Source organism: Ranitomeya imitator, chromosome 7, assembly GCF_032444005.1.
Source record: "Ranitomeya imitator isolate aRanImi1 chromosome 7, aRanImi1.pri, whole genome shotgun sequence".
NCBI classification, from domain to species: Eukaryota; Metazoa; Chordata; class Amphibia; order Anura; family Dendrobatidae; genus Ranitomeya; species Ranitomeya imitator.
This window is the reverse complement of record NC_091288.1, coordinates 74,404,869-74,476,957: the sequence shown is the minus strand read 5'-3', so window position 1 is coordinate 74,476,957 and position 72,089 is coordinate 74,404,869. Positions and strand designations below refer to the sequence as shown.

The 72,089-nt window shown below is 49.5% G+C and overlaps 1 protein-coding gene across 1 annotated transcript; it reads right to left on the bottom strand.

Moving 5' to 3' along the window:
* Window positions 1–18,040: 18,040 nt before the first annotated feature.
* On the bottom strand, window positions 18,041–71,286 carry PTTG1IP (PTTG1 interacting protein). Its single transcript, XM_069733521.1, has 7 exons — window positions 71,050–71,286; window positions 65,599–65,651; window positions 44,524–44,632; window positions 41,609–41,714; window positions 41,281–41,346; window positions 23,133–23,179; window positions 18,041–21,690 (listed from the first exon to the last, which is right to left on the bottom strand). The coding sequence occupies exons 1-7, from the start codon at window positions 71,120–71,122 to the stop codon at window positions 21,647–21,649; spliced, it is 498 nt and encodes a 165-aa protein (XP_069589622.1). The 5' UTR covers window positions 71,123–71,286; the 3' UTR covers window positions 18,041–21,646.
* Between the last annotated feature and the right edge of the window lie 803 nt (window positions 71,287–72,089).

Below are 72,089 nucleotides of genomic sequence, written 5' to 3'. Positions count from 1 at the left end.
TGGTTTTAGTCCATGTAAGTTTTCATCTCTGGCTGAAGTTGATGCTTGGCCGCTACCACCTGCGGTATCTTCCTGCCCAGATACACAAAGGTGTGGACTCGGTAGAACTTGTGCATTGATGACCAAGTCGCTGCCTTACAAAGTTGCAGAACTGATGATGAACCGCCCATGAGGCTCTTACCGTCCATGTAGAGTGAGCCTAAGGGCCCTGTCACACTTAGCGACGCTAAAGCGATCCCGACAACGATACGACCTGTCAGGGATCGTTGCTGCGTCGCTATGTGGTCGCTGGTGAGATGTCAAACAGTGAGATCTTCCCAACGACGTGTACAACGATGTCGTTGGTCGTTGTGACCCTGTCACATGGCAGCTATTATGACGATTCAGACCTCGATGAGGGACGTCCTGTGTGACATTGTAGTCACACAGGCGTGCATTTGCGTTGCCTTTTCCGCGCCCATTCAGTTCCGATTGGTGGTCGCTACTGCGTTCTGATTGGCGGCCTTGCCTTATGAGGCGACACAATAGCCCTTCCGTCCTTTGTTCCTGACCGCGTGGTTTGCAGATTAAGGAAAAATGAAAACGCATTTGAGACCTCAAACGATACCTACCATGCACAAAATATAGGTATCAGAAGAACCGTTGAAGAATAGATAAATTGAAGAGGAGTCGCAGGCCGGAGAACTCTACAACGATCTGCAAACCACCACGCGGTAAGGAACAAAGGATGGAAGCGCTACTATGTCGCCTTCTGTTAAAGGCATGACCGCCAATCAGAACGCAGTAGCGACCACCAATCGGAGCGGAGGGGTGAGGAAAAGGCAACGCAAATGCACGCCTATGTGTCGGTGTCCGAGTCGTCAACGAGGTCGTTGGTAAGGTGTCAAACACAGCGATGTGTGCTTCCCAGCGGGACCTCAACGATCAAAAAAAGGTCCAGGCCATTCCGACACGACCAGCGATCTCACAGCAGGGGCCTGGTCGCTGCTACGTGTCAAACATAGCGAGATCGCTACTAAGGTCGCTGTTGCGTCACAAAACTTGTGACTCAGCAGCGATCTCGCTAGCGACCTCGCTTAGTGTGAAGTAGCCTTAAGGCCAGGATCACACAAATGTGAGAAACACGGACGAGTCTCGCATGTCATTACCTGGCACTCAGGAGCGGAGCGTGCGGCCGCATAGCAATACATGGAGCTGCATGCTCTGCTTCTGAGTGCCGGGTGCAGTGCTGGATATTAACATGCGAGACTCGGCCGTGTTTCTCACATTTGTGTGATCCCGGCCTAACCCTGAATGGAGGAGTACTGGTCCTTGCTTTGTACGCCTCAATAATGGCTGTTCTGATCCAGCGTGTGACTGTAGCCTTCGATGTGACTAAGCCTCTTTGAAGGCCATCTGGTATGACAAATAATGAGAAATGGTTAACACCTAACCCGGCCCCTAAAGGCCTGAAATACAGGTCCACCAGTCAGACCTCTGATGCCTCCAACTGACACTACAAAAACCTGAGGGGGCCTATTGCCAGCAGGCGAGGTGCAGTCTGCTGGGGAGGAGCACATTTTCATTTAGGATGTAACAATAGTGTCAGGGTGACAGCAGACTATCCTATGGATTCAGTGTCCTGAGAAAATCTAATTCGTCGCTATATGATATAAGTGGAACATTAGTACCGTGATTCAGATGCCAGGTATTTGCTTCTTCCTTTCACTAACCACCTAACTACAACTATCCCTTTCTAGATAACAGGCAGCCATATACTGAAATGTACGCTTATTATATCCTATTCTATGTACCCTATGTACCCTATGCACCCTATGTTTCCTATGCATTTCTTCCTTAGATGATTTCAGATTCCCCAGGGCAGACAGAGATTGGCGCCCAGCTAAGGAAAAAGGGGGCACCTAGATATCTGCTCACTCAGTTATATGGAGCACTCCAGATGGGATACCTGTGCGCTTAACATTAACAATGAGTTTTCAAGTACCTAATGTACCACAATGGCGCCATTCTGCATCCAGAACTGTTCTGGTGGCAGAAGCTAAACCTGAAGGAGAGAAGAGACCTTACTGGTTCTCCACAAATCTCATCTACAGCCACCGAGGGAAGCTCTCCTGCTAGTGCAGGTTTACCTCCAAGCAATCACCAGTGCTCCCGAAATGGGGCAAAGTAGGGTAGAAGACTCTAAGGGTCTCCATTGGGATGTCTGTTTTAGAAAATGGGGTCCTGTGTCTTGTTTGGAGCTGGTGGGACATTTTCCCAGTACTGCTCCTCTTTAACAGGACAGAAAAACTCCATTCTCAAAAATAGTGGGCATCCGAGACAACAGATAATCATCAGGTGTCCTATCCAAGGATCAGGTGTTTATAACGTAACATGGCTGATCTTTCTCTTCCCTTCTTGAGATATTATCTTTCTTACACATGAGATGATGGCTGAATATGTCTTTTTTTGGAAAACCAAGTGAGAAACCCTCCACAACTTGGGAAAAGTAGGGGGAAAAGGGGTGGAAATATGTGGGTGCTGACATGGTTCAAGGGAAAAATATTACCTGCAAATGTAATTACCTTATTTCTCACTCATCATGACAGCACCACCAGAGAGAATACCAGAGGAGCATTCTGAACGAGGGACTACAGACTGAACAACTTTACACCCAAAGTGAAGAGCCTTACCAATCAATGCCTAACTAAGTGACAAAAAAGTGTCAGGAGAGGACCCGGTAACAGCTTTACAGAATAGCCGCACTACATTCTGCTCAAGAAGTGGCTACAGCCCAGGTGGAGTGGGCTTTAAAACACAACTCCCTTTTTTTTTTTATTTTAGCGTTGGAGTGGCGCTACTAATGTAAGTTCCCTGCCCCCAGTATTATACTTACCAGTTGCCATCTTCATATGTTATCAGCGTTCCTCCGGTCAGTCTCCACTAGTTGGTGACATGCTGAATCTCTCGCTGGAGCAAGCAAGAGGTCACAGTTCAATGCTTCATCCTGGTTCTCAGACTTTCATATTTCGGACTTCTGATCAGTCAGAAGTTGCAGGCACAAAATGGCAGCTTGTAACTGGAGCTGAATAAGGCAGGTGGAGAGTATAAGGGTATGTGCACACGTTGCGGATTTTGCTGAGGATCCGCAGCAGTTTCCCATGAATTTACAGTACACTGTAAACCTATGGGAAACAAAATCCGCAATGCACATGCTACAGAAAAAAATGCGCGGAAACGCAGCGTTTTATTTTCTGCAGCATGTCAATTCTTTGTGCGGAATCTACAGCGTTTTTACACATGCTCCAATAGAAAACTGCAGATGTAAAACCGCAGCGGAATCCGCAATAGAAAACGTGATAAATCCGCAGGAAAAACCACAGCGGTTTTGCACTGCGGATTTATCAAATCCGCTGCGGAAAAATCCGCAGAGGAGCTTTCTACGTGTGCACATACCATAATACTAGGTGCAGGGACCTTACATTAGTAGCACCTCTCCAGCACTAAAATAAAAAAAACACCGCTGGAGTGGTGCTTTACCCAAGGGTAAAGCGCGAGTTTTGTGAATAAACATTTTTTTTCCCTCCATAATTCAGATCTTTTCAAAGGCTTTGTGTTGGTATTTATATAGAACAATAAAACAACGACTGTTAAACATTTTACATCTGCTCAGATTAATCACCGGCTTAACAATAAGTCATCATAAAACAGTGGCCATCATCAACAAATAGTAGTTAGGCATAGCAAACTTTGTAAGAGCAATAATAAGACCGTAAAATTGATGACAGTCACAACAGTAAGTATATCCGAAAAACCTGAGCATCAACAGCAGACACCATATTGTCAACAAAACTCTTCAACCCTCCTCCAAACCCTGAAGCTCAAAATGCACATAGCCCAAATACACAACGTGCCGATACTTCTATATTGATCCTTAGGCCACGTTCACACATTCAGTATTTGGTCAGTATTTTACATCAGTAAGTGTAAGCCAAAATCTGGAGTGGGTGATAAATGCAGAAGTGGTGCATATGTTTCTGTTATACTTTTCCTCTGATTGTTCCACTCCTGGTTTTGACTTACAAATACTGATGTAAAATACTGACCAAATACTGAACGTGGCCTTTGGATAGGTCATTAACCCCTTTAAGGACCTGGGATATTTCCATTTTTGCGTTTCCATTTTTTGCTCCCCTCCTTCCCAGATCAATATCTTTTTTATTTTTCCATCAATATGGCCATGTGAGGGCTTATTTTTTCCGGGACGAGTTGTACTTTTGAACAACACCATTAGTTTTACCATGTCGTGTACTAGAAAATGGGAAAAAAATTCCAAGTGCAAAAAAAGTGCAATCTCACACTTGTTTTTTGTTTGGCTTTTTTGCTAGGTTCGCTAAATGCTAAAACTGACCTGACATTATGATTCTCCCGGTCATTATGAATTCATAGGCACTAAACATGTCTAGGGTCTTTTTTATCTAAGTGGTGAAAAAAAATCGAAACTTTGTTAAAAAAAAAAAATTGTCCCATTTTCTGATACCCGTGGCGTCTCTATTTTTCGTGGTCTGAGGTTGGGTGAGGGCTTATTTTTTGCGCGCCAAGCTGACGTTTTTAATTATACTATTTTGGTGCAGATACGATCTTTTGATCGCCCGTTATTGCATTTTAATGCAATGTTGTGGCGACCAAAAAAACCTTATTCTGGCGTTTTGACTTTTTTTTCGCACTACGCCGTTTAACAATCAGGTTAATTATTTTTTTTTAATTGATAGATCGGTCGATTCTGAAACCGGCGATACCAAATATGTGTATGTTTGATTTTTTTTGTAATTGTTTTAGGGGGGTGATTTGGAACTTTTATATTTTTTTTTTATAAAGGCGGCGCTCATAGCAATCTGGCAGTGACAACCATAAGGGTATTTGTCCACGTTCAGGATTTGGTCAGGATTTTACGCAGGTAAAATCTGCACCAAATCTGCACCTGAGGTCACTGGCAGGTCACCTGCGTTGTTCATGCGTTGTTTGAGCATTGTAAGGACATGCTGCGTTCTGAAAAGATGCGCTGCATGTCCATTTTTTAATGCATAGTGGAGACGCGATTTCATGAACTCCCCTTCACTATGCTGTAACATCTGGACGCTGCGGCAGTATGCAGCGTTAAACACGCAGCGTTTCCTGAACGTGGAAACATACCCTAAAGGTCTCCAGGAGATCTCTGGTTGTCATTGCGACCCGCCGTCATGTGACATGGGGGCCGATGGGAGGAGGTAATGACGAGCATGCAAGTTAAATGCTGCTGTCAGAGTTTGACAGCGGCATTTAACATGTTAACAGCCTTGGGTGGATCGCGATTCTACCCGCAGCTATTAGAGACACATGTCAGCTGTTCAGATCATCTGTCATGTGCTTAAAAAGGTGCGGGCTCATCATCGGAGCCCGCAGCATACGGGGGAGGCAGCCACTGATGGACTATGTCCGGCAATGGACGTTAAGGGGTTAATATCATCTGTGTGGGTGCGACACCCGGCGCTCCTGCTGATCAGCTGTTATTGGACGCCACCAGAACACATTACCTCTGTCATTTCTATTCAGATGAATAGTGTGTGGATGTGCAGTACCTGGAAAATAACGCTTTTTTTGTTTGTTTGTTTTTAACAAACTTTGGAATTTTTTTTCACGAATAAAAAAGAACCTAGACATGTTTGGTGTCTACGAACTCGTAATGACCTGGGGGATCATAATGGCAGGTCAGTTTTAGCATTTAGTGAACATGGTAAAAAAACAAATCAATTGTGGAATTGCATTTTTTTTTTTGCAACTTCACCGCACTTGGAATTTTTTTTTCCCATTTTCAGTACATCATATGGTAAAATCTGTGGTGTCTTTCAAAAGTACAACTTGTCTCACAAAAACAAGCCCTCACACGGCCATATTGACAGAAAATTTTTTAAAAGTTACGGTTTTGGGAAAAAGAGCAAAAAACGGAAATGCAAAAAATAAAATGTGCTGTGGCGTGAACCTAAATCTACCCCCAACATTTTTGAATTTTTTTTTATGGCAAATGAGAATTTTTAGAGTAAAAAAAAAGATTATTTTTTTTATTTCAGGAAAATAACTAAGGAAACCCATTTCCCCTGCTTTATCAAGTTGGTCATCAAACACTGACCCAACCAAAAAGTTTCCTTCACATGGAATTACGATTTTCTTGTTTCTGATCAACATCAATAACTCTGTATGTAACCCTTTCTCATGTACAGCACCATGGAATTAATGGTGCTATATAAATAAATAATCTATATATCTCTCAACTTTCTCTTCACAATATCCCACAGATTCTCTATGGGGTTCAGGTCAGGAGAGTTGGCAGGCCAATTGAGCACAGTAATACCATGGTCAGTAAACCATTTACCAGTGGTTTTGGCACTGTGAGCAGGTGCCAGGTCGTGCTGAAAAATGAAATCTTCATCTCCATAAAGCATTTCAGCCGATGGAAGCATGAAGTGCTCCAAAATCTCCTGATAGCTAGCTGCATTGACCCTGCCCTTGATGAAACACAGTGGACCAACACCAGCAGCTGACATGGCACCCCACACCATCACTGACTGTGGGTACTTGACACTGGACTTCAGGCATTTTGGCATTTCCTTCTCCCCAGTCTTCCTCCAGACTCTGGCACCTTGATTTCCGAATGACATGCAAAATTTGCTTTCATCAGAAAAAAGTACTTGGGACCACTTAGCAACAGTCCAGTGCTGCTTCTCTGTAGCCCAGGTCAGGCGCCTCTGCCGCTGTTTATGGTTCAAAAGTGGCTTTACCTGGGGAATGCGGCACCTGTAGCCCATTTCCTGCACACGCCTGTGCACGGTGGCTCTGGATGTTTCCACACCAGACTCAGTCCACTGCTTCCTCAGGTTCCCCAAGGTCTGGAATCGGTCCTTCTCCACAATCTTCCTCAGGGTCCGGTCTCCTCTTCTTGTACAGCGTTTTCTGCCACATTGTTTCCTTCCAACAGACTTACCATTGAGGTGCCTTGATACAGCACTCTGGGAACAGCCTATTTGTTGAGAAATTTCTTTCTGGGTCTTACCCTCTGATATCAGGAGTTGTATGCCAAAATCATCAGTATTAAAACAATAAAAGACCTGACAAATTTCAGTTGGTGGATAATGAATCTATAATATATGAAAGTTTAATTGTAATCATTACATTATGGTAAATAATGAAATTTAACACTATATGCTAATTTTTTGAGAAGGACCTGTATAATTGTCTAAGGGGTACTTCCGTCTTTCTGTCCTGGAAATCCCGTGTCGCTGATTGGTCTTGGCAGCTGTCTGTCATGGCTGCCGCGACCAATCAGCGACGGGCACAGTCCGATTAGTCCCTCCCCTATTCCCCTGCACTCACTGCCCGGCGCCCGCTCCAGAATCCCCTCCAGTCACCGCTCACACAGGGTTAATGGCAGCGGTAACGTGCAGGGGTGTAACACACTCCGTTACCGCTGCTATTATCCCTGTGTGTCCCAACTATTTACTATTGATGCTGCCTATGCAGCATCAATAGTAAAAATATGTCATGTTAAAAATAATAAAAAAAACAAAAAAAACTACTATACTCACCATCCGCCACCTTTCCCGCTCCTCGGGACGCTCCGGTGACCGCTCCATGCAAGCGGCAGGTTCCGGTGGCAAGGATTGTATGCGACAAGGACCTGCCATGACGTCATGGTCATGTGATCGCGACGTCATCACAGGTCCTGCGCTCATACCAGCCCTGGGACCGGAAGCTGCCTCTTGCAATGGAGTGGTCACCGGAGCGTCCCGAGGAGCGGGAAAGGCAGCGGATGGTGAGTATAGTAGGACTTCAACGGGCCTTCGGAAGGTGAGTATATGTTTATTTTTAATTTTAAGTCTCTATACTACGTGGCTCTGTGCTGTATACTCCATTGCTGTGCAATATAATACGTGACTGGGCAATATACTCTGTGACTGGCCAATATACTACATGGCTGGGCAATATACTCCGTCGCTGTGCAATATAATACATGACTGGGCAATATACTACGTGACTGGCCAATATACTACGTGGCTGGGCAATATAGTACGGGACTGGGCAATATACTACGTGGCTGGGCAATATACTACGTGGCTGGCCAATATACTACGTGGCTGGGCAATATACTATGTGGCTGTGCAATATACTACGTGGCTGGCCAATATACTATGTGGCTGGGCAATATACTACGTGGCTGGGCAATACACTACGTGGCTGGGCAATACACTATGTGGACTGTGCAATACACTACGTGGCTGGGCAATATACTACGTGGCTGGGCAATATACTACATGGCTGGGCAATATACTACTTGACTGGGCAATATACTATGTGACTGCAATATACTACGTGGCTGGGCAATATACTACGTCGCTGGGCAATATACTACGTCGCTGGGCAATATACTACGTGGCTGGGCAATATATTACGTGACTGGGCAATATACTACGTGGTTGGGCAATATACTACGTGACTGTGCAATATACTACGTGACTGGGCAATATACTACGTTGCTGGGCAATATACTACGTGGTCGGGCAATATACTATGTGGCTGGGCAATATATTACGTGGCTGGGCAATATACTACGTGGCTGGGCAATATACTACGTGGGCTGTGCAATACACTACGTGGGCTGTGCAATACACTACGTGGGCTGTGCAATATACTACGTGGTTGGGCAATATACTTTGTGGGCTGTGCAATATACTACATGGACATGCATATTCTAGAATACACACCAGGAAACCTACAATGGTTTTTATTTTTAATGATGGCAGTGAATCAAGCAGAGACGGTCAAGAAACCTTTTGCTCTGGATAAGCGTCTCTAATTGATTAAGCCAAACTAGAAGGCCACACAGGTAGAGGCAATGCCTGGCTTAAATGCTGCTGTAGACACCCATGTCTTTTTAAAGGAAATACATAGTGGATGCTTTCCTGAAACGGAAAGTACTTGCAAGCAGCATAATACAAAGAATAGCAGGTTTACCCAGAATCCTTTGCAGTAGGCGGAGCTATGCAAATCATCTCTTTCCACCCCTGTCTAATCCACAGCGCTTGGAACCGCCAAGGAAACCATCAGACCTCTCACACAACTGCCTTTCAAAGATACTTTTGTTAACAGCACATCAATTCTTGGAGCTCTGTCCTAGATGGGCCAAAATTCTCTCCATAAAATGGCTACCTTTTTATTCTCTGTAGGAAGGGTCTTTTTTTTTTTTTTAAATTCTCTATGAATAAAAGACTCGATTGTTTTATGTACCAGAAACTATCCACCATCTACATGCCCTGAAACATTATTTCTTTGAACTGATCTGTCTTCTTCAAGGTTTTGAACTATTATAGCTGTTTTACCAATTTACAAGTTGATCAGTGTCTTCTGGAAAAACTGGTTCATCCACATTGGTGACACTGAGGACAAGGAATCAGATTCCAATTCTTCACTTTCTACCAGCAGGTCCTGATCGGTCGGAATCTCATAAGACATGGATAGAGGAGATGCCAGCAATCACTTTTCCTGGAAACTGAAAAAAATGCAAGCTACTTCCTTAATCATTGTTTTCAGAAATTAACGGTGACTAAGATTTTTCAGACGCAATTTTTTCTATGTATGAACATGTTGATTTCTCATATGAGGGAGGACATTTCTTACTGCATAATTTCCAGAGGCAACATTTACAGTTATGGGTTTAAAACAGCTGAGAAAAAGCTCAATCCTCATGAAACAACAACAGCCCGAAACACCGTGTCTGCGAATTGTGATACTAATTTGGCTTTTATCCTAAGTCATATTGCATGACTCGTTAAAGAGTTGATTGTGACTTGTAGGATCGCTACTTCCAACAGGTGGCGCTATAGAGTTAAGTCCTTTTTTTCTCAGAAGAGGCAATTTGCATAATCCTCATGATAGCATTTATTTCCATGTACACAAAGGCACTGGGAGCTGCACATTCAATTCCAAATGAAAACATGTACGAAATATCAATTTTTAAACTAAAAAAGAAAAAGGAATAGGCTGCAAAAAAAGTGTGCGTTTTCATTTACAAGCTTGAATATTTACAGTATGAACTGAAAATTGTTTCCAGACTTCGCGTTTCTTTTAGTCACTGAACTAATGTCTTTATTTCCGACTGGATGGTGGCCCGATACTAACGCATCGGGTATTCTAGAATATGTATGTAGTTTATTTATGAAGATTTAAGAATAATGCAATGAATACACAGGATTCGGCTGGCCGGGTGCAACCAATCAGCGAAGCGTGGTTCAAATCCTGCGCCAATTCACGGCTGGACTGCACCTGTCGCTGACTGGTCGTGCCCAGCCAGGCGCGACCAATCAGTGAAGCCAGGCCAGCTCCAGGTTTTTGAGGGCCCCGGGCGAAAGAGTCTCAGTGGGCCCTCCTTTAGCACATACCACAATTCATGATGCACAGATACAGCAAAGAAATATAGCACAGCCACGTAGCATATAGCACAGCCCACATAGCATATAGCACAGCCACGTAGCATATAGCACAGCCACGTAGCATATAACACAGCCACGTAGCATATAGCACAGCCCACGTAGTATATAGCACAGCCACGTAGTATATAGTATATTGCAGTCCACATAGTATATAATAGCCCACATAGTATATAGTACTGCCCACGTAGTATATAGCACAGCCCACACAGTATATAGCACAGCCCACGTAGTTTATAGCAGTGTGGGCACCATATCCCTGTTAAAAAAATAATTAAAATAAAAAATAGTTATACACTCACCTTCTGGCAGCCCCCGGATCCAGCCCAGATCCATCGCCTTTAGAGATGCTCCTGCCAGGTCCGTTCCAAGTGATGCTTTGCGGCAATAACCCGTGATGATGTAGCGGTCTCACGAGACCACTATATCATCTGGGGTCATTACCGCAAGGCATTACTGGGACTGGAGCATCGCGAGGAGCAGGAAAAGCTGCCGGGGACGCCGGAAGGTGAGACTATCATGATTTTATTTTTTTTTTAATTATTTTTAACATTATATCTTTTTACTACTGATGCTGCATAGGCAGCATCAATAGTATAAAGTGAAGCGGTGTTTAAATCCCACCCCAATATCGCTGATTGGTCGCGGTTGGCCGTGCCCGACCAATCAGCGACGCGGGATTTCCGTTACAGACCTACAGACGGAAGTGGACCTTAGACAATTTCAGATAGTTGACTTCATACACGCAGATGTAAAGCAGTTAACATCTGACATGTGCAAACAGATATTCCTGCCTAAAATGACTACTACCTTCCACAGTTCTGCATTCTTGAGTTTTGTATCAAAAACAGCATTTTTTTTATATCAGCCTACAAATTTAAGTCATGAAGTGGCTGCCCAATCTTGTTGGGCTGGTAGCAGGACATGTCCGCTTGCTGGTGGTTTTGGGGGTTGTTGTCGTTGCTGGAACACCCATGTCAAATTTTCTTCAGCATAAGGCAACATGACCTCTTCCAGTATTTTCGTTATATTCAAAATTGGTCCATGGTGTCTGATATGTGATAAATGGGCCCAACTGCATAGCATGAGAACCATCCCCAAACCATGATGCTCGCACCATCAGGTTAATCTTCAGTGTATTGTGGCTTGAATTCACTTTTTATGGATTATCTCACAAACTGTCTTTGGACCCAATAAAACAGTCTTGCTCTCATCTGTCCATAGATGTTGCTCCACTTCTCTTTAGACCGGTTCATGTGTTCTTTGGCAAACTGTAACCCTTTCAACACGTCTTTTTCAGCATTGGTACTTTACGAGGGTTTCTTTCTTTTTAGGGCATATGCACACGTTGCGGATTCTCTGCGGATCCGCAGCGTTTTTTTGAGGTGCAGAAACGCTGCAGATCCGCAATTGATTTACAGTACAATCTAAATCAATGAGAAAAAAAAAAAAAGCTGTGCACACTTTGCGGAAAATCCGCTGCGGAAACGCTGTGGTTTAAAAGAAGTAGCATGTCACTTCTTTTTTGTGAATCTGCAGTGTTTTTGTACCCATTCCATTATAGAAAACCGCAGGGGTAAAAAACACAGCAAACCCGCAAGAAAACCGCACAAAAAACGCTGCAGAACCACACAAAAACGCGACAAATTCGCAGCTGCGTTTTCTGCCAGGAGAGGCAGAATCCGCACCAGAAATTCCTAAGCCTAATTCGCAACGTGTGCACATAGCCTTAACTGGGCAGCCGATTTTCTGTACTTTATATATTTTCCCCTCCCCAATCAACTTCTTGATCAAAGTTCTTTCTCCTTCGGTACAATGTCTGGAATGATCCATTTTACGCCGTGAGTAAGGTACAACATTTGCTGCCCTCCTTTAAATGAGGGCCGTGACTGACAACCGTTTCTTCACAGAATGAATGACCTCACTAATTCAACTCTGCACTTCTATTAACCCTTTCAAATTAGTCAATTACACCCAATTTACAGTGTGTATGTAGAGTTGAGAACATTTTTCAAAATTTGGTTCCGATTAGGATTGGCTGCGAATATTGTTTTTGCAATATTCGTCAAATACAGCCGAATGTCATTAGAGTCACTGAGGCTCTGTTCCCAGCTGGGCTAAACTGCTGTGACCTCGGTGAGATCACCACTAAGCACGGTGAAAAAAACCTCATGCTGCTGGCGGTGATCTCACTGAGGTCACCGCAGTTCAGCCCAGCTGGGAACAGAGCCTCAATGACCAGACATAACCTCAATGATGTCACCACCGGTCACTGAGGCTGCGCTGGCAGTTCAGTCACCAGTGGTTCTCAGCCAGGATGGTTGCATATTGGCACCGTCCAGGTTGAAAACTGTTTATCCCACAGGCATGGATTACGGCGTGGGACAAAACGACAGAGAGGTAACTTAAAAAAAAACAATATATTTTAGTTTTATTACAGGAGATCGAGGGCTTTGGTGGAAATAGGCGAGGTCGTAAGTATGGTTTAATTAACATTATTAAAGGAGTCTGTGTCTCTTTCAATTAAAGGACTTTATTCTGGCTGTGTACTTACTATATAAAACTATAGGAATAGTAATGGATAGGTGTCTTATAGACGCCTCTCCATTACTAAGCCATGGGCTTGATGTCACCTGACAATACAAAGGTGACATCAACCCCACTCGCCACCGCTACATGGCAAGTGAGAAGAGACGAGCAAAGAGACAGAATTGGCACATCTAATAGATGTGCCTTTTCTGGGCAGCTATGGGCTGCTATTTTTAGGCTGGGGGTGCAATATCCATGGCCCCTTACCACCTGAGAACACCAGACCCCAGCTGTCTGCGTTAGCAAGGCTGGTTGTCAAGTTTTGGGGACCGCAAGCAGTTTTTTTTTTTGTAATTATTTTTTTTTTAAATTATGGCATGGGAACCTCTCTATTCTTGATAACTAGCCTTGCTGAAGCTGACAGCCCCCAGCTGTGAGTTTTGCCTGGCTGGTTAGCAAAAAATACAGGTGAACCCACACTTTTTTTTTTTTAAATTATTTATTTACAGTGCAGGAGCGGCTGATGAATATTCCCATCTGCCACTCCTGCTCTCGCTGTTATTAGCGGCAGGTGTCGGATGATGGGATCAGTAGTCCCACCAGCTGACACTAGTGACCAGAGATAAACTTTATACCTCCGATCATAGCGGAGCGCTCACGCTGTCCTTTAACAGCATGGGAACAGTGGCTCTCTAACCGGCGGGGATGATTTCACCGCCGATCAGAAGCAGTGTTTGCTGTGCTGTCATGCACTTGACAATGCGACAAACACCTGGTGTTCGGGCAGCCGAACCAAAACAGTAACACGGACTTCCTGGTGAAGTCTGTTTGGTGTCCGTGCCTGTACACTAAGTTTCGGTACGGACGCAGAACTTTACAGTTCGGGTTTGCCCATCTCTAATTTTTAACACTAAAATGTTGTCTTAACCCCAAGTTTTTAATTTTTCTAAAGGCTAATAGATTTTTTTTTTTTTTACAACAAACCGAGGTCCATTTTTTCCCTGAGTGAGCCAGTACCCTACATGTAATCAGGAAATATTTTTCAGGCACAGTGCAAAGCTCAGAAGGCAAGGATCGCCAGATTTTACTGTTATGGTTTGCCGGTGCCATGAACCACTGGGAGAGCCCATGAGGTGCCAGAACAGCAGAACGCCCTTATAAGTGACCCCATTTTACAAACTACACCTCTCAATGAATTCATCTAGGGGTGCAGTGATCACACTGACATCATGGGTGTGTCACAGAATTTTATATCACTGGGCAGTGAAGAAAAAATAACTACATTATACCACCAAAATTTCGTTCCAGCCCCAGATTTTACATTTTCAAACGAGAAGTGGGTAAAAATGACACCAAAATTTGTCCCATAATTTCTACTGAATGTGGCAATATCCCATATGTGGCTGTACAGTACTACTTAGGCTACGTTCACATTAGCGCTGCGCCGCCCTGCGTCGGCGACGCAACGCGCGACGCATGTTAAAACGCGCGCAAACGCGCGCGCGTTTTGCGACGCGTGCGTCGTTTTTGACGAAAATCGGACGCACAGAAAATGCAACTTGTTGCATTTTCTTGCGTCCGACGCTAGCGTCGGAAACGACGCACGTGGCGAAAAACGCCACCCAAAAAACGCACGCGTCCCCTATGTTAAACATAGGGGCGCGTCGCCGCTGCGTCGCCGACGCAACAGCGGCGCAACGCTAATGTGAACGTAGCCTTAGCCACACAGAGAGACTCAGGAGGGACGAAGCGCCATTTGCCTCCTGGAATGCAGATGTTCCTAGAACAGTTTGCGGGCTCCATATACAGAGCTCCTAAATGCTAGAAAAGCAGAATCTCCCCTCAAGTGACACCTTTTTGGAAACTATACCCCTTGGGGAATTTATCTACAGGTGTAGTGACAATTTTGACTCCATGGGTATTTTCCAGAAACAAGCAGCAATGAATGTTATCAAGTGAAAATTACAAACTGCTGTTGTAGTGACCAGTACGTTATGCCCAGCCCGTGCTTCTGGAGACACGCACCTGTAAAATAGGCGGGCTCTCATTGCTTCAGAAATGCAAAACATGGACGCAATATGTGGTTTAGGCACACTGTGGGGTTCAGAAGGGAGGGTGGCATTTGGGAGTGGAGAATTTGCTCAATTTCTTTTGGCGGGTGAGGAGCCATTTTGCTTTTCCAGAGCCTTTGTGCTACGAGTAACGTGGAAGCCCCTATATTTCCATTAACAGATGACAGATCTGAGTGGGGACTTGCTTTCTTTGTGGATTGAGTTGAAGCTTTTATTGGGAACATGTTACATAACGTTTGGGATCACATTTATCCAGCGCTCTACGATGAGCACTTTGGGGTTTCCATCTAAATCTGAGTGACGCGACAGATGAAACCCCTGAGGGATCCATTCACTATAATGAGGCAGCAGAGTTACTCTGGGCTCCGTCTGGCCACGGCGTCCTTTTCAGAAATGCACAAAACTGTGGCCGACAGCACTTTTATGCAATCCTAAAAAAAGACGGACACCGCCGGATCACAGGTCCTATGGCGCCCACAGTGCCTCCATCTGCCTCATTATAGGGAATCTTTTACCGGGGGTTCTGTCTGAATCACTTATTTCAGAGATTTACACGGAAACCCCGATGCAAGCGCTCAGCGCAGACCGCAGAATAAATGTGCGCTGAGCCTTACTGCGATCTTTGGGAGGCAGAATGAAAAAAAAAAAAAAGAAATGCATGTGCAAAACTGGTTTTATTCATTTTTTATGTGGTTCCTCATGCGGTATAAGTGATTAGGCCACTTTATTCTTCGGGTTGGTGCGATTACAGCAATACCAGATTTATAGCGGGTTTTTATGTTTGGCTCCTGTCACACTAAAAGATGCTTTTTATTGCAAAAATAGTTTTTGCATCACCATATTTTGAGAGCTATACTTTTTCCATATTTTGGCCCACAGTCATGTGAGGGCTTGTTTTTTTTGGGCGAGTTGATGTTTTTGTTGGCACCATTTTCGGGCACGTGACATTTTTTGATAGCTTTCTACTCTGATTTTTGAGAGGCAGGATGAAGAAAAAACAGCATTTCAGTGTGTGGCAAGATTGATAAGGCAGTTTTATTCTCCAGATCAGTACGAATGCAGCGATACCTCATTTAAATCTTTTTTATATTTTGGCACTTTTACACAATAAAAAACATTTAATAGAAAAGATAATTACCCGTATTTTCCGGCGTATAAGACGACTGTGCGTACAAGACGACCCCCAACTTTTCCAGTTAAAATATAAAATCTTCTCAAAAGTCGGGGGTTGTCTTATATGCCGGGTGTCGTCTTATAGGGTGGGTGCAGAGCAATCTGCGGTCGACGTATATAGTGGGGGGAGTGGTCCCGATGACGAGGTGAGGGAGCGCCTCACCAGGAAGGTGTAAGTGAAGTAAACTGTCAGCGTCTGGGATGCCAGGGGTATGCAAATAAGAGAGAGCGGTGCTGTGCCTAGAAAAACACTCCTCTTTCACTCATCTGGCTCGCCCTTGTATCCTATTATCTCCTTCTCTGCCTCTGCTTCACTTACACCTTCCCGGTGAGGCGCCCCCTCACCTCTTCATTGGGACCGCTCCCCCCACAATATGCGGCGACCGCAGATTACTCCGCACCTGCCCTATAAGACGACACCTGGCGTATAAGACGACACCCGACTTTTGAGAAGATTTTCAGGGGTTAAAAAGTAGTCTTATACGTCAGAAAATACAGTACTTTTGCATCGCTTTATTCTGAGGACTAGAACTTATTTTTCCTCTGATGATGCTGTATGGCAGCTTATTTCTTGTGGGACAAGATGACGTTTTCAGCGGTGCCATGTTTATTTATATCTGTCTTTTTCATGGCATTTTATTCCACTTTTTGTTCGGCGGTACTATCAAGCAGTTTTTTGCTTTGCTTTTTTATTTTTAGTGGGACAGTTTTATAGGTCGGGTCGTTTCTTAAGTGGCGATACCAAATGTGTACTTTTATTGTTTATACTTTTTTTTCATACAATTTATAGATACAATATCTTGATTATTTTTGATTTTTTTATATTTTTACAATTCTTAAAAAACAAAAAAAAAAAGTTTTACCTTTTTCCCCACTTTGCCACACTGTGGGACTATCATTTTATGAAGGCTGATCGCTTGCACAGCGTGGAGATGAAGCAGCATCCCCATGCTGTAGAAGCGGTCAGCGCTGCACTGACAGGGAAAGTTGCTGATCATGCACTGCGCATTATCAGCAACTTTCCTAGCTTTGGTGACCCTGATGTCATGACGACATCGGGTCACCATGGCAAGGTTCGGGACCTCATGTCGTGCAGCGGGGTCTCCGGTCCAAAGGCAGAGAGGCTGTCAGCCCTCTTCCTAGCTCCTGGAATGCTGCAATCGTGTTAAATACCCTAAATGCTGCAATCTAAGTGCCTGGAGTGGTGCGTGACTGCTCCCGACAAAGGGCCGAATGTCAGCTGTCAGAATCAGCTGACACCCAGCGGCAATCGCCCACACACAGCCCATGTGAGCGGGCGATCGCGATGATGTAATAATAATCCGTCCCTGGTCAAATAGGCCCAGGGCACATGGACGGTATATGGCGACATATGTAAGAAAGGTGTAGAAACAGGATAAACAAAACATGAAGTCCAGGGCCAGTTAGTAAAAGTGTTGCAGCCAAGGATAGATCATTTCAGGCTGAGTGCTTCTCGGCACTTCTAGTTATGAAGGGATGACCAGTCTAAACAGTTTTGGAAAAAGGTTCATGATAAATTTTACATCTCCTCCCATTGAATTATTGAGCACCTTGACTGCTGGAGTGTTGACGAGAAGGGGGGGTGAGGGGAACCCCCATGTATCGCACTTTTAAAGTGGGGTTTCTAGGTTGGCGCACACAGAGGTAGAAGATTTGCATTAGTCTAAGGCTGCATATTTTATTGGATGAATGCTTAGTATGTTACATGATACAGTTCAGTCCGGGATACACAACGACACATACAGCAAGTAGTTTGGTTCTTTTTATTATTAGGTTTTAAAAAAAAAAGAAATTCATGAAAAATTACATTAAGGTATTTATAAAAGTAATCAAATCTGCTACATCAAGAAGTGTTAGTGCTGCATTAACATTATGCAGCATGTTAATGCATTTTGATCAAGTTACTTATAGCACAAGTTATTTTGTTACAGCTCACGTTCAGGATGTCTATAAACCGAACAGATCTACAGTTAGAAAAAAAACATTACATTCATGTTACAAAGTAAAAAGTGGCAAGTGAGAAAAAGCTTGCAGTATAGTATTTCATAAATAGGACTACATATGGCACTTCTATATAAAGGCACTATAGAGCGGGGCACAGCCACGTACCCATCGAGGAAATTGGAAATAAAGGCGGCATTTATTCAACATCTATGAAACGTATTTGGCTTAAGTTGTATAACCCTGAAGAAGGTGTACCTGGGGCTAGCACTCACCACGATAGATACAGCTGCACGGATCCCATATATTTTTGGCCAGGAAACAATAAAATAGAAAAATATAAGGCACTAACCAAATGTGATATTTGTAGATCACACATTACAGGATATTGCAAAATAGGCAAGCTTCTTCTAGCATTTTACTGCACCATAAGGTCACTTTTTTTTTTGCAACACACGAGCTAAGAGATTAGTAAAGTCTACAGAACCAAGACATTTTGCAGTAATAGTTGGGTTTCCAAGCTGCTCCCACGTAAGCCCGGATCAACAACGTAGTATTGAAAAGTCAGCAAATGCCACAAGAGCTCACCATTTAAAGGTGTTGTCCGATTCTAGGAAAGAATTTTCTTAGGGATGGGCTATTATAATTAGTGATGAGCGAATATACTCGTTACTCAAGATTTCCCGAGCACGCTCGGGGGTCCTCAGAGTATATTTTAGTGCTCGGAGATTTAGTTTTCATCGCCTCAGCTGAATGATTTATAGCTATTAGCCAGCATAAGTACATGTGGGGGTTGCCTGGTTGCTAGGGAATCCCCACATGTAATCAAGCTGGCTAGTAGCTGTAAATCATCCAGCTGCTGCAAAGAAAACAATCTCCGAGCACTAAAAAATACTCGGAGGACACCCAAGTGTGCTCAGGAAATCTTAAGTAACGAGTATATTCACTCATCAATAATTATAATCTAAAAGAGGCATACTGCCTTACAGTCACCCTGTAGATCCAGCACTGGCAGCTGTGGTCGGAAATATCGGATGACGTGCTGCGCCGGTCACAGGCTTCCATGGTCCGGTGACATCTGGACAGCACAGTCACAGCTTCTATAGCTGAAGCGGATCGCCAGAACAACCTGTGAGGTCCATGGGGTGGGTTGGGAGACACAGCAGGCAAGTATATGCTGGCATTTCTTATTTTACAATTCATTTCAGTCACTGGGGCCCTCCCATCGATCCCGAGAACTGGGGCCCTAGGGAGCTCCATCTGAATGGAGCGGAGGTCAATCATGGGCACTGCCACTGCACTCATTTCAATAGGATTGCTGAAGATCGGTTGAGCTCAGATCTCTAGATATTGGATCGATGGGGGCTCCAGCTGTCACACCTTCAGCAAACAGGAAGTCATCCTCCATTGCTACTGGTAAGAACACCCTTTAAATTTGCCATAAATTAGGGATTTCAGTTGGTTATTCCACCAATTCAAAGGGTTTACATTCTAGTGCAAAACACTTTGAAAATTTGCTAAATTTTTGCACAACATGGGGTTGTGTAAAAGTTGTGCAACTGATATTTTCATGCCAATTTCAGCTAGCTCTGACTGCAGTAAGATTTGTAGTGAGGCGTATGGCACATTTAAGACTCGCCTGATTCAATAAGAGAAGTGTACCTCCTAATGAATCTGGCAACTCTGACTTCTATACAACCCCTAAATCAAGACTGGAGTGAACAATGCACCGGCGTATTTCTTGGCTGTCCAAATTATAAGTTTATGGCCATTACTCAGCATGAGAAAGGAGGGTCAACAACTTGTCGAGATTAAAGGGTTTAACACTGTGGACAATCCCTCAGCGTGTCTCATGGAAGATCCCTCTTCATGTGATCAGCAGCAATGTGAGGAGGAACCCAGGATTGAGTGTCCAATTCATTTGCCCGATGCAAACAAAGCAGGAGATTTTATGATAGGACAGATACATTCTAGCCAAGAAATGAGGGATTTGAGCAGTGGAAGGCAGAGCTCCCTCTTAAAGTACCATTACACTAAACGATTTACCAACGATCACGACCAGCGATACGACCTGGCCGTGATCGTTGGTAAGTCGTTGTGTGGTCGCTGGGGAGCTGTCACACAGACAGCTCTCTCCAGCGACTAATGATGCCGAAGTCCCCGGGTAACCAGGGTAAACATCGGGTTACTAAGTGCAGGGCCGCGCTTAGTAACCCGATATTTACCCTGGTTACCATTGTAAAAGTAAAAAAAAAAAAAAAAAAACTACTACATACTTGCATTCCGATGTCTGTCACGTTCCCCGGCGTCAGCTTCCCTGCACTGACTGTCATCGGCGCCAGCCGGAAAGCAGAGCACAGCGGTGATTTTTTTTTTTTTTACTTTTACAATGGTAACCAGGATAAATATCGGGATACTAAGCGCGGCCCTGCACTTAGTAACCCGATGTTTATCCTGGTTACAGGTGAACACATCACTTGATCGGCGCCACGCCAATCTAGCGATGACAGCGGGTTGATCAGCGACCAAAAAAAAGGTCCTGATCATTCCCCACGACCAACGATCTCCCTGATCATTGGTCGCTGTCACACATAAGGAGATCGTTAGCGAGATCGTTGCTACGTCACAAAAAAGCATGACGTTGCAACGATATCGTTATGTGTGAAGGTACCTTTAGGCCGGGGTCACACTTGCGAGTTCAATGCGAGAAACTCGCGAGAGTCTCTCTCAGCAATACCCGGCACTTGGGACCAAAGCGTGCGGCTGCATGTATTTCTATGCAACCGCACGCTCCAGCCCAGAGTGCTGGCAGCAGTGCTGGGTATTCAGGCGAGACACTCGTGCGAGTTTCTCGCATTACACTCGCAAGTGTGACCCCGGCCTTCAAATAAGTTTCTATACCAGATAACCCCTTTAAATTGCTCATTCTCGGCTTTAGTGGCACCTACATAATAGATGTGTTTTTAGAATATACAATATGAAGCTTAGGGTTCATGTATTGTTTGCTTAATGCAAGATTTTGGGGGCTCAAGAAAAAAAAAAAACAAAAAAAAAAAAACAGCACAGCAATATATAAAGAACGTGCACAGTGGTTAACTATAAAACAAATGGAGTGTTCAAAAAGAAAGAAAAAAAAACGTAACCTGAAATATTGAAACCAACTGAAGGGTGACGAGAATTTGCACATTTGAAACTGGATAAGGAACACACTTGTAAAGTAGCTAGACCCAACCTATCATCTCAGCAGGAGAAGGATGGATGGTCTGACGTTCGGGAGGAGAGGGTTCTTTCACAGTTGGTCCCATTACCATCAAGGGGGAATGGTCACTGCTGGAGAAAGATGTGGGTTCACACAGTATGAAGAAACTGCTGTTTTTACAAAGTGAAATCCTTAAGTTCTGAACGTTCTGGGCCTTAAGTGTCAAACTTGGAGTAGGGATTATCTTCCTTAAACAAACCTACAAGTGAAAAGAGAAGTGAAGATATGTTATAAAGGAACCATAGCTTAAGTATACCATGAGAATTATTGCATTATCAGGAAAGGTTTTTTATCTTTAAGAAACATCAATTATTTGTTACATAGAGAAATAAAGAACATTGCAGATTTTATTCATAGGCTATAGGTTGAGATTAATGGAATAATTTCTACCTTCAACCTTAAAGCAAACCTTTCAGCAGGACTTTGCTAAGAAAACTACAGGCATTGTCAGGTTGGCACAGTTATACTGATTAAAGTGATACCTGGGGTGTATAGAAATCTGTCTTGTGGTTCCTGTGTAATCAGTGTTAGAACTGTTCAGTTAATGATATGCCCATGCTCAGGGGTGAGACTACCTGTCTCTATGATGAGGAACAGGTTTGTGCTTCATGGTAGCCTGTGGGCAGGTCTCTCCTTGGTTTCTCTGGCTTAGAGCAGGAAGATAAGACTCTGCCTACAGTCCTGCCCCAGAGCACAAGTTAATATCATTAACTGAAAACTTCTAACACTGATTACACAGGAACCGCAAGACTGATTTCTTCACCCCAGGTATCATTTTAATCAGTATAACTGCACCAACCTGACTGTCGTTTACGTAAAAATCTTGCTGACAGGGTCGCTTTAAAGGCCAACTTGTTGGTCCTGAGGATGGCAAAAATCCCACAGCGTAGACACAAAAATAGCTCCATATTAGGGGAAAGTAATCTTGACTTCACATACGTCAAGCAGACTAGCGCCCTGGATCAACGTTCCAGGACAGAATCTAGTGCCTAGGACCTGTAATATATTTCAAGAAAGTCATCCAGACCCTTCTAGAATGTTATTGGTGAATCAACCATTACAACATCATGTGGGAGATTTCCATAGTCTCACTGCTCTTACAGTAAAGAATCTATATTACATACTCTGAAGAAATAATTAGAAAAGTGTTTATTTATCCCTCAAAGAGTTATATGGCTCACACATTTCCCATAACACCCACGTCAAGCCTACTCTGCGATCATTTTCCCTAATCCTGAGTCTTCAGTTACCTCCAGAATCCTTATCTAGGCATACATGTCTACTGTAGTGGCCGCCATTGGAAAAAAAAAAATGTAACATTGCATGATGGAACATGAAGGAATGCCACCACGTTGATCTGCCAGTGCTGCTCTTTATTCTGGCACTGAGACCTTATAAGAACCATAGACCTGAGAATGGCTGCTCCATCTCCAACTATTAGATATCTAATACAGGCTGGTTCATAGGGTTGTTTGTTTTTTTAATTTGAATTTTACAGCTTATGGGCAGGGAGAGGCAGCATCCAGACATCGGTACGTCCCAAAACCCTACTCTTATATTTTTGTCACACTTTAACGTGCTGCGCTTTCTTAAACAGCTAAGGAGACCAAAAAAAAAAAAACGAAAAACCCTGAAACTTACCGTATTTCTTCCTTATTTCATCGTGTCGGGACTTCATCTGAACCCTCCTAAAAATACAGAAATAAACACACAATATAATATGAAGCCATAAACCAACTGGAGCACAGTTATACCATGTGCTAATGACAGAATGGACACCATCTAATTCCAGTCAGTTCATGGCACCCAACACATGTCCTGTCCTCCCCATAGTATGAGCACAATACAGGGGGACCTCACTGAACGCACCTATATATGCACACCTCCCAACCGTCCCGGATCCAGCGGGACTGTCCTGATTTTGACAGTCAGCCCCGCGATCCCGGGCGGGACATTAATTGTCCCGCACTGGTTGGGAGGTATGTGAATCACCCGGTCGGTCAGCTGAGAGCTCCCTGCACCCGGCCAGCACAGCAGCACATAATGGCTGCTCTGTGCACAGGACCTGTGATGAGGTCACATGATCGGATTCGGGAGGAGGACCTCCGTGTACAGGACTTTGCTGGTTGCCATGGCGCCGGAGGAGGGTAAGACAGCGTATGTGTGAGGTCAGGAGGTGTGTACGGGGTGTACGGAGCGCAGAGCCGCGTGTGTACGGGGTGTACGGAGCGCAGAGCCGCGTGTGTACGGGGTGTACGGAGCGCAGAGCCGCGTGTGTACGGGGTGTACGGAGCGCAGAGCCGCGTGTGTACGGGGTGTACGGAGCGCAGAGCCGCGTGTGTACGGGGTGTACGGAGCGCAGAGCCGCGTGTGTACGGGGTGTACGGAGCGCAGAGCCGCGTGTGTACGGGGTGTACGGAGCGCAGAGCCGCGTGTGTACGGGGTGTACGGAGCGCAGAGCCGCGTGTGTACGGGGTGTACGGAGCGCAGAGCCGCGTGTGTACGGGGTGTACGGAGCGCAGAGCCGCGTGTGTACGGGGTGTACGGAGCGCAGAGCCGCGTGTGTACGGGGTGTACGGAGCGCAGAGCCGCGTGTGTACGGGGTGTACGGAGCGCAGAGCCGCGTGTGTACGGGGTGTACGGAGCGCAGAGCCGCGTGTGTACGGGGTGTACGGAGCGCAGAGCCGCGTGTGTACGGGGTGTACGGAGCGCAGAGCCGCGTGTGTACGGGGTGTACGGAGCGCAGAGCCGCGTGTGTACGGGGTGTACGGAGCGCAGAGCCGCGTGTGTACGGGGTGTACGGAGCGCAGAGCCGCGTGTGTACGGGGTGTACGGAGCGCAGAGCCGCGTGTGTACGGGGTGTACGGAGCGCAGAGCCGCGTGTGTACGGGGTGTACGGAGCGCAGAGCCGCGTGTGTACGGGGTGTACGGAGCGCAGAGCCGCGTGTGTACGGGGTGTACGGAGCGCAGAGCCGCGTGTGTACGGGGTGTACGGAGCGCAGAGCCGCGTGTGTACGGGGTGTACGGAGCGCAGAGCCGCGTGTGTACGGGGTGTACGGAGCGCAGAGCCGCGTGTGTACGGGGTGTACGGAGCGCAGAGCCGCGTGTGTACGGGGTGTACGGAGCGCAGAGCCGCGTGTGTACGGGGTGTACGGAGCGCAGAGCCGCGTGTGTACGGGGTGTACGGAGCGCAGAGCCGCGTGTGTACGGGGTGTACGGAGCGCAGAGCCGCGTGTGTACGGGGTGTACGGAGCGCAGAGCCGCGTGTGTACGGGGTGTACGGAGCGCAGAGCCGCGTGTGTACGGGGTGTACGGAGCGCAGAGCCGCGTGTGTACGGGGTGTACGGAGCGCAGAGCCGCGTGTGTACGGGGTGTACGGAGCGCAGAGCCGCGTGTGTACGGGGTGTACGGAGCGCAGAGCCGCGTGTGTACGGGGTGTACGGAGCGCAGAGCCGCGTGTGTACGGGGTGTACGGAGCGCAGAGCCGCGTGTGTACGGGGTGTACGGAGCGCAGAGCCGCGTGTGTACGGGGTGTACGGAGCGCAGAGCCGCGTGTGTACGGGGTGTACGGAGCGCAGAGCCGCGTGTGTACGGGGTGTACGGAGCGCAGAGCCGCGTGTGTACGGGGTGTACGGAGCGCAGAGCCGCGTGTGTACGGGGTGTACGGAGCGCAGAGCCGCGTGTGTACGGGGTGTACGGAGCGCAGAGCCGCGTGTGTACGGGGTGTACGGAGCGCAGAGCCGCGTGTGTACGGGGTGTACGGAGCGCAGAGCCGCGTGTGTACGGGGTGTGCGGAGCGCAGAGCCGCGTGTGTACGGGGTGTGCGGAGCGCAGAGCCGCGTGTGTACGGGGTGTGCGGAGCGCAGAGCCGCGTGTGTACGGGGTGTGCGGAGCGCAGAGCCGCGTGTGTACGGGGTGTGCGGAGCGCAGAGCCGCGTGTGTACGGGGTGTGCGGAGCGCAGAGCCGCGTGTGTACGGGGTGTGCGGAGCGCAGAGCCGCGTGTGTACGGGGTGTGCGGAGCGCAGAGCCGCGTGTGTACGGGGTGTGCGGAGCGCAGAGCCGCGTGTGTACGGGGTGTGCGGAGCGCAGAGCCGCGTGTGTACGGGGTGTGCGGAGCGCAGAGCCGCGTGTGTACGGGGTGTGCGGAGCGCAGAGCCGCGTGTGTACGGGGTGTGCGGAGCGCAGAGCCGCGTGTGTACGGGGTGTGCGGAGCGCAGAGCCGCGTGTGTACGGGGTGTGCGGAGCGCAGAGCCGCGTGTGTACGGGGTGTGCGGAGCGCAGAGCCGCGTGTGTACGGGGTGTGCGGAGCGCAGAGCCGCGTGTGTACGGGGTGTGCGGAGCGCAGAGCCGCGTGTGTACGGGGTGTGCGGAGCGCAGAGCCGCGTGTGTACGGGGTGTGCGGAGCGCAGAGCCGCGTGTGTACGGGGTGTGCGGAGCGCAGAGCCGCGTGTGTACGGGGTGTGCGGAGCGCAGAGCCGCGTGTGTACGGGGTGTGCGGAGCGCAGAGCCGCGTGTGTACGGGGTGTGCGGAGCGCAGAGCCGCGTGTGTACGGGGTGTGCGGAGCGCAGAGCCGCGTGTGTACGGGGTGTGCGGAGCGCAGAGCCGCGTGTGTACGGGGTGTGCGGAGCGCAGAGCCGCGTGTGTACGGGGTGTGCGGAGCGCAGAGCCGCGTGTGTACGGGGTGTGCGGAGCGCAGAGCCGCGTGTGTACGGGGTGTGCGGAGCGCAGAGCCGCGTGTGTACGGGGTGTGCGGAGCGCAGAGCCGCGTGTGTACGGGGTGTGCGGAGCGCAGAGCCGCGTTGTGTACGGGGTGTGCGGAGCGCAGAGCCGCGTGTGTACGGGGTGTGCGGAGCGCAGAGCCGCGTGTGTACGGGGTGTGCGGAGCGCAGAGCCGCGTGTGTACGGGGTGTGCGGAGCGCAGAGCCGCGTGTGTACGGGGTGTGCGGAGCGCAGAGCCGCGTGTGTACGGGGTGTGCGGAGCGCAGAGCCGCGTGTGTACGGGGTGTGCGGAGCGCAGAGCCGCGTGTGTACGGGGTGTGCGGAGCGCAGAGCCGCGTGTGTACGGGGTGTGCGGAGCGCAGAGCCGCGTGTGTACGGGGTGTGCGGAGCGCAGAGCCGCGTGTGTACGGGGTGTGCGGAGCGCAGAGCCGCGTGTGTACGGGGTGTGCGGAGCGCAGAGCCGCGTGTGTACGGGGTGTGCGGAGCGCAGAGCCGCGTGTGTACGGGGTGTGCGGAGCGCAGAGCCGCGTGTGTACGGGGTGTGCGGAGCGCAGAGCCGCGTGTGTACGGGGTGTGCGGAGCGCAGAGCCGCGTGTGTACGGGGTGTGCGGAGCGCAGAGCCGCGTGTGTACGGGGTGTGCGGAGCGCAGAGCCGCGTGTGTACGGGGTGTGCGGAGCGCAGAGCCGCGTGTGTACGGGGTGTGCGGAGCGCAGAGCCGCGTGTGTACGGGGTGTGCGGAGCGCAGAGCCGCGTGTGTACGGGGTGTGCGGAGCGCAGAGCCGCGTGTGTACGGGGTGTGCGGAGCGCAGAGCCGCGTGTGTACGGGGTGTGCGGAGCGCAGAGCCGCGTGTGTACGGGGTGTGCGGAGCGCAGAGCCGCGTGTGTACGGGGTGTGCGGAGCGCAGAGCCGCGTGTGTACGGGGTGTGCGGAGCGCAGAGCCGCGTGTGTACGGGGTGTGCGGAGCGCAGAGCCGCGTGTGTACGGGGTGTACGGAGCGCAGAGCCGCGTGTGTACGGGGTGTACGGAGCGCAGAGCCGCGTGTGTACGGGGTGTACGGAGCGCAGAGCCGCGTGTGTACGGGGTGTACGGAGCGCAGAGCCGCGTGTGTACGGGGTGTACGGAGCGCAGAGCCGCGTGTGTACGGGGTGTACGGAGCGCAGAGCCGCGTGTGTACGGGGTGTACGGAGCGCAGAGCCGCGTGTGTACGGGGTGTACGGAGCGCAGAGCCGCGTGTGTACGGGGTGTACGGAGCGCAGAGCCGCGTGTGTACGGGGTGTACGGAGCGCAGAGCCGCGTGTGTACGGGGTGTACGGAGCGCAGAGCCGCGTGTGTACGGGGTGTACGGAGCGCAGAGCCGCGTGTGTACGGGGTGTACGGAGCGCAGAGCCGCGTGTGTACGGGGTGTACGGAGCGCAGAGCCGCGTGTGTACGGGGTGTACGGAGCGCAGAGCCGCGTGTGTACGGGGTGTACGGAGCGCAGAGCCGCGTGTGTACGGGGTGTACGGAGCGCAGAGCCGCGTGTGTACGGGGTGTACGGAGCGCAGAGCCGCGTGTGTACGGGGTGTACGGAGCGCAGAGCCGCGTGTGTACGGGGTGTACGGAGCGCAGAGCCGCGTGTGTACGGGGTGTACGGAGCGCAGAGCCGCGTGTGTACGGGGTGTACGGAGCGCAGAGCCGCGTGTGTACGGGGTGTACGGAGCGCAGAGCCGCGTGTGTACGGGGTGTACGGAGCGCAGAGCCGCGTGTGTACGGGGTGTACGGAGCGCAGAGCCGCGTGTGTACGGGGTGTACGGAGCGCAGAGCCGCGTGTGTACGGGGTGTACGGAGCGCAGAGCCGCGTGTGTACGGGGTGTACGGAGCGCAGAGCCGCGTGTGTACGGGGTGTACGGAGCGCAGAGCCGCGTGTGTACGGGGTGTACGGAGCGCAGAGCCGCGTGTGTACGGGGTGTACGGAGCGCAGAGCCGCGTGTGTACGGGGTGTACGGAGCGCAGAGCCGCGTGTGTACGGGGTGTACGGAGCGCAGAGCCGCGTGTGTACGGGGTGTACGGAGCGCAGAGCCGCGTGTGTACGGGGTGTACGGAGCGCAGAGCCGCGTGTGTACGGGGTGTACGGAGCGCAGAGCCGCGTGTGTACGGGGTGTACGGAGCGCAGAGCCGCGTGTGTACGGGGTGTACGGAGCGCAGAGCCGCGTGTGTACGGGGTGTACGGAGCGCAGAGCCGCGTGTGTACGGGGTGTACGGAGCGCAGAGCCGCGTGTGTACGGGGTGTACGGAGCGCAGAGCCGCGTGTGTACGGGGTGTACGGAGCGCAGAGCCGCGTGTGTACGGGGTGTACGGAGCGCAGAGCCGCGTGTGTACGGGGTGTACGGAGCGCAGAGCCGCGTGTGTACGGGGTGTACGGAGCGCAGAGCCGCGTGTGTACGGGGTGTACGGAGCGCAGAGCCGCGTGTGTACGGGGTGTACGGAGCGCAGAGCCGCGTGTGTACGGGGTGTACGGAGCGCAGAGCCGCGTGTGTACGGGGTGTACGGAGCGCAGAGCCGCGTGTGTACGGGGTGTACGGAGCGCAGAGCCGCGTGTGTACGGGGTGTACGGGAGCGCAGAGCCGCGTGTGTACGGGGTGTACGGAGCGCAGAGCCGCGTGTGTACGGGTGTACGGAGCGCAGAGCCGCGTGTGTACGGGGTGTACGGAGCGCAGAGCCGCGTGTGTACGGGGTGTACGGAGCGCAGAGCCGCGTGTGTACGGGGTGTACGGAGCGCAGAGCCGCGTGTGTACGGGGTGTACGGAGCGCAGAGCCGCGTGTGTACGGGGTGTACGGAGCGCAGAGCCGCGTGTGTACGGGGTGTACGGAGCGCAGAGCCGCGTGTGTACGGGGTGTACGGAGCGCAGAGCCGCGTGTGTACGGGGTGTACGGAGCGCAGAGCCGCGTGTGTACGGGGTGTACGGAGCGCAGAGCCGCCGTGTGTACGGGGGTGTACGGAGCGCAGAGCCGCGTGTGTACGGGGTGTACGGAGCGCAGAGCCGCGTGTGTACGGGGTGTACGGAGCGCAGAGCCGCGTGTGTACGGGGTGTACGAGCGCAGAGCCGGTGTGTACGGGGTGTACGGAGCGCAGAGCCGCGTGTGTACGGGGTGTACGGAGCCGCGACGGGTACGCGCAGCGTGTGTACGGGGTGGTACGCCGCGTGTGTACGGGGTGTACGGAGCGCAGAGCCGCGTGTGTACGGGGTGTACGGAGCGCAGAGCCGCGTGTGTACGGGGTGTACGGAGCGCAGAGCCGCGTGTGTACGGGGTGTACGGAGCGCAGAGCCGCGTGTGTACGGGGTGTACGGAGCGCAGAGCCGCGTGTGTACGGGGTGTACGGAGCGCAGAGCCGCGTGTGTACGGGGTGTACGGAGCGCAGAGCCGCGTGTGTACGGGGTGTACGGAGCGCAGAGCCGCGTGTGTACGGGGTGTACGGAGCGCAGAGCCGCGTGTGTACGGGGTGTACGGAGCGCAGAGCCGCGTGTGTACGGGGTGTACGGAGCGCAGAGCCGCGTGTGTACGGGGTGTACGGAGCGCAGAGCCGCGTGTGTACGGGGTGTACGGAGCGCAGAGCCGCGTGTGTACGGGGTGTACGGAGCGCAGAGCCGCGTGTGTACGGGGTGTACGGAGCGCAGAGCCGCGTGTGTACGGGGTGTACGGAGCGCAGAGCCGCGTGTGTACGGGGTGTACGGAGCGCAGAGCCGCGTGTGTACGGGGTGTACGGAGCGCAGAGCCGCGTGTGTACGGGGTGTACGGAGCGCAGAGCCGCGTGTGTACGGGGTGTACGGAGCGCAGAGCCGCGTGTGTACGGGGTGTACGGAGCGCAGAGCCGCGTGTGTACGGGGTGTACGGAGCGCAGAGCCGCGTGTGTACGGGGTGTACGGAGCGCAGAGCCGCGTGTGTACGGGGTGTACGGAGCGCAGAGCCGCGTGTGTACGGGGTGTACGGAGCGCAGAGCCGCGTGTGTACGGGGTGTACGGAGCGCAGAGCCGCGTGTGTACGGGGTGTACGGAGCGCAGAGCCGCGTGTGTACGGGGTGTACGGAGCGCAGAGCCGCGTGTGTACGGGGTGTACGGAGCGCAGAGCCGCGTGTGTACGGGGTGTACGGAGCGCAGAGCCGCGTGTGTACGGGGTGTACGGAGCGCAGAGCCGCGTGTGTACGGGGTGTACGGAGCGCAGAGCCGCGTGTGTACGGGGTGTACGGAGCGCAGAGCCGCGTGTGTACGGGGTGTACGGAGCGCAGAGCCGCGTGTGTACGGGGTGTACGGAGCGCAGAGCCGCGTGTGTACGGGGTGTACGGAGCGCAGAGCCGCGTGTGTACGGGGTGTACGGAGCGCAGAGCCGCGTGTGTACGGGGTGTACGGAGCGCAGAGCCGCGTGTGTACGGGGTGTACGGAGCGCAGAGCCGCGTGTGTACGGGGTGTACGGAGCGCAGAGCCGCGTGTGTACGGGGTGTACGGAGCGCAGAGCCGCGTGTGTACGGGGTGTACGGAGCGCAGAGCCGCGTGTGTACGGGGTGTACGGAGCGCAGAGCCGCGTGTGTACGGGGTGTACGGAGCGCAGAGCCGCGTGTGTACGGGGTGTACGGAGCGCAGAGCCGCGTGTGTACGGGGTGTACGGAGCGCAGAGCCGCGTGTGTACGGGGTGTACGGAGCGCAGAGCCGCGTGTGTACGGGGTGTACGGAGCGCAGAGCCGCGTGTGTACGGGGTGTACGGAGCGCAGAGCCGCGTGTGTACGGGGTGTACGGAGCGCAGAGCCGCGTGTGTACGGGGTGTACGGAGCGCAGAGCCGCGTGTGTACGGGGTGTACGGAGCGCAGAGCCGCGTGTGTACGGGGTGTACGGAGCGCAGAGCCGCGTGTGTACGGGGTGTACGGAGCGCAGAGCCGCGTGTGTACGGGGTGTACGGAGCGCAGAGCCGCGTGTGTACGGGGTGTACGGAGCGCAGAGCCGCGTGTGTACGGGGTGTACGGAGCGCAGAGCCGCGTGTGTACGGGGTGTACGGAGCGCAGAGCCGCGTGTGTACGGGGTGTACGGAGCGCAGAGCCGCGTGTGTACGGGGTGTACGGAGCGCAGAGCCGCGTGTGTACGGGGTGTACGGAGCGCAGAGCCGCGTGTGTACGGGGTGTACGGAGCGCAGAGCCGCGTGTGTACGGGGTGTACGGAGCGCAGAGCCGCGTGTGTACGGGGTGTACGGAGCGCAGAGCCGCGTGTGTACGGGGTGTACGGAGCGCAGAGCCGCGTGTGTACGGGGTGTACGGAGCGCAGAGCCGCGTGTGTACGGGGTGTACGGAGCGCAGAGCCGCGTGTGTACGGGGTGTACGGAGCGCAGAGCCGCGTGTGTACGGGGTGTACGGAGCGCAGAGCCGCGTGTGTACGGGGTGTACGGAGCGCAGAGCCGCGTGTGTACGGGGTGTACGGAGCGCAGAGCCGCGTGTGTACGGGGTGTACGGAGCGCAGAGCCGCGTGTGTACGGGGTGTACGGAGCGCAGAGCCGCGTGTGTACGGGGTGTACGGAGCGCAGAGCCGCGTGTGTACGGGGTGTACGGAGCGCAGAGCCGCGTGTGTACGGGGTGTACGGAGCGCAGAGCCGCGTGTGTACGGGGTGTACGGAGCGCAGAGCCGCGTGTGTACGGGGTGTACGGAGCGCAGAGCCGCGTGTGTACGGGGTGTACGGAGCGCAGAGCCGCGTGTGTACGGGGTGTACGGAGCGCAGAGCCGCGTGTGTACGGGGTGTACGGAGCGCAGAGCCGCGTGTGTACGGGGTGTACGGAGCGCAGAGCCGCGTGTGTACGGGGTGTACGGAGCGCAGAGCCGCGTGTGTACGGGGTGTACGGAGCGCAGAGCCGCGTGTGTACGGGGTGTACGGAGCGCAGAGCCGCGTGTGTACGGGGTGTACGGAGCGCAGAGCCGCGTGTGTACGGGGTGTACGGAGCGCAGAGCCGCGTGTGTACGGGGTGTACGGAGCGCAGAGCCGCGTGTGTACGGGGTGTACGGAGCGCAGAGCCGCGTGTGTACGGGGTGTACGGAGCGCAGAGCCGCGTGTGTACGGGGTGTACGGAGCGCAGAGCCGCGTGTGTACGGGGTGTACGGAGCGCAGAGCCGCGTGTGTACGGGGTGTACGGAGCGCAGAGCCGCGTGTGTACGGGGTGTACGGAGCGCAGAGCCGCGTGTGTACGGGGTGTACGGAGCGCAGAGCCGCGTGTGTACGGGGTGTACGGAGCGCAGAGCCGCGTGTGTACGGGGTGTACGGAGCGCAGAGCCGCGTGTGTACGGGGTGTACGGAGCGCAGAGCCGCGTGTGTACGGGGTGTACGGAGCGCAGAGCCGCGTGTGTACGGGGTGTACGGAGCGCAGAGCCGCGTGTGTACGGGGTGTACGGAGCGCAGAGCCGCGTGTGTACGGGGTGTACGGAGCGCAGAGCCGCGTGTGTACGGGGTGTACGGAGCGCAGAGCCGCGTGTGTACGGGGTGTACGGAGCGCAGAGCCGCGTGTGTACGGGGTGTACGGAGCGCAGAGCCGCGTGTGTACGGGGTGTACGGAGCGCAGAGCCGCGTGTGTACGGGGTGTACGGAGCGCAGAGCCGCGTGTGTACGGGGTGTACGGAGCGCAGAGCCGCGTGTGTACGGGGTGTACGGAGCGCAGAGCCGCGTGTGTACGGGGTGTACGGAGCGCAGAGCCGCGTGTGTACGGGGTGTACGGAGCGCAGAGCCGCGTGTGTACGGGGTGTACGGAGCGCAGAGCCGCGTGTGTACGGGGTGTACGGAGCGCAGAGCCGCGTGTGTACGGGGTGTACGGAGCGCAGAGCCGCGTGTGTACGGGGTGTACGGAGCGCAGAGCCGCGTGTGTACGGGGTGTACGGAGCGCAGAGCCGCGTGTGTACGGGGTGTACGGAGCGCAGAGCCGCGTGTGTACGGGGTGTACGGAGCGCAGAGCCGCGTGTGTACGGGGTGTACGGAGCGCAGAGCCGCGTGTGTACGGGGTGTACGGAGCGCAGAGCCGCGTGTGTACGGGGTGTACGGAGCGCAGAGCCGCGTGTGTACGGGGTGTACGGAGCGCAGAGCCGCGTGTGTACGGGGTGTACGGAGCGCAGAGCCGCGTGTGTACGGGGTGTACGGAGCGCAGAGCCGCGTGTGTACGGGGTGTACGGAGCGCAGAGCCGCGTGTGTACGGGGTGTACGGAGCGCAGAGCCGCGTGTGTACGGGGTGTACGGAGCGCAGAGCCGCGTGTGTACGGGGTGTACGGAGCGCAGAGCCGCGTGTGTACGGGGTGTACGGAGCGCAGAGCCGCGTGTGTACGGGGTGTACGGAGCGCAGAGCCGCGTGTGTACGGGGTGTACGGAGCGCAGAGCCGCGTGTGTACGGGGTGTACGGAGCGCAGAGCCGCGTGTGTACGGGGTGTACGGAGCGCAGAGCCGCGTGTGTACGGGGTGTACGGAGCGCAGAGCCGCGTGTGTACGGGGTGTACGGAGCGCAGAGCCGCGTGTGTACGGGGTGTACGGAGCGCAGAGCCGCGTGTGTACGGGGTGTACGGAGCGCAGAGCCGCGTGTGTACGGGGTGTACGGAGCGCAGAGCCGCGTGTGTACGGGGTGTACGGAGCGCAGAGCCGCGTGTGTACGGGGTGTACGGAGCGCAGAGCCGCGTGTGTACGGGGTGTACGGAGCGCAGAGCCGCGTGTGTACGGGGTGTACGGAGCGCAGAGCCGCGTGTGTACGGGGTGTACGGAGCGCAGAGCCGCGTGTGTACGGGGTGTACGGAGCGCAGAGCCGCGTGTGTACGGGGTGTACGGAGCGCAGAGCCGCGTGTGTACGGGGTGTACGGAGCGCAGAGCCGCGTGTGTACGGGGTGTACGGAGCGCAGAGCCGCGTGTGTACGGGGTGTACGGAGCGCAGAGCCGCGTGTGTACGGGGTGTACGGAGCGCAGAGCCGCGTGTGTACGGGGTGTACGGAGCGCAGAGCCGCGTGTGTACGGGGTGTACGGAGCGCAGAGCCGCGTGTGTACGGGGTGTACGGAGCGCAGAGCCGCGTGTGTACGGGGTGTACGGAGCGCAGAGCCGCGTGTGTACGGGGTGTACGGAGCGCAGAGCCGCGTGTGTACGGGGTGTACGGAGCGCAGAGCCGCGTGTGTACGGGGTGTACGGAGCGCAGAGCCGCGTGTGTACGGGGTGTACGGAGCGCAGAGCCGCGTGTGTACGGGGTGTACGGAGCGCAGAGCCGCGTGTGTACGGGGTGTACGGAGCGCAGAGCCGCGTGTGTACGGGGTGTACGGAGCGCAGAGCCGCGTGTGTACGGGGTGTACGGAGCGCAGAGCCGCGTGTGTACGGGGTGTACGGAGCGCAGAGCCGCGTGTGTACGGGGTGTACGGAGCGCAGAGCCGCGTGTGTACGGGGTGTACGGAGCGCAGAGCCGCGTGTGTACGGGGTGTACGGAGCGCAGAGCCGCGTGTGTACGGGGTGTACGGAGCGCAGAGCCGCGTGTGTACGGGGTGTACGGAGCGCAGAGCCGCGTGTGTACGGGGTGTACGGAGCGCAGAGCCGCGTGTGTACGGGGTGTACGGAGCGCAGAGCCGCGTGTGTACGGGGTGTACGGAGCGCAGAGCCGCGTGTGTACGGGGTGTACGGAGCGCAGAGCCGCGTGTGTACGGGGTGTACGGAGCGCAGAGCCGCGTGTGTACGGGGTGTACGGAGCGCAGAGCCGCGTGTGTACGGGGTGTACGGAGCGCAGAGCCGCGTGTGTACGGGGTGTACGGAGCGCAGAGCCGCGTGTGTACGGGGTGTACGGAGCGCAGAGCCGCGTGTGTACGGGGTGTACGGAGCGCAGAGCCGCGTGTGTACGGGGTGTACGGAGCGCAGAGCCGCGTGTGTACGGGGTGTACGGAGCGCAGAGCCGCGTGTGTACGGGGTGTACGGAGCGCAGAGCCGCGTGTGTACGGGGTGTACGGAGCGCAGAGCCGCGTGTGTACGGGGTGTACGGAGCGCAGAGCCGCGTGTGTACGGGGTGTACGGAGCGCAGAGCCGCGTGTGTACGGGGTGTACGGAGCGCAGAGCCGCGTGTGTACGGGGTGTACGGAGCGCAGAGCCGCGTGTGTACGGGGTGTACGGAGCGCAGAGCCGCGTGTGTACGGGGTGTACGGAGCGCAGAGCCGCGTGTGTACGGGGTGTACGGAGCGCAGAGCCGCGTGTGTACGGGGTGTACGGAGCGCAGAGCCGCGTGTACGGGGTGTACGGAGCGCAGAGCCGCGTGTGTACGGGGTGTACGGAGCGCAGAGCCGCGTGTGTACGGGGTGTACGGAGCGCAGAGCCGCGTGTGTACGGGGTGTACGGAGCGCAGAGCCGCGTGTGTACGGGGTGTACGGAGCGCAGAGCCGCGTGTGTACGGGGTGTACGGAGCGCAGCCGCGTGTACGGGGTGTGCGGAGCGGAGCAGCGTGTGAAAGGTGTACGGAGCGGAGTCGTGTGTAAGAGGTGTACGGAGCCATGTGTACGAGGTGTACGGAGCGGAGCAGCATGTGAAAGGTGTACGGAGCGGAGTCGTGTGTACGAGGTGTACGGAGCGGAGTCGTGTAAGAGGTGCTCGGATGAGAGCAGAGTGTGAAAGGTGTATGGAGTGGAGCCACGTGTGTACGAGGTGTACAGAGCAGAGCCACGTGTGTACGAGGTGTACAGAGCAGAGCCACGTGTGCAATGTGTATAGAGCGGAGCCGTGTGTGTATGAGGTGTACGGAGTAGTGCCGTGTGTGTACGAGATGTATGGAGAGGAGCCGTATGTGTATGAGGTGTACGCAGCGGAGCCGTATGTGTGCAAGGTATACGGAGCGGAGTAGCTTCTGCAATGTGTATGGAGCGGAGCGGTGTGTGTATGAGGTGTACGTAGTGCCGTGTGTACGAGATGTATGGAGCGGAGCCGTGTGTGTATGAGGTGTATGGAGCGGAGCTGAATGTGTACGAGGTGAACGGAACGGAGCCGTGTGTGTTTGAGATGTATGGAGTGGAGCCGTGTGTATGGAGCAGAGCCGTGTATGCAAAGTGTACGGAGCGCAGCCGCGTGTGTAGGAGTAGCTATGTGTGGCCATTATACGGTACGAAGTATCATGTGCGGCCAATATACAGTATGGAGCATCATGTGCGGCTGTTATACAGTATTGAGCATCATTTGTGGCCATTATACAGTATTGAGCATCATGTGGGGCCATTATACAGTATGGAGCATCATGTGGGGCCATTATACAGTATGGAGCATCATGTGTGGCCGTTATACAGTATGTAGCATCATGTGTGGCCATTATACAGTATTGAGCATCATGTGGGGTCATTATACAGTATGGAGCATCATGTGTGGCCATTATACAGTATTGAGCATCATGTGGGGCCATTATACAGTATGGAGCATCATGTGTGGCCATTATACAGTATTGAGCATCATGTGGGGCCATTATACAGTATGGAGCATCATGTGTGGCCATTATACAGTATGTAGGATCATGTGTGGCCATTATACAGTATGGAGCATCATGTGGGGCCGTTATACAGTATTGAGCATCATTTGGGGTCATTATACAGTATTGAGCATCATGTGCGGCAATTATACAGTATGGAGCATTATGTGTGGCCGTTATACAGTATTGAGCATTATGTGTGGCCGTTATACAGTATTGAGCATCATGTGGGGTCGTTATACAGTATTGAGCATCATGTGCGGCCATTATACAGTATGGAGCATCATGTGTGGCCATTATACAGTATGGAGCATCATGTGTGGCTATTATACAGTATGGAGCATCATGTGTGGCCGTTATACAGTATGTAGCATCATGTGTGGCCGTTATACAGTATGGAGCATTATGTGTGGCCGTTATACAGTATTGAGCATTATGTGTGGCCGTTATACAGTATTGAGCATCATGTGCGGCCATTATACAGTATGGAGCATCATGTGTGCATCAAGTGTGGCCATTATACAGTATTGAGCATCATGTGTGGCCATTATACAGTATTGAGCATCATGTGTGGCCGTTATACAGTATGGAGCACTGTGTGGCCATTATACAGTATTGAGCATCATGTGTGGCCATTATACAGTATGGAGAACTGTGTGGCCATATTTTTTTGTTTATAATTATTCTTTATGAACAGTGTGATCAGCAGTGCTAAATGGGTGTGGTTGAGACGTGGATATGGGTGTGACTAGTGAATGGGTGTGGTCAGAGGCGTGGCCTAAAATTTGCAGCGACGCGCGCCGCTAACTTTGTCCCTCTTTCCCAGCTTCAAAAGTTGGGAGGTATGTATATGTATAGGTGAACCTGGCAAAGTTTTATAGCTTCTGTACAGTAACTGAAATCACACATTGCTCAGTCATATTGGAGGCTGTCGAGTTCGCGAGACCCACGGCCGATGTGTGAACTGAGGTCCATACTATCACCACGAGACATGGATGAGCCAAATTAATTTTCTTCAGTCACAACATGGAGCTGTGCCACTGTCGCTTTAATCAACTGATCACGAAGGTGCCAGGAGTCAGACCCCTATTGGTCTGATATCGATGATGCATCTTAAAATTAGTTAATCAATATTAGGAGTCCCAGAAAGGTCATCTAAGAAAGAACAAGCCAACTCTCTAATATTCCATTACATACAGAAGGAAGCCATGACTATGAAGAAACAAATCAGCAAGGCACTCGCATCCTTTCTACTAAAAAAATAAAATCACATTATTACTTGCCATCATGAGTGGCAGTGCCTGTTCTTTAAATACATACACTACCGTTCCAAAGTTTAGGGTCACTTAGAAATGACCTTATTTTTGAAAGAACAGCAGTTTTTTCCAATGAAGCCAACACTAAATGATTCAGAAATACACTCTATACATTGTTAATGTGATAAATGACTATTCTAGCTGTAAACGTCTGGTTTGTAATGCAATATCTTCATAGGTATATAGAGGTCCATTTCCAACAACCATCACTCCAGTGTTCTTATGGTACTTTGTGTTTGCTAACTGTGTAAGAAGGCTAACGGATGGTTAGAATACCCTTGAAAACCCTTGTGCAAGTATGTTAGCACAGCTGAATACAGTTTGGCTGATTACAGAACCTATAAACCCGACCTTCCTTTGAGCTAGTTAAGAATCTGGAGCATTACATTTGTTGGTTCCATTAAACTATAAAAATGGCCAGAAAAAAAGAACTTTCATACGAAACTCGTCAGTCTATTCTTGTTCTTAGAAATGAGGGCTGTTCCATGCGAGAAATTGCCAAGAAACTGAAGAATTCCTACAACGGTGTGTACTACTCCCTTCAGAGGAGAGCACAAACAGGCTCTAACCAGAGTAGAAAGGGAAGTGGGAGGCCCCGCTGCACAACTGAGCAACAAGACAAGTACATTAGAATCTGTAGTTTGAGAAATCGACGCCTTACAGGTCCTCAACTGGCAGCTTCATTAAATAGTACACGCAAAACGCCAGTGTCAACGTCTACAGTGAAGAGGCGACTCCAGGATGCTGGCCTTCAGGGCAGAGTGGCAAAGAAAAAGCCATATCTGAGACTGGCTAATAAAAACAAAAGATTAATATGGGCAAAAGAACACAGACATTGGACAGAGGAAGATTGGAAAAAAGTGTTATGGACAGACAAATCAACGTTTGAGGTGTTTGGATCACACAGAAGAACATTTGTGAGATGCAGAACAACTGAAAAGATGCTGGAAGAATGTCTGATGCCACCTGTCAAGCATGGTGGAGGTAATGTGATGTTCTGAGGTTGCTTTGGTGCTGGTAAAGTGGGAGATTTGTACAAGGTAAAAGGGATGTTGAATAAAGAAGGCTATCACTCCATTTTGCAATGCTATGCCATACCCTGTGGACAGCGCTTGATTGGAGCCAATTTCATCCTACAACAGGACAATGACCCAAAGAACACCTCCAAATTATGTAAGAACTATTTAGGGAAGAAGCAGGCAGCTGGTATTCCATCTGTAATGGAGTGACCAGCGAGGTCACCAGATCTCAACCCCATTGAGCTGTTGTGGGAGCAGCTTGACCGTATGGTACGCAAAATGTGCCCATCAAGCCAAACAAACTTGTGGAGGGGCTTCTGGAAGCGTGGGGCGAAATTTCTTCAGATTACCTCAAACAAATTAACTGCTAGAATGCCAAAAGTCTGCAATGCTGTAATTGCTGCAAAGGGAGCATTCTTTGACGAAAGCAAAGTTAGAAGGAGAAAATTATTATTTCAAATTAAAATCTAGTCCAGACATTGACAAGGGTGGGAAAAAAGATTTTTTGATTCATTTGGTAGCTCATGTGATTAATAAAAGTATGAATTTTCATGGAAAACACAAAATTGTGTGGGTGACCCTAAACTTTGGAACCGTAGTGTACTTAGGACAACCACTTCATGAACTAAATGCTTGGCCCCAGTAAAATAAAAAACCTATACTCCCCTCCTGTGCCGGCGCCATTCCAGCGGTGTCGGCACTTGCGGTCTGTGGTTGTCGTGCAGTGGACGACATGTGGTGCCCGGCACCCATTCAGCGCTGGCGTCACAGTCCCCACATTAGCACGGAGTGAACACGAGTATGTCAGATCAGCTGCAGCCCAGACTTACTCTTCATGTTCAATCCTTACACAGGGAGTATAGGCTTTTCTCATTTTAAATCGGGGCCAAACATTTACTGAAAGAAGGGGTTGTCCTAGTAGTGGACAACCCCTCTAAAAGGAACTTGTCACCAAGTTTTCCTTAGGCTACTTTCACACTGGCGTTTTTTGCCAGACGTCGCAATGCGTCGTTTATGGCAAAAAACGCATCCTGCAAACTAGTTTGCAGGATGCGTTTTTGCCCCACAGATTAACATTAGCGACGCATTGCGACGCTTTGCCACACGTCGCAACCGTCGTGCGACGGTTGCGCTGTGTTGTGGCGGACCGCCGGGAGCAAAAAACGCCGGGAGAAAAAACTCCGCCCCCACCTCACAATGGGGCAGCGGATGCGCCGGAGAAATGCATCCGCTGCACCCGTTGTGCAGTGCGTCAAACGCTAGCGTCGGAATCTCTGCCCGACGCATTGCGACGGGGAGTTTCCGACGCTAGTGTGAAAGTAGCCTTATACAAAGTACAGCCAGCATCTGTAAGCTCTGATATACAGCATACTGGTCCAGTAGTTTGCTCTGCCAGTAGCCTGTGCAGGAGCGCGATGCTGGACACTATGGACGCGTCATCCACATGAAGCAGAGGAGGACGGCGATCACAAGAAGAGAGGAGGTATCGGGTTAAGACAGACGCCCATCAGACAGGACCATCTAAGTATAATAGCTATTTTTTTGTGCCTTGCCGAGCTGGTTGAGGACAAGTATACTAGAACGTTGTCATCCAGGACTTACCAGTGCTGGTCCTACTTTATAATGGGGGAAACCCTGTTTAAAGTTCCCTTTAAAAAACGCCAACAGTAAAAGATATAAAGTGGTGATACCTACACCCAAATAGGGAGCCCAATTCGTTATTTTTCTAATGTTATCTTACTTAGCTAAAGCCTTACTACAGAACTGGAGATTTTTAGCATATTGAGGGCACCTATAGCATCACAACTAGTATGGCTCTATTGCATATGTCTATTAAAAATAACAATCTGTGCCACTGAGATGCAATCCTAAACGTGCAAGAGCAGAAGGTGGGCGATAATCGGGACCTGAATGTTTAGGTCATGGCTAGTGTTGAGCGAGCGTCCTCAGATAAGGCATTATCGGAGCATGTTCAGGTCTTCAGTATGCTCAAATACTAGGCTCAAGTCGCGTCGGTTGCATATCACACAGCTGTTCAACATGCGGGGGATCAACTAAAACAGGCAGTCCCTGCATGTGTAGCAGCTGTCGAATGGCCATGAGACAAAGCCGCGGGAACATGAACATAGTATTCAAGCATGCCACAACATACACTGTTAGCACCCGAGCATGCTCAGCTAACACCTTATTCGAGTACATGCGCACAAGGCTAGTCACGCCAGAAGAGATTTCTGCACGTGCCCAGTGTTCTCCCCACAACCATTTTACTTCTCTTACCTTTCCTCCTGGCGGACTCGTCTCTCCTCCTTCTCTCTCACGGATTTTTCAGTCTCTAGACTTGAGCTAAAAGGTAGGGAGTAAAAAAAACAAAAAACAAAACCTGAAATGGAGATATAGTCTGATGGCATGTCTACTCCTATTAAACAATACAGTGGTCAGAAGAACAGGAGGGAGGCATGTACACCTTCTGTAGACAATGTCAATGTATAACTTCTGATTGTGTAAAATTACTCTACACAGTAAAGAATTCGCAAAAATTTAAAGAACCTGGGAAATTACCAAACATCCCCATTGTGCCACCCATCTGATACCGGATCACACTTACTTTCTGTTCTTCTTTTTCCTGCAACAGCAGCAGCAGCAGAGGATCAGGGACAAGATGATGGCTCCTCCGATCACAGAGAGGGTGATAATCAAAGCTTCAAAGTTAACTGAAATAATACATACTGCTATTAGTACAGAAGTGAGCGCTATACACAAACAACAAGGGGTGATCAAAAGGGTCTGGAGATAGAAGCAGTCAGGGTGCAATCTTGTACTACCGTCCCCACAGATCATCTCGCTCATCCACAAACCCCTGTAACGTAATATGAAGAGGTATGAGGACTATATTGTAAAAGCCACCATGACTTCATAATTAGAAAAATAAAAAAAATATTCTATGAAATGGAAGAGATAAAAATTAAAATGAGTCAGTGGCTGCAAATCCAGGCCCTGAGCTACTTACAGCAATCACATGAGAGCACATGAGCATTCCTCAGCGCTCAGAACGAGATTTGTGCAGCCCCCAAGGCGACAGGATCCAGATACCAAGAAGATTGTGCTGGTATAACAGGCAAAACCATAACTTCAGCTGCAAACTCACCAGCCGTAAGCTTTTATCCCACCTGGGCAGCACGGTGGCTCAGTGGTTAGCACTGCAGCGCTGGAGTCCTGGGTTCAAATCCCAACAAGGACAAAATCTGCAAAGAGATTGTATGTTCTCCCCGTGTTTGCGTAGGTTCCCCCCACAATCCAAAGACATACTGATAGGGAATCTAGATTGTGAGCCCCATTGGGGACAGTAACGATAATGTGTGCAGAGTGCAGACAGTAAAGCGCTGCGGAATATGTTAGCGCTATATAAAAATAAAGATTATTATTATCATCTGACTGCTGAGCTCTGTATAACCCAGCTCACACCACACACAGCTTTTTGTGAACACTGTGCATAGGCAGAAAGCTGCTAATCAGTGAATGGGGCGGGGTTTGACTACTTGGTAGCACGTTTACTAGTCCTTTAGTGATAATCTCTGGCTGATGATTTTTATAAAAACTACAAGAAGCAGCCCAGTATTTGATACACCGCTGGAATCAGGCTCTCTGCCTCTGCATTATATTTCACTCATATTAGGTATTGATCGACTCCCTTTAACCCCTTTACAACCTTGGATGTATAGGTATGTTTAAGATCGCCTCCCTCCCTTTGACGAGGGCTCCAGCAGTAAGCCTGCAACTTTCCCAACACGCGTCATAAACCCTGCCCATGTCACATGACCGTCGGTCAACGATGTGGGGTGACATGACAACCCGGGGTCTGCAGGAGACCCCTGTAGTTGGCACCCATAGCAGATGATCATTTTAGCTGCATATAGCAGCAGAGCTGAAGCCCTGCTATGTATAGAATAAGCGATCGGATGATCACAGCTTCTAGTCTCCCATGGAGACTATTCAAGGTAGTGAAAAGGTATAAAAGTTTAAAATCACCCCCTTTTGGCCCCAATCAAAATAAAACAAATTGAAAAAATAAAAAAATACACATATTTGGTATCCCTGAGTTCAGAAAAGCCCGATCAATATATAAAAGGAATCAGATAGGTAAACAGCGTAACAAGGAAAAATAAAAAATAAACGCCAGAATTCCGTTTTTTTGCATGAAAATGTTATAAAGGGCGATCAAAATATATCTATACCAAAAGGTTATCAATAAAAACATCAGCTCTGTAAGCAAAAAAAATAAGCTCTCACCCAGCCCAAGATCATAAAAAAAAAATGCCTTTTTTCTCCTCTTTTTACAAACTTTGGATTTTTTTTCACCACTTAAAATAGAGCCATAAACTCATACCTGGAGAATCATAATGGCATCTCAGTTTTATCATTTAGTGAACATGGTAAAAACAAAAACAATTGTAGAATTTCACTTTTTTTTTTTGCAATTTCTTCGCACTTAGAATTTTTTACTCCTGTTATCCAATACACTATATTGTAAAACCAATAAGGCCATTAAAAAGTACAACTCATCCTGCAAAAAACAAAACAAAAAAAACAAGCCCTGACATGGCCCTATTGACGGGGGAGGAGAATGGCTCTGGGGAGAATGGGAGCAGAAAACAAACAAAGAACTCAAGGTGATAAAGGGGTTATTAAGTTATTCCCCATCAAAAAGCTAGAGGATAAGTTATTGTGGGTGTGACCGCTGGGACCCCCACCAACCCACACTAACTCTGGCAGACCCATAGAGAATGGATAGAGCGAAGGTGTGCGTGCTTGACCTCCATTCAGACAGAATTTTTTCGTGAGTGCTTGACGAATAACCATTTCTCTCCATTATATGATGTGTTTCCTACATTTCTCATCAGTTTCCTCCTCTGCAGGCGCCATTTCTTATGAGATCTCAGACACAGAACACATATGGATTCTTGCTCTTTCCTTTGAAAGTGCAGACAGAAGCAGATATATGGAGGACATTGTACAACAGTTCTGAGCCGTGTAGATGTGAATCCAGCTCAGAGGCGAGAAGATACTTGTTAGAAAGCTCAGCACAATCTATGTTTTCTCACTACCATCACTCCTCCTCCCCACATAATATAAAAAACATGTAATCTGACACCTCACTGAGCTGGCAATCCGTCTTGTAAGAGCAAAACTGAATTGAGCTGTCCCCCCCCACAGTGAATGAGAAGTTCAGGAGGTAGAGGTGATTAAGTGGCTTATAAGTGGAGAAAGAAGGAACAATTCTATGACAAAGTACCGTATATTAAAGTTTCTTATAAATCACCTGTACAACTGATGTATGCAAGTACAGCACAGCCCCAAGTAAAGTTAAATAGAAAGCTATAGCACTGTAAATGCCAGGAAAAAAAAAGTCAGATTTCCTGGAATTGCCTGCTTTAAATGAAAACATACCTTTAGTATGCAACCTAGAAAGTCACCTGAGTTGGTGTATGGGACAATTGACACAAACGTCAAATATTTACTCACCCCAGCATATCCCCCAGCGGGCATCCTTTAGTGTACACAGCGACGAGGAAGGCAGGATGTGTCTAACAGGATAATCCACACACTTGCTGTCTGTGTTGCACCACAAACACTAAAAGGGAAAAAAAACATCAATGTGTCAATTGCAGAGAAATCCAACGACCTATTCACAGACCAGCAATCCTGCCACCAGAGGATATTATACCACCATGTGCATGAGCCACAAATGCCATCTCTTGGATTGGCCTGTAACAAAACTACAGATCCCAGCAAAGCTGAGGGCAAAGTGCAAGGCTGAGGCCACTGCTACACTTTACTATGTGATGTACGAACGGGAATCAAAAGTTACATAAAAAACAAAACACCGCAATTTTGCAGTTTTATTTATTTTATTTTTGGGGTGGGGGTGGGTCAATGTTTGTTTATACGGAGCTTAGTGTTCAGTAAAGAGCATTCTCCGGGTTGGTACAATTAACGGTATGTGCGCTAATTGTGTATTTGCTTGCAGAAATTTTTGCATCTTGACAGCAAAACCGCATGTTTTGCATGTGTTTTCATACAGCAATTAATGCTTTTTTGAGCTTAAAAATATTTTTTTTTGTGACAATTTCTTAGTTCAACCCCTTTTTCATTCTGATACAGTAGCATCAGGGTAATGGGAGTAATGAAGATGTGTCAGCCTCATTACTAAACTGATAATTAAAGAGTTAAACACACACAGTCACCAGCCTATGTAGGAGTGTTAACAGAATGAACCTACATAGGCTGTAACCAAACAGCAACTGTTAATTTTTACAAAAAAACGAAAGAGAAAAAAAAAAAGTTGCATTGGCTCACGCGTAATTTTCATAACCAGCAGAGGGAAAGCCAACAGCTGAGGACTGATGTTAATATTCTGGGAAAGAGCCAATAGCCATAAAGGCTCCCAGGCTATTTAATATCAGCTCACAGTTGTTTGCTTGGCCTTTAGGGGGACCCCAGAAAAAAAAAATTTAACGTAGGGTCCCCTATAAAGTCTAACCAGCAAAGGCTAGGCAGACTGTGGTGGGCTGATATTAATAGATATTGCAGTATATACTATTAATCAGTCTCCTATGAACACCTGTGGCTGGGCTTCACAAGATGGCAACAACAGGGCTTTCTGCAAGCCTCGGCACCCCACCGACATCCTGCAATCGACTGAACACACTCTACCAGGATGGTGCACTTTAAATGCCGCTGGCAATGAATGACCTTGCAATTAAGGAGTGTAACAATATTGGTTGGAGCGAGCTCTGATAGCTGCTGTTTGAGGCAGATGACGGCATTATAGAACAGCCTCAGAGTCGGCTCCATGATTGATACAAGTCACAGCGTAAAGGTGAGACAGGGAATATGGGGATCTGAGTCGGCAAATTTGTTACAGACCTTAACTATAGGAGTCCACTACGTGATCACTGCAGATTATTCATAGATCAGATCATTGCAACGGTGCGGAGAACGAGACGTCACATTGCACAGAGGAGATTAGATCAAGAAATGCACATTTACGTAGGAGGACAGGACCATCAGTGCCATTTCATGATTACGTGCAGGTCCACTCTATAGGACTGGCACATGTGTGAAAGAAAAAAAAAAAAAAAAAGACGAAAAGAACACCGCTTATGAGGAAACAATTACTCATAAAACAGAAGTAAATTCATTAGAAACAGAAGCACTGGGTCAGCAACCAGCAGGATTACTCATGATTTCTAATCATTAAGAGATCGTTTTTATTTTTTTTTTTATATATTTTATTACTTCTAAAAACAGAGAAAGATTTCACTGGTGACAAAGACTCGGCACGTACATAGTTTGGTCTTTTTCGTAGTAACATACGGATGTGAAACCTGGACAATAAACAAAACAGAAGAATGGACACCTTCAAAATGTGGTGCTGGAGAAGGATGTTATCAATACCATGGAGGCAAGAAGAACAAACAAATCAATATTGCAACAAATCAAGCCAGACATGTCACTCGAAGCAAGAATCACCAAGTTACGACTTGCCTACCTCACATCATGGTCGGAAGAATAGAAGGAACAAGGTGAAGAGGAAGATCAGCAACTTGATGGCCTGACACTATCAAGATAACAGCAGAGAAGACCCTTGCGGACCTATCTAGGCTTACACAAGATCGATTTTCTTACAGAGTGTTCATCGATTAAGTCGCCATGGCACGAGATCAAGCTGAAGGCTGCTAAAGCAATATATTTCTAAAGCAAAATAAGTTAAATCTGCAGCATATCAAATTATTAAAATTACCAAAAAAAACAGTCATAAAGAACAAGTTTGAAAACTGGCCTGCGATACAGAAAATAAACAGCAAATCAATTTATGCTGCAGATTTTACCCTGGAAGCACAGAGCAAAATTAACATTTAACCAAGATGTGCACTAAATTAAGAGGATGGGAGTTTAAAGGGAACCTGTCACCCCGTTTTTTCAGATTGAGATAAAAATACTGTTAAATAGGGCCTGCGCTGTGCGTTACAATAGTGTATGTAGTGTACCCTGATTCCCCACCTATGCTGCGAAATACATTACCAAAGTCGCCGTTTTCGCCTGTCAATCAGGCTGGTCAGGTCATGTGGGCGTGGTGACATCGCTGTTTCTTCCCCAGCTTTCCGTTGGTGGCGTAGTGGTGTGCGCATGTCCAAGTGCCGAATCCACTGCACGCAGGTGAAGAAAAAGCGCGCGATCTGCGCTATTACCCTTGTCATCGGTGGGGGCGGCCATCTTCCTGAGGCCGCGCGTGCGCAGATGGAGTGCTCTGCTGCACGGGGCTTCAGGAAAATGGCCGCGGGATGCCGCGCGTGCGCAGATGGAGATCGCGGCGGCCATTTTCCCAAAGCAGAGTTTGCATTAAGGGTGACAGGTTCCCTTTAAGAAAAAATAAATAAAAAACAGATCTAGATTTGCTAGACTTGAACTGATTAATTTTTGTTATTTTAGCTCATATCTATAGCACATAAAGCCTATGATAATGGACGGAGAACAAGCACTGGCCAGTACATTTACATAGCAGGCTTTTCGGGTAATACTTAGGTCTTCAGTGCATGTCACGGACTTGTCTATGCAGATTATGCACCCCAGGCGAGACCCAGAGCTGCGGGAATAACACTCATATTACAGATGCCAGGAGGGACCCTAGGGGTATGTGCACATGTGCAAAAATTGCAGAAGAAAGTTCTGCTGCCAAACCTGATGTGTTGGCAGGAAAAACGTCAAACAAAATATCTGTGTTTGCCATATTTTTTACATGTGCTTTTGTTGCACATTTTCCCCACTCATTAGTAACACTGAATCGACATGCTACAGATTTAAGTCTGCAAGGGAAAAAAATAAGAACCGTGTGCATGAGACTTCAAGAATTGCATTCACTTTGCTGGTAATAGAAAATACTTCAAGTTGTGTGACAACACCGCACCAAAAAAAAAAAAAAAAAAAAAAATTGTATTTGACTTTCCACATTGCTGAGTCTTAAATACACGTGGATGACTGGACAATAAAACCAAGTAACATAACGTAAGAGATTATGTGGTATTTGACTAGGTAAATAACGAGTAAATTTCTGCTTGTATTACTGCATCTCATAAAAGTCACAGTTGTGCGTCAGGGTAAGGACAGCGGGACAGTTCCCCTCCACAAGTGATTATGGAGCGCCCGCTAGGACCGTGGGGTACTCTGTACTGGGCCGGGTCTTAAAGGGATGTGTCACAGTGGCAGTGACCCAGTCCGGGGCCCTGGACGGCCAATAAAAGGGAAATTAACAAAAATAGGTATTAAGCTTAACGTTAATTATGTTTCCAGGAGTCCATCCTGACAGCACTCTGGAGGACGTCCTTCCTCCCTTGCTGGGACAGGAAACACACGAGAGTTTAAAAGGTCCGGTCCCACCCCCAAACCTCAGTGTTGTAACAAGAACCGCCTCAAGGAAATGCAGAAAAGACATTTTAATGGTCAATTGAACATAATACATTAAAAATCAGACACATATTACATCATATGCCATGAACACACTACAACTCTGCCAGAGTTATATTATATTATGCCAATCCATATTACCAGGGGGGGGGGGGGGGGAACTGCCCGTGCTGTCAGGATGGACTCCTGGAAACATAATTAAAGGTAAGCTTAATACCTATTTTCCAGGACGTCATCCTGACAGCACTCTGGAGAGTACCAAAGCACCTCCTCAGGGTGGGATTACCGCTTGGAGAACCTTTCTCCCGAAAGCAGTATGATAACCAGACAAAACATCGAGTTTATAATGTTTACAAAAGGTATTAGCACTGGCCCATGTTGCCGCCCTACAGATCTGATCTAGAGAGGCACCAGCCCTCTCTGCCCAAGATGTAGCTATCCCTCGAGTAGAGTGTGCATGAAGACCCCCCGGAGGAGGAATCCCCTCTGATCGGTAGGCCTCAGAGATCACCGAAGTGATCCAACGAGCAATAGAGGCCTTAGAAGCCTTTTTTCCCTTATTTCTCCCACCAAACAAAATAAACAAATTTGGATCAATACGCCAAGAGTTGGTGGCCGCCAGATAGTCAAGGACAGCCTGTCTGACATCTAGAGAATGCAAAGCTCTCTCCTTAGCATTAGCCGGATTATTGCAGAAGGATGGTAACATGATTTCCTGGTTCCTATTTTTAAGAGTTGCTACTTTTGGAATAAACGAGGGATCAAGTTTGAGGATTAAACTTTCATCTCTAATCTGAAGGTACGGATCCCTAGTACTCAGAGCCTGAATCTCCCCCACTCTCTTAGCTGTGGTAATAGCTACTAAGAACGCTGTCTTTCGTGTTAGAACCGAAATGGGCATATTATCAGCTGAGGCGTAAGTATCTTTACAGAGAAATCTGAGGACCAAATTAAGGTCCCAGGAAGGCGACAGTTGCCTAATGGCGGGGCGTAACCTCTGGGTGGCTCTGATAAACCTGACTATCCAAGGGTGAGATGCTAGGGGATAGTCAAAAAAGGAGCTAAGAGCGGAGATCTGCACTTTCAGGGTGCTTGGTTTGAGACCTTTGTCAAACCCAGCCTGCAGGAAATCTAGAATTCTAGGTAAGTCGGGAGTGCCTGCCGCAATCTCGGACCTGCCACCCTCCAGACAGAATCGTCTCCAGATCTTCAAATAAATTGCCGATGTGACAGGCTTCCTACTGGCCTTGATTGTGGCAATTACTTGACTTGATAGCCCACTGGCCTTCAAGATCATCCCTTCAGGATCCAGGCCGAGAGATGGAGCTTCTCTGGATTTGGGTGATACACAGGACCCTGGTGGATTACATCTGTCCTGAGAGGCAGCTCTACTGGGTTCTCGACTGCTAAGTCTACCAGACGGGAGAACCAACTTCTTTTCGGCCAGTATGGCACAACCAGAATAACTCGAGCCCGGTCTTCCTTGATCTCCTTGAGAACGGCAGGGATTAATGCCAGAGGAGGGAAGGCATAAGAGAGAGGTTCTGTCCAATCCTGGCTCAGACCGTCTATCCCTTCCGGAAGATCCCGCGGGTTCAGAGAGAAGAATTTTGAGACCTTCGAATTTCTCCTGTTTGCAAAAAGGTCTATACTGGGAGTTCCCCAGCGAAGACACAAATCCCGGAAGATATCCTGGTTGAGTTCCCACTCTGTTGCAAACACTCTTCTCCTGCTCAGGAAGTCTGCAATGACGTTCTGGGAGCCTTCTAGGTGAACCGCAGAGATGGAAAGGACCGATCTTTCTGCCCAGCGAAATATTCTCCCTGCCAGTTCCTGAAGTCGATAGTGCCTTGGACCTCCTTGATGCTTCAGAAAGGAAACCATAGTCACATTGTCGGATAGAATCCTGACATGTCGATTCTCCGGAATCTGATGGTTCCTTTTCAAGGCCTCCCAAACGGCATACAGTTCTTTGAAGTTGGAGGAACTGTGAACGACGTCTGAAGGCCATCTGCCCTGTAGAATCCTGCCTTTTAAATGAGCACCCCAGCCCCAGGTGCTGGCGTCTGTTGTGATTACCACATAGGGATCGGTGGACCATAGCACCCCATTCCTTAACTTCTCTGGGTTTGTCCACCAAAGGAGAGACCTTCGTACCCGATACGTCAGCTTTAAAATATTGTCCAGAGAAGACTGACGCCGGTCCCATTTGGAGAGGATTAATCTCTGCAGAGGTCTTGAATGGAACTGTGCCCATCTTACACATGGTATGCATGCCGTCATTAGGCCTAGCATTCTTATGGCCATCTTTACTGAGACTCTGTGTTCTAGTAAGAGTCTGACCTGGATCCGTATTGCCTCCAGCTTGGACTCTGGTAGAAGCGATATTCTGTTTACTGAATCCAAACATACTCCCAGGAAGATCTTCTTGTGTTCCGGAGTTAAGTCGGATTTCTGCCAATTTATGACCCAACCTAACTGTTCCATCACAGATAAGGTTCGGTTCCTGTGATCTATTAGAATCTCCGGAGTACTTGCCACCAGGAGGAAGTCGTCGAGATAAGGAATTATTCTGATTCCTTGGTTCCTTAGGAAAGCAACAATCTCCGACACCAACTTTGTAAAAATCCGAGGAGCCGATGCAAGGCCGAACGGAAGGCTCTGAAACTGGAAGTGACAGGTCCCAGATGGCAGAACTACCGCAAACCTCAGAAGCCTCTGAGAAAGAGGGTGAATGGGAACCTGATAATAGGCACTTTTCAGGTCGAAAGTGCACATTACATCGTCTGATCTATGAGGAGGATTGCCGAACGAACTGACTCCATACGGAACCTCTTGTACCTGACCCAATGATTCAGGGGTTTCAGGTTCACTATTGTGCGAGAGTCGCCGGAGGGTTTAGTTATTGAAAATAGGGAAGAGTAGTGACCCTGGCCTACTTCTAATGGTGGTACTGGAATTATGACTTGAGAGGAAAGCATCCCCATTAAGTCTATCATCATGGGCGAGTCCGGAGGAACCATCATAGGAACAATGTATCTGTCTGGTGGAGGGGAATAAAGCTCGATCCTGTAGCCCTCTGCCACAGTCCGAAGAACCCACTGATTCTTGGTGATTTGAGCCCAGCTGTCTGAAAAGTGACGAAGCCTCCCCCCTATAAGGGTGGCGTCATTGAGACTTAGATTTCGAGGAGGGACTGAAGAAAACATTTCTGTTCCTATTACCCTGGGTACGTGAACCCCTGTTGAATCCCCTGTTAGATCTACCGCCTCTGAAGTCTGACTGTCTCCTGAAGGAGAACCCTCTCCGAAAGGACTGCGACCTCTTAGGCTTGTCCTCCGGAAACCCTTTTTTCTTGTCAGAGGCTGACTCTAGAATAGTATCTAGAGATGGACCGAATACCCTTGTACCTGAAAAGGGGATTGAGCATAGCTTGGTCTTAAGGTACCTTCACACATAACGATATTGTTAACGATATCGTTGCTATTTGTGACGTAGCAACGATATCGTTAATGAAATCGTTCTGTGTGACAGCGACCAACGATCAGGCCCCTGCTGGGAGATCGTTGGTCGCTGAATAAAGTCCAGAACTTTATTTCGTCGCTGGACTCCCTGGAGACATCGCTGGATCGGCGTGTGTGACACCGATCCAGCGATGTCTTCACTGGTAACCAGGGTAAACATCGGGTAACTAAGCGCAGGGCCGCGCTTAGTAACCCGATGTTTACCCTGGTTACCATGCTAAAAGTAAAAAAAAACAAACACTAGATACTTACCTAACGCTGTCTGTCCTCCAGCGCTGCGCTCTGCACTCCTCCTGTACTGGCTGTGAGCCGGAAAGCAGAGCGGTGACGTCACCGCTCTGCTTTCCGGCTCACAGACAGTACAGGAGGAGAGCAGAGAAGCAGAGCGCAGCGCTGGAGGACAGACAGCGGTAGGTAAGTATCTAGTGTTTGTTTTTTTTTACTTTTAGCATGGTATCCAGGGTAAACATCGGGTTACTAAGCGCGGCCCTGCGCTTAGTTACCCGATGTTTACCCTGGTTACCGGCATCGTTGGTCGCTGGAGAGCTGTCTGTGTGACAGCTCTCCAGCGACCAAACAGCGACGCTGCAGCGATCCGGATCGTTGTCGGTATCGCTGCAGCGTCGCTTCATGTGAAGGGGCCTTTAGAGGCATTATCTCCAGACCAAGATCTTAACCAGACCGCCCTCCTAGCCGCATTAGATAATGAACTATTTCTGGCCGAAAATCTGACGGATTCAGCCGTCATGTCGGACAGAAAAGCCGTGGCAGATCTCATTATAGGGAGAGATTTTAGGATCTCGGGGTCTTATTAGAGAGATGCTCTTCTAATTGACCCAACCAAAGGTACATAGACCGTGCTACTGAGGTAGCTGCAATGTTGGTCTTAATTAGCGCCGCAGAGGATTCCCAGGTCCTTTTTAACAGTACGTCGGCTTTCCGATCCATGGGATCGCATAAGTTTGATGAGTCCTCGAAAGGAATAGCAGTCTTTTTGGCAACCTTTGCCACAGGAACGTCCACTTTGGGGATCTCGTCCCAAAGTTTTACTTCCTCTGAGTCAAACGGCAGACGAGCCTTAAAGTCCTTGGACAATACCAGCCGCCGTTCTGCCTCCTTCCACTCTTCGAGTACCATGGCTTTGATATGCTCGCTAACTGGGAAGACTGTCTGCCGACGCGACATAAGTCCCCCAAACATCAGGTCCTGCCTGGATTGCGGTTTAGCAGTTTCTTCTATTTGCATTGTGCTCCGCACCGCTTGCACCAGATCATTCGTATCCTCAGCCTGGAAGAGGTACTTCCTCTGGTGGTCCTGGCTTCCCGAAGGAAGCTCCCCTTCCTCTTCAGAGACAAAGTCTTCAGAGTCAGACCTATCTTCAGAGGAAAATTCTGGTTCTTTAAAGTCCCGTTCCTTCCTGGCCCTCTTGCGGACAGGAATAGGGCTAGATATTTCCATCATACTAGACAGAGGATTGGACTTCCTCTCGTATAAGGGACCTCATCTCCGATAGCAGTGAGGGCTGCTCATCTCTCATAACCTTGGATGTGCAATCTGCACATAAGGTTTTCCCATGCGAGTCTGGCAGCTTTACGCTACATATGGGGCATCTACTGGACTTTCCAGAGGCCTTGCCGGATTTCTTAACTGGACCAGGCGGGACAGCGGGGGTACCCTTATCCTTAAACGATATAAGGATGGCTAACTATAAGCATGGCTAACTATAAGAACCAAACACCCTTAACCGTGCTTATAAATAAAAAACCTATAAGGGTGGGAAGTGAAGGGGTGCTGTCGTGGCTCTATAAAAGAGCATTACCGGTACGTAATCCGGTGTTTTCTCTTCGCCACGACAGCACCCACTTGAGAGACTTTCAGAGATAGTCATTTGGGAGGGATCACCGTGTTAAGGACTGATCTACCGAAGGACAAGTCAGATGAGGCAGATAGATCTAATCTATAGTGATTATAGAAGGTAGTAGGTGAAGACCAGGTTGCGGCCTTACATATCTGTTCTAACGGAACCTCCGCTCGTTCAGCCCAGGATGATGCAATCGCCCGGGTGGAATGTGCTCTTACGGTCTCAGGCGGATTCTCCCCTTTGGATGAATAGGCCAGACATATTGCATCTCGAATCCACCGAGATAAAGTACCCTTCGTAATTCCAGCTCCTTTTCTATGACCCTGGAACGAAACAAAGAGAGCCCTGCTCTTCCTCCAGGCGCTAGTCCTATCCAAATAGGCTAATATGGCTCTCCTCACATCTAATGTGTGGTATCTTTGTTCTTCCTGACTTGTAGGGTTATCATAGAAGGAGGGAAGGTAAATTTCTTGTGTTCTATGAAATTTAGTGCATACTTTGGGTAAGTATGAAGGGTCTGTTTTGAGGACAACTCTGTCTGGGAAGACTGACATAAAGGGAGGATCTATCGATAGTGCCTGTATGTCACTTACTCTTCTTGCTGACACTAAGGCGACGAGAAGAGCTGTCTTGAGGGAGACATGTTTTATGTGAGCTGAATGTAGAGGCTCAAAGGGGTGATCTGTAAGAGCTTCAAAAACTAAATTAACATCCCAAGGTGGTACATGGGGAGTTCGAACCGTTTCTGACCTCTGGCATGCTGCAACAAATCTGGCTACCCACTTATTACCTGCGATATCAAGACCATATAAAGCCCCCAGCGCAGAGATGTGTACTTTTAAGGTACTGACTGCCAGACCTAGATCGCGCCCTTTATGAAGAAATTCTAGAATCATGGGAATGTGAATTTCGTTTGACAGGGCCGTTGGGTAGAGGTTTAGAAATTTTTTCCACACTCTTGCATAGATGGAGGTAGTGGACTTTTTCCTACTTAGTAGTAGAGTGTCAATCACTTTGTTTGAGAACCCCCTCATCTTTAGCAGCTGCCTCTCAAGTTCCAGGCTGTTAACCGTAGACCCTTCACCTGAGGGTGGTTGAAGGGGCCCTGGAAGAGAAGATCCCGATCCTCCGGGAGGATCCAAGGGTCTGAGATTGACATGGCTCTCAGCCAGGAAAACCATGGCCTCTTGGGCCAGAATGGAGCAATTAGGATCACGTTTGCTCTGTCCTCCCTTATCTTCCTGATCACTGTCGGAAGTAGTATCAGCGGGGGAAAGGCATATGCCTTCTTGAATACCCATGGTACCTGTAGGGCGTCGAAGATATCTGGATTGTCAGATCGGAACAATGATGCGAATTTTTTGACTTGCCTGTTTTGTCTTGTCGCAAAGAGATCTATTTCGGGAGTGCCCCACTTTCTTATTATCATACAAAAGATACGACGATTTAGAACCCACTCTCCTTGATGGAGAGTGTGGCGACTGAGGAAATCTGCTCTCGAATTGTCGATTCCTCTTACATGTAGCGCTGATATGGACAGGAGGTGTTCCTCTGCCATGGCTAGAATATCGTTGGCTATAGACATGAGTCCTTCCGATCTTGTTCCTCCTTGGTGGTTTATATAGGCTACTGCTGTCATGTTGTCTGAGAAGACTCTTGTATGTGTTCCGTGTAGCTGCGGAAGAAATTCAGATAAGGCATGATAAACAGCCTTCAGCTCTTTTTTATTAGAAGAATCATCTGATTCTGTAGGAGACCACAGACCTTGCACTATTTGATCTTCTAAATATGCACCCCACCCACTAGGACTGGCGTCAGTGAAAACAGTTTTCGATGGTTTTACCACCCAGGGGACCCCACTGGAAAGATGGTTCGGATTTAACCACCAAGTGAGAGATTGGATCACGTCGGTCGTTAAGGAAATACGAGAATCTAATCGGCCAAGTAACCTTTCTTCCTCACGAAGTATTGTATACTGCAATTTTTTACTATGGAATTGGGCCCACGGAACAGCTGGAATACAGGAAGTGAAGGAACCAAGAAGGGACATACCTTCTCTTAGGGAAATTAGAGGGTGGTTAATCACTGATTGTACTTTGTTTATGATTGCTATTTGTTTTGACTCGGGAAGAAAGCACATTTGATTTGTAGAGTCTAGAATAATTCCTAAAAATCTTTGCTCAGTTGTGGGGGACAATCTAGATTTTTCCCAATTCACTAACCACCCTAACCCCTGTAAGGATGAAATTGAATCAGACACGCGTTGATGACATTGAGAAAGAGAGTTCCCGACTATCAATAGGTCATCCAAATAAGGCATTATGAGTGTATCTTTTAACCTCAAATATGACATTACCTCTGACATCAGTTTTGTGAAAACTCTAGGGGCTATTGATAGTCCAAAGGGCATTGATGTGTATTGATAATGCCGTATCTGACCTTTGACCATAACTGCCACCCGTAGATATTGTTGATGCTCTCTGAAGATTGGCAGATGATAGTATGCATCTTTAAGGTCAAGAACTGCCATGAAGCAATGGGGAAACAGAAGCTTGACAGCTGACCGAATGGATTCCATTTTAAACGTTTGGTTCTCTAAGAAGACGTTTAGTCTTTTGAGGTTAATTATTGTTCTATATGATCCGTCAGGTTTTGAAATCAAAAATAAAGGGGAATAAAATCCCCTTCCTTTTTGATGAAAAGGGACTTCCACCAATACTCCTTTGGACAGGAGAGTTATTATTTCCTGTTCCAAGGCCTCTTGTTGTGAAGGTGAACCTAAGGAAGTCAAACAAAACGAGTCCGGCGGAACTTGAGAAAATCTTAGTTTTAGGCCTGTAGTTATAAGGCTAGTTGCCCATGAATTAGAGGTTATTGCCAGCCATTGTGTGGAGAAGAAGGACAACCTACCACCAACAGGTAGATCTGTCCTAGCGGGGTTTATCCTCAGGTTTGAAGGGGCGTTTTCCGAAGAAGGCTCCCTTCTGCTTAAAGTCCTTATTAGCCCAACGGTCCTGGTTTTTATAGTCCCGTCTTCTGTTGAACATGGGCTTTCGGAATGCTCTCCTATAAGATGGAAGATAAGAGTTATTGGGGAACCCTTTCTTCCTCTCACCCGCTTTGGTAAGAATGTCATCCAACTGAGCACCAAATAGGTACTCACCTTGGCAGGGCAGACCACATAACTTGGATTTTGTTTGTGGATCGCCTTTCCACCCCTTTAGCCACAAGGCGCGGCGAGCCGCGTTGGTTAGGCCTGCTGATTTGGCTGCTAGTCGGATGGAATCAGCCGAAGAATCTGCCAAAAAGGCAGTAGCTCCTCTGATTAACGGAATGGATGATTGCGGGAAAGGCCACCTTTTAAGCCTTCTTCCAGATCATTCAACCAAACCATCAGGGACCTAGCAGTACATGTCGCCGAGATAGCTGGTCTAAAGGCTCCTGTACAGGATTCCCAAGCGCTTTTTAAAAGGGAATCTGCTTTCCGATCGAGCGGGTCTTGCAGGGATCCTGAATCTTCAACAGGCAATAAAGATTTCTTAGAAGTGGATGCCACTGCCGCATCTACTTTTGGGGCTTTTACCCATTTGGAGAAATCCTCGTCATTAAAGGGATAGCGACGTTTTGAGGAAGACGGCAACCCTCTTTGCCCCTGGCTTTCCCACTCTTAACTAACTCCTTTATTGCTGGAATAATAAGAAATGAAGGTCTCTTTCTCGGACAGGCCAGCAAACATCACGTCCTGTGGTGTTTTAAGGGTCTTAGTATCTTCTATACCCATGGTGTTACGTACTGATCTGACTAAATTGTCAATGCTTTCTGTAGGGAAACATGTATCCTGTTCACCCTCCGAGGATATAACCTCTTGGGAACTGTCCGACTCTTTATCCTCAACCTCAGATGACTGTTCAGATATAGGAGAGCTGTATTTCTTCCTACTTCCAGGAATTTTATCCGAGTTTCGAAAGGCTCGCAACTCCTCTCTTATCATACTACGTATATCATCCGACCTTACTGAAGACTCCTCTCGTAAGGTGGATTCGATGCAAGACTGGCATAACTTTTTTAAGTAGGTATCCGGGAGCGGCTGAGAGCATAAGGCACATTGCTTATGTTTTGATTTCCCTGTTCTTTTAACCTAGGGAATTAGACGAAAGAGGGAGTACAATCAGCTTAGAATAGGGTAGACATACACTCACCCCTGAAGCTGTCATAATACCGGCTGGAGAGGAGGAGACGGAGGCACAGATGGAGGAACCGACCGGTCCGATCTCTTTTCCCTGGTGCTCTTGGAGGATGATCTGCGGCTGCTAGTCCGGCTACCTGGTGTGACAGCGTTAACCTCAGAAGGCGGCAACGTTGTCTTTTGAGGAGATGCCATGATGGACGCCGGGAATCAGCGCCGGCGTCCTATTGTTATGGGGGCCGCCATCTTCTTCCTGCCGCACCCGGAAGTGACCACTACATCCGGGTTGCGCTCCCACCCAGCGATCGCGCAGGCGCCGTCCTCCTCCTCTATCACCCCGGAAGTTGTAGTAATACTTCCGGGGGAGAATTACTGGGCCCCATGCTGCCTGTGCGCCACCCGAGGCTGGCGTCACAGGATCTTACCCCAGCGGTCCGGCCCGCAGGTCTGCTGGATGCCTCTCCGTGAGCCAGGCGACTCCCCGATCCTGGCCTCACGGTACCTGCCAGCAGAGGGGGGAAGCTGAGACAGGACCCCCGACGCGGCTTCCAGCTCTGGAGCCCTTGCCGTCCCTATTCAGGTAAACCGCGCAAGCGGCGTCCAGGCTGGGAATCCTCTTCTCTCCAGGTCTCCCGTAGGAACAGGAAACCAACTGTGGGAGCGAGGGGGACCGCCCCTTTTATTCTCTCCATAGGGTTTCCTGTTCCTAGGGGCGGATCCCCTCTCTCAAGTGGGTGCTGTCGTGGCGAAGAGAAAAATGGGAATAAAGTCTATTGTAGTAGTGTTCGCGACACCACCTGTGGTACTCGGCCAGGGATGGCCGATGCTGCTTAACCCCTTTACCCCCAAGGGTGGTTTGCACGTTAATGACCGGGCCAATTTTTACAATTCTGACCACTGTCCCTTTATGAGGTTATAACTCTGGAACGCTTCAATGGATCCTGGTGATTCTGACATTGTTTTCTCGTGACATATTGTACTTCATGACAATGGTAAAAATTATTTGATAGTACCTGCGTTTATTTGTGAAAAAAACGGAAATTTGGCGAAAATTATGAAAATTTCGCAATTTTCCAACTTTGAATTTTTATGCAATTAAATCACAGAGATATGTCACACAAAATACTTAATAAGTAACATTTTCCACATGTACTTTACATCAGCACAATTTTGGAACCAAAATTTTTTTTTGTTAGGGAGTTATAAGGGTTAAAAGTTGACCAGCAATTTCTCATTTCTACAACACCATTTTATTTTAGGGACCACATCTCATTTGAAGTCATTTTGAGGGGTCTATATGATAGAAAATACCCAAGTGTGACACCATTCTAAAAACTACACCCCTCAAGGTGCTCAAAACCATATTCAAGAAGTTTATTAACCCTTCTGGTGCTTCACAGGAATTTTTTGAATGTTTAAATAAAAATGAACATTTAACTTTTTTTCACAAAAAATTTAATTCAGCTCCAATTTGTTTTATTTTACCAAGGGTAACAGGAGAAAATGGACCCCAAACATTGTTGTACAATTTGTCCTGAGTATGCCAATACCCCACATGTGGGGGTAAACCACTGTTTGGGCGCATGGCAGAGCTCGGAAGCGAAGGAGTGCCATTTGACTTTTCAATGCAAAATTGACTGGAATTGAGATGGGACGCCATGTTTCGTTTGGAGAGCCCCTGATGTGCCTAAACATTGAAACCCCCCACAAGTGACACCATTTTGGAAAGTAGACCCCCTAAGGAACTTATCTAGAGGTGTGGTGAGCACTTTGACCCAACAAGTGCTTCACAGAAGTTTATAATGTAGAACCGTAAAAATAAAAAATCATATTTTTTCACAAAAATTATCTTTTCGCCCCCAATTTTTTATTTTCCCAAGGGTAAGAGAAGAAATTGGACCCCAAAAGTTGTTGTACAATTTGTCCTGAGTACGCTGATAGCCCATATGTGGGGGTAAACCACTGTTTGGGCGGATGGGAGAGCTCGGAAGGGAAGGAGCGCCGTTTGACTTTTCAATGCAAAATTGACAGGAATTGAGATGGGACGCCATGGTGCGTTTGAAGAGCCACTGATGTGCCTAAACATTGAAACCCCCCACAAATGACACCATTTTGGAAAGTAGACCCCCTAAGGAACTTATCTAGAGGTGTGGTGAGCACTTTGACCCACCAAGTGTTTCACAGAAGTTTATAATGCAGAGCCGTAAAAATGAAACAAAATATTTTTCCCACAAAAATTATTTTTTAGCCTCCAGTTTTGTATTTTCCCGAGGGTAACAGGAGAAATTCGACCCCACAATTTGTTGTCCAATTTGTCCTGAGTGCGCTGATACCCCATATGTGGGGGGGAACCACTGTTTGGGCGCATGGGAGGGCTCGGAAGGGAAGGAGCTCCATTTGGAATGAGGACTTAGATGGAATGGTCTGCAGGTGTCACATTGCATTTGCAGAGCCCCTAATGTACCTAAACAGTAGAAACCTCCCACAAGTGACACCATTTTGAAAACTAGACCCCCTAAGGAACTCATCTAGATGTGTTGTGATAGCTTTGAACCCCCAAGTGTTTCACTACAGTTTGTAACGCAGAGCCGTGAAAATTAAAAAAAAAAAAATCTTTCCCCCCAAAATTATTTTTTAGCCCCCAGTTTTGTATTTTCCCGAGGGTAAGAGGAGAAATTCGACCCCAAAAGTTGTTGTCCAATTTGTCTTGAGTACGCTGATACCCCGTATGTTCGGGGAAACCAACGTTTGAGCGCATGGCAGAGCTCGGAAGGGAAGGAGCGCCATTTGGAATGCAGACTTAGATGGAATGGTCTGCAGACGTCACATTGCGTTTGCAGAACCCCTAATGTACCTAAACAGTAGAAACCCCCCACAAGTGACCCCATATTGGAAACTAGACCCCCCAGGGAACTAATCTAGATGTGTTGTGAGAACTTTGAACCCCCAAGTGTTTCACTACAGTTTATAACGCAGAGCCGTGAAAATAAAAAATCTTTTTTTTTCCCACAAAAAATGTTTTAGCCCCGAGTTTTGTATTTTCCCAAGGGTAGCAGGAGAAATTGGACCCCAAAAGTTGTTGTCCTATTTGTCCTGAGTACGCTGATACCCCATATGTTGGGGTAAACCCCTGTTTGGGCACACGGGAGAGCTCGGAAGGGAAGAAGCACTGTTTTACTTTTTCAACGCAGAATTGGCTGGAATTGAGATCGGACGCCATGTCGCGTTTGGAGAGCCCCTGATGTGCCTAAACAGTGGAAACCCCCCAATTATAACTGAAACCCTAATCCAAACACATCCCTAACCCTAATCCCAACAGTAACCCTAACCACACCTCTAACCCTGACACACCCCTAACCCTAATCCCAACCCTATTCCCAACCGTAAATGTAATCTAAACCCTAACTGTAACTTTAGCCCCAACCCAAACTGTAGCCCTAGCCCTAACCCTAGCCCTAATCCTAACCCTAGCCCTAACCCTAGCCCTAACCCTAGCCCTAGCCCTAACCCTAGCCCTAACCCTAGCCCTAGCCCTAACCCTAGCCCTAACCCTAGCCCTAACCCTAGCCCTAACCCTAGCCCTAACCCTAGCCCTAACCCTAGCCCTAACCCTAACCCTAGCCCTAACCCTAACCCTAGCCCTAGCCCTAACCCTAGCCCTAACCCTAGCCCTAACTCTAACCCTAGCCCTAATGGGAAAATGGAAATAAATACATTTTTTTAATTTTTCCCTAACTAAGGGGGTGATGAAGGGGGGTTTGATTTACTTTTATAGCGGGTTTTTTAGCGGATTTTTATGATTGGCAGCCGTCACACACTGAAAGACGCTTTTTATTGCAAAAAATATTTTTTGCAATACCACATTTTGAGAGCTATAATTTTTCTATATTTTGGTCCACAGAGTCATGTGAGGTCTTGTTTTTTGCGGGACGAGTTGATGTTTTTATTGGTAACATTTTCGGGCACGTGACATTTTTTGATCGCTTTTTAGTCCGATTTTTGTGAGGCAGAATGACCAAAAACCAGCTATTCATGAATTTCTTTTGGGGGAGGCGTTTATACCGTTCCGCGTTTGGTAAAATTGATGAAGCAGTTTTATTCTTCGGGTCAGTACGATTACAGCGACACCTCATTTATATCATTTTTTTATGTTTTGGCGCTTTTATACGATAAAAACTATTTTATAGAAAAAATAATTATTTTTGCATCGCTTTATTCTCAGGACTATAACTTTTTTAATTTTTTGCTGATGATGCTGTATGGCAGCTCGTTTTTTGCGGGACAAGATGACGTTTTCAGCGGTACCATGGTTAGTTATATCTGTCTTTTTGATCGCGTGTTATTCCACTTTTTGTTCGGCGGTATGATAATAAAGCGTTGTTTTTTGCCTCGTTTTTTTTTTTTTTTTCTTACGGTGTTTACTGAAGGGGTTAACTAGTGGGCCAGTTTTATAGGTCGGGCCGTTACGGACGCGGCGATACTAAATATGTGTACTTTTATTTTTTTTTTTATTTATTTAGATAAAGAAATGTATTTATGGGAATAATATTTTTATTTTTTTTTTCATTATTTTGGAATATTTTTTTTTATTTTTTTTTTACACATTTGAAATTTTTTTTTTTTACTTTTTTACTTTGTCCCGGGGGGGACATCACAGATCAGTGATCTGACAGTTTGCACAGCACTCTGTCAGATCACTGATCTGATAGGAGTGCAGGCTGCTTCACAGTGCCTGCTCTGAGCAGGCTCTGTGAAGCCACCTCCCTCCCTGCAGGACCCGGATCCGCGGCCATCTTGGATCCGGGGCTGGAGGGAGCAGGGAGGGAGGTGAGACCCTCGCAGCAACGCGATCACATCGCGTTGCTGCGGGGGGCTCAGGGAAGCCCGCAGGGAGCCCCCTCCCTGCGCGGTGCTTCCCTGCACCGCCGGCACATCGCGATCATCTTTGATCGCGGTGTGCCGGGGGTTAATGTGCCGGGGGCGGTCCGTGACCGCTCCTGGCACATAGTGCCGGATGTCAGCTGCGATAAACAGCTGACACCCGGCCGCGATCGGCGGAGCTCCCCCCGTGAGCGCTGCCGATCGCATATGACGTACTATTGCGTCCTTGGGAAGTAAAGCCCACCCCACATGGACGCAATAGTACGTCTAATGGCAGAAAGGGGTTAAAGGGGTCCACTGGGGATGATGGTATTGAAGCTTAGGTGGTATAGCTCCCCACAGGTGGAGCTTAGTCCCCAGGGCTCCCAATGCAGTTGGAAAGGGTGATAGATTGTGAAGTGCAGGAAAGAATTGGAGGACACAAGATTGCAGTCTCTTTACCTTTTACTGATGACATTCAGGTACGCAGATTATAGGCGGTCTTAGGAATCCGGGCAGCCTGAAAGCGATTCCCCCTAGCCAGGTGGGGTTGAAAGCCTTCCTTATTGCGCTGTGTTCTAAGTCCCTTGCTGATTGAGGCTTCACACAATGTCTTCTCTCTCAATCTGTCCTTTTTAGGTGGACAGTACCAACATGGCAGGCACCTCTAGCCTTTTTACAAGGGTCTCTCTCTCTCTCATGCTGCTTCGGGTGTAGTTGTGGCCAGGAGACTTGGAACCTCCTGCCCGCCGGTTTTTGCTGTGGGGCATACAGTTACCCCCACAACCTCAGAATTCCGGCCTTCGGTTTCTGCGCTTGATCCTGGAGGGAGCCCACTCGCAGCTTCCTCCAGTTTCTCTCTCCTCCTGTGCTCCTCCTCCCCTCACTGTCTTACAGACTGACTCTCCTGTCAGAAGCTGCAGAGCTGCATGTCTGGTCAGCTCCAGCTCTCCTCACTGACTCTCCACTCCTCACTCAGACTAACTCCTCCAGCCAGAATATGAAATAAATTATAGAGTTGCAACAGATCTAATCCAGAGAAATTGGATCGATTATGGCAACGACACACGGCTCAAACTCTGATCGGAGTCAGTTTACTGTGATCTGATTCTTTTTGCATGACAATTGTATCACAGGTGCACAGAAGATGGAGAACGTCATTTCTCCATCTTCACCATTGTCAGTGCCTGCGAAAATAGGACTGCACTATGATGACATCCGAGGGCAGTCTGATCTTCCAAAAGTACAAATAGACTTGAATGGGTGAGCGTGATCGGATATACAGAGCCAAATAGCAGCATGCTGCAATATCTTTTCATGCCGAATCGGCTTGAGAGAAAAAACACAGTTGCACTGCCCCATAGTACAACATTAGTCTGGGTGCTATTCGATACAACATCAGATAGCAGTTGTCCAAGATGCGGGCGAGCCCTTAGTTCAAAACAGTATGACATATTTCAGATTGAAGTTGAGAAAAAAAGAAAGAAGGCTTCATCTGTATTCCATCAGTGTCATTCTTATGTGGGGGTTCTTTTAACTCTAGGAGATTCGTTTTAGCTATAAATAGATAACCACATCCTAAATACGGAGCAGACCAATGCATGAAAAACTGGTCACTGATTTTAACACGGGCAGAACATGTATTTATCAGACTTATCACAATGACCCCACAAACTAAATGAATTTTATCAATTATTCTTCCTCCCTCTACTAACCAACCTATACCAGATATTATGATTTCCTTGGGTGGTTTAACCACAACTCCCAGTGAGTACGCCCGCTATCTTGGGATCTTATTTGACACAGAACCTTCCTTTATTCCCTATATTTAATGTCTCACTGGCTCATGTGTTTTTAAAATGTAGGGTAACACCTCTAGAATCCGATCTTTTCTCACCTTTGAAACTGCAAAAATTCTTATTGAGGCTCTTATTCACTTACCTCTACCGATCTCCCTCTAACGAAACTTTTTCCTCTAAAATCCACCCTCAAAGCAGCAGCCAGGATCTTACTTGTGTCCAGATGCTACACTGATACCTCTACCTTGTGCCAGTCAATGCACTGGTTACCCCTCCACAACAGAGTACAATATAAACTCTCTCTCCCCCACAAAGCCCTCCACACTTCAGCTCCATCTCTGTCAATCACTTTCTCTGTCAATCACTGTACCCATGCCCTCCATTCTGCAACTAATCTAAGACTAACATCCTCCATAATAAGAATCTCCCATTTCAATCTCCAAGACTTCTCTTGTGCTGCACCAGTTTTCTTACCACGGATGATCTGACTAATACCTAACCCCCACATTTTCAAGCGCGCTTTAAAAAACACATCTGTTTAGACAGGCCTATCACCTCACTTCACCAATCTAATTCTCCACTGCTCCCGATTTCTAATTTTTCCTCAGAATCTGCTACTCCTATTTATCTGTCTCTACGTGCTGCATGCACCCAATAGCACTTGGTACCTGCACAGAGACCGCTACTGGCTGATGGCCGGATCATGCAGCTTATTTGAAATTCCCTATGATGATCGGACCACACAAGTAGCTCGATGGGGTTCTGCATGAGTTTCCCAGTCAATTGCACATGTAAAATTTTGCACCTGGGATGTGTTCAGCTTTGCACAAATTCACAGCAAAACAATACACAATACAAGACAACTATTCCCGATCCCTCCATGTGTCTCACAGCAGCACTTACCGACACATTCTTCAGACAGATCTCACAGGTTGTGTTTGACATCGAGGAGCATTCTGAAAAACATTAATAAGCAGAAAGCAGTTACTTCACAGCAAGCACCTACACAAGTCACCAAGTGTTATATGGTTTAAGGGCAATAAGCCACAGGTTCTGCCTCTGTTCTCCGGGAGAGGTTAGCAGCAGCCCCCGGCGCACCACAGCCCAATATTACACTGGTAATAAATCAATTGTTTAGGAGCTAGAAGAAACGTTTTGTGCTTTGGACGTGACCGGTTCTTTACGTTGCACAACTTCCTTGTGCAATATAAGGACACTCATATAAACATGCAGCCAATGACATTAGTCACCAGACAGGTAACTATTACTGGATTAACACCATGACTTGGTAAAACATCAGGCCAACACTACAAGTGACAGCATGCTGCCAAACATCATGATCACAATCAGACCAGGAATGCGAGCATGGGAAGTATGGCCGCTTCATACTTTGCACCTCTGCGGTGGAGAGCACAGCCAGTTAATAAGATTAGTTATTTCTCCAGCTGGTAAATCAGGGCACAGAATAATCACAGCAGTGTTTATTTGGCCCTGGCACCGAGAGCAACTCTGGAAAAAAAAAAGTTACTGTAGCGGCAGGTATAATTACAGCTCAGAGGAGGCCTCATCGTGAGCAAATAAACAAAGGGCCATAGTTATATACTAATGATGAGCGAGTAAACTCATTGCTCGGGTTTTCCCCAGCATGCTCGGATGGACTCCGAGTATTTGTGACTGCTCGGAGGTTTAGTTTTTGTTGAGGCAGCTGCATGATTTACAGCTATTAGCCAGCCTGAGTAAATGTGGGGGTTGCCTGGTTGCTAGGGAATCCCCACATGTAATCAAGCAGGCTAGTAGCTGTAAATCATTCAGCTGCCGCGATGAAAACGAAATCTCCGAGCAGTCACAAATACTCGGAGATCACCAGAGCAACGAGTACACTCGCTCATCACTATTATATACAGATCCCTGTAAATAGAGTCTGGCACTGCCCAGGTCAGCACCAAATGCATCCAAAAGCCTAAGGCTATGTGCACACGTTGCGGTTTTTACCGCGGAACCGCGGCAATTTTGATGCTGCGGGTCCGCAGCAGTTTCCATTGCGTTTACAGTAACCTGTAAACCCTATGGAAACCGCAAACCGCTGTGCACATGCTGTGGGAAAAACCGCGCAGAAACGCAGCGGTTTATAACCCGCAGCATGTCACTTCTTTGTGCAGAATCGCAGCAATCCTGCACCCATAGAAATGCATTGATCCGCTTACTTCCCGCATGGGGCTGTGCCCACCATGCGGCAAGTAAGCAGATAATGTGCAGGTTATACCCGGGATGGAGGAGAGGAGACTCTCCTCCAGGCCCCGGGAACCATATTTGTGGTTAAAAAAAAAGAATTAAAATAAAAAATAATGATCTACTCACCTCTCAGCGCTGCACGCGGCCGTCCGGTTTGGGTTGCTGTGCGAGCAGGACCTGCGGTGACGTCGCGGTCACATGACCGTGACGTCAGGAAGGTCCTTTTCGCACAGCATCTTTGGAACCGGACCGCCACCTGCAGCGCCGAGGAGATCGGGACGTCAGAGGGTGAGTATATCATTTTTTTATTTTTAACATTACTATTGATGCTGCATATTGCTGCATATGCAGCATCAATAGTAGGAGTAAAATCCCGCAGTGGAACCCGCAGGACAAAACGTGATAAATCTGCAGGGATAACCGCAGCAGGTTTGCCCTGCAGATTTATCAAATCCGCTGCAGGAAAACCCGCAGGGACCCGACGCAACATGTGAACATGGCCTAAAGGAAAACCTCCAGCACCAGGCCAAATGCCACACTATGAGCGAAAACTATGGATCATGACAGATTAAAGGGGTTTTCCACTTTCAGGAAAATGGACCCAAAACGCTCCTTGATGCTGATCGGGGCTTGAAGTGTTTTTGGCCACAGCGGTGACATCATGCCAATAACGCACTGTGCTAAGATAGATGGCACAAACTACCGAGCTCAGTGATTGGCTACAGCGATGAGGTGCACTGTCTACATGAGGTCACTGCTGCAGCCCAAACACTAAAGGTACCGTCACACATAGCGACGCTGCAGCGATACCGACAACGATCCGGATCGCTGCAGCGTCGCTGTTTGGTCGCTGGAGAGCTGTCACACAGACCGCTCTCCAGCGACCAACGATCCCGAGGTCCCCGGTAACCAGGGTAAACATCGGGTAATTAAGCGCAGGGCCGCGCTTAGTAACCCGATGTTTACCCTGGTTACCATCCTAAAAAGTAAAAAAACAAACGCTACATACTTACCTTCCGCTGTCTGTCCTCGGCGCTCTGCTTCTCTGGTCTGGCTGTGAGCGCCGGGCAGCCAGAAAGCAGAGCGGTGACGTCACCGCTCTGCTTTCCGGCTGCCCGGCGCTCACAGCCAGACCAGAGAAGCAGAGCGCCGAGGACAGACAGCGGAAGGTAAGTATGTAGCGTTTGTTTTTTTACTTTTTAGGAGGAGTGCAGAGCACAGCGCCGAGGGACAGACGGCTGTAGGTAAGTATGTACTGTTTGTTTTTTTACTTTTAGGATGGTAACCAGGGTAAACATCGGGTTACTAAGCGCGGCCCTGCGCTTAGTTACCCGATGTTTACCCTGGTTACCAGCGAAGACATCGCTGAATCGGTGTCACACACGCCGATTCAGCGATGTCTACGGGGAGTCCAGCGACGAAATAAAGTTCTGGACTTTCTTCCCCGACCAGCGATCTCCCGGCAGGGGTCTGATCGCTGCTGCCTGTCACACTGGACGATATCGCTAGCGAGGACGCTGCACCGTCACGGATCGCTAGCGATATCGTCTAGTGTGACAGTACCTTAAGACCTGAGCAGCAGTGGGGAGCTAGGCCTGGACCCCAGGAGGGACAGTACCCGCTCTGTTACTTCAGGCATTTTTAGAGCGTTTGGGGTTCCTGGTAGTGGAAAACTCCTTTAAGGCTCAGTTCACGTCTACACTGAGGTTTCTGTCATAACCAGAGAACACAGCACATTGCTGTCTCTACTGTAAAGTCGGATACCAGAGGACAACATGGACAATGATGCTGGCTTCTGCTCAAAGGAGACTCCAACACAGATGTGAAGACAGCCGTACGGTTCATTTATGCCGCAGGCAGTCGGCGAATCAGCTTGTAGGAAAGCTCGCCGAAATTATGGGCCTGTGTAAGAATGCCAGTGATCACCAGAGTGAACAGAACGCTCATTTGTTGGGTGATTTGATGACGTATTCCAGAAAAAAAAAATAAATAAATATCATCAACAGCACATTGCCACCATGTAAACAGAATGTGCTTGCAGAAAACATAGGGACACAATAATGATATTACTGATCGTTCTGCCCCCATCGTTCTTCATCAACCTGTGCGAGGGGCTGGTAGTAGAGCAGCGTCTGACATGTATGGTGGATCGGTGCTCGTTATTCGAGCTGAAGACCACATCTAAATGCACCATCAGGCCATGCTTACACATTGCGTCATTGCAGCTTTTTTCTTTTTTTGCCATTATTTTTTATGCAAACTCAAAACTGTTTACAGTACCAGCAAAATATATGAAATTTCATGCATGCTTGCTTCTGGTCCCACAGACAGGACTCACCAAGCAGGGTATAGGGGTCCCACAGGCCCACCACTGCCACTTATAGGGGTCACCCCAGGGAATGCCACAGACATTAATAACTGAGGGGCTCCCCCAGGGTCAGTGTCCTCTCAGCTGTGAGGGGTGGGCAAATGACTGGTCCCAGACTCACCAAGCAGGGTATAGGGGTCCCCACAGGCCCACCACTGCCACTTATAGGGGTCACCACAGGGAATGCCACAGACATTAATAACTGAGGGGCTCCCCCAGGGTCAGTGTCCTCTCAGCTGTGAGGGGTGGGCAAATGACTGGTCCCAGACTCACCAAGCAGGGTATAGGGGTCCCCACAGGCCCACCACTGCCACTTATAGGGGTCACCACAGGGAATGCCACAGACATTAATAACTGAGGGGCTCCCCCAGGGTCAGTGTCCTCTCAGCTGTGAGGGGTGGGCAAATGACTGGTCCCAGACTCACCAAGCAGGGTATAGGGGTCCCCACAGGCCCACCACTGCCACTTATAGGGGTCACCACAGGGAATGCCACAGACATTAATAACTGAGGGGCTCCCCCAGGGTCAGTGTCCTCTCAGCTGTGAGGGGTGGGCAAATGACTGGTCCCAGACTCACCAAGCAGGGTATAGGGGTCACCCCAGGGAATGCCACAGACATTAATAACTGAGGGGTTTCTCCAGGGTCAGTGACCTCTCAGCTGTGAGGGGCGGGCACATGACTGGTCCCAGACAGGACTCACCAAGCAGGGTATAGGGGTCACCACAGGCCCACCACTGCCACTTATAGGGGTCACCCCAGGGAATGCCACAGACATTAATAACTGAGGGGCTCCCCCAGGGTCAGTGTCCTCTCAGCTGTGAGGGGCGGGCACATGACTGGTCCCAGACTCACCAAGCAGGGTATAGGGGTCACCCCAGGGAATGCCACAGACATTAATAATTGAGGGGTTTCTCCAGGGTCAGTGACCTCTCAGCTGTGAGGGGCGGGCACATGACTGGTCCCAGACAGGACTCACCAAGCAGGGTATAGGGGTCCCCACAGGCCCACCACTGCCACTTATAGGGGTCACCCCAGGGAATGCCACAGACATTAATAACTGAGGGGCTCCCCCAGGGTCAGTGACCTCTCAGCTGTGAGGGGTGGGCAAATGACTGGTCCCAGACTCACCAAGCAGGGTATAATGGTCCCCACAGGCCCACCACTGCCACTTATAGGGGTCACCCCAGGGAATGCCACAGACATTAATAACTGAGGGGTTTCTCCAGGGTCAGTGACCTCTCAGCTGTGAGGGGCGGGCACATGACTGGTCCTAGACAGGACTCACCAAGCAGGGTATAGGGGTCCCCACAGGCCCCCCACTGCCACTTATAGGGGTCACCACAGGGAATGCCACAGACATTAATAACTGAGGGGTTTCTCCAGGGTCAGTGACCTCTCAGCTGTGAGGGGTGGGCACATGACTGGTCCCAGACAGGACTCACCAAGCAGGGTATAGGGGTCCCCACAGGCCCACCACTGCCACTTATAGGGGTCACCCCAGAGAATGCCACAGACAATCACTGAAGTGCTCCCCCAGGGTCAGTGTCCCCTCAGCTGTGAGGGGCGGGCACATGACTGGTCCCAGACTCACCAAGCCCACCCTCACAGCTGAGCCCTCAGGGCGCCCCCCGCACACCAGGGCGGACCGCAGTATTACAGCCCATACATGAGGGCGCGCCCCGTATCTGCGTATCACGGGGATGTGGTCACTGGGGGGCGCCAGGCCACGTCCGGGCTGCGCACAGACACCCACCTGTAGCGGCGGCGGAGGCGGCAGCAGCCAGCAGCGCACACAGCACGGGCAGCAGCAGCCGGCGGAGCTCCATCCTCAGTCCCCAGCAGCGTCCTCCTACTGCCAAACCGACCCGCTGACGACACGTGACCAGACCCAGTGCTGACGTCACCGACGCCCCCTCATACTCCAGCCCCGCCCCCTTACTAGGGTCAGCTGCTTCCTCGTCGCTAGTACACTGCGACTGCTGAGAGGTCACGTGGAGGCTTAGCCCCGCCCAGACCGTAAGCGCTCAAAACAAAGCAATCCCGGGCCGGACTCATGGATGGAGCGCTACCCGGAGCATAAGAGCTGACGTGACATCATGTGCGGAGAGCGGCGAAAAGGGTCAGAATCCGCTCATTCACCCGGGACTGACCACACACGGGCAGCACCGGCTGTAGCCGGCAGCAGGACGCGGGATCACAGAGGGATGGCGCCACCTGCTGGCACCTCCGTGTAACCACTGGTCTGTGGCTACCGGTTCTCTGGAGTCAGGAGGGGGGTCCGGGCACTGTGGTGGGAGAATACCGAGCCGCCCTGCCGGTGTCTGGCGGTCTGTTCACACATTGCTTATCAGCAGCGTTTTTTTTTTTACCCATTTGTTTGAATGGATGAGAAATTCTGCAGCTATCCAGCAGGGATCAATACAGACGGGAAATATCAGCGTGCGCCTGAGAGTCCAGCACCGTGAGCGATTCGCCCGGAGCCACACCACGCTGACCAGAGGCGCAGCTAGGGTGTGGGTTCAGGGGGGCGAAGCTTCTCAGTGGCCCCTAACCAGGTAACCTCCATAATAGTGGAGGAGAGCCTCAGCAGATGACCGCGCTGTTACTGAAGATAATCTCTATATAAAGACTAATATAGATATTACATTTCACTTCTCATATTCCAGCCCATCACCACCTAGTCCCAATACTGAGCCGCTGCTGCCATATGTGTCCCTATTACTGCCCCGATACCCCAAGACTGAGCCACTGCTGCCCTATGTGTCCCTATTACTGCCCCGGATACCCCAATAC

What these genes read in the sequence shown, in the direction of transcription:
- PTTG1IP (XM_069733521.1), bottom strand. Translation starts at nt 71,122, where the DNA reads ATGGAGCTCCGCCGGCTGCTGCTGCCCGTGCTGTGTGCGCTGCTGGCT. An exon ending in CGCCTCCGCCGCCGCTACAG is followed by an intron (nt 65,652 to 71,049) that starts GTGGGTGTCTGT and finishes AATGTTTTTCAG; the next exon opens with AATGCTCCTCGATGTCAAAC. An exon ending in CCGCTGGGGGATATGCTGGG is followed by an intron (nt 41,715 to 44,523) that starts GTGAGTAAATAT and finishes GTATTATTTCAG; the next exon opens with TTAACTTTGAAGCTTTGATT.